At 42.8% G+C, this 56,224-nt stretch overlaps 1 protein-coding gene across 1 annotated transcript; it reads right to left on the bottom strand.

Annotated features, from left to right (window-relative positions):
* Positions 1 to 3,149: 3,149 nt before the first annotated feature.
* Positions 3,150 to 48,952, bottom strand: WIF1 (WNT inhibitory factor 1). Its single transcript, XM_050912021.1, has 10 exons — positions 48,820 to 48,952; positions 48,542 to 48,681; positions 24,402 to 24,510; positions 18,350 to 18,490; positions 14,332 to 14,427; positions 12,576 to 12,671; positions 11,130 to 11,225; positions 6,966 to 7,061; positions 6,252 to 6,347; positions 3,150 to 3,982 (listed from the first exon to the last, which is right to left on the bottom strand). The coding sequence occupies exons 1-10, from the start codon at positions 48,950 to 48,952 to the stop codon at positions 3,861 to 3,863; spliced, it is 1,125 nt and encodes a 374-aa protein (XP_050767978.1). The 3' UTR covers positions 3,150 to 3,860.
* Positions 48,953 to 56,224: the final 7,272 nt, after the last annotated feature.

Below are 56,224 nucleotides of genomic sequence, written 5' to 3'. Positions count from 1 at the left end.
GCTGCAGTGTTTGAACTAATACCACTAGGTCTGGCCAAAGCTTTGAGCCTGGCTTTTGGAGTTTGAATCTGACAGGCAGCGAGTCATCTGGAACAGCTTTGTATTTTTTTCTTTATCATTTTTTTACTTCAATATTCCTTGAAATGCAGCTGAAGCTGGAAGAAGAACAACTGGACCATGCGTTCAAACCACATGAGGAGAGTGTACTGGGTCCCGGCAGCCAGCGCTGCCTCCCGGTCAGAGACACCCCGTGAGCGTCACCCGGTGTGCATGGGCACCTGGTGTGCATGGGCACCCAGTGTGCATGGCGGTGCCAGCCCCCTGCTACCCCAGCGGCACAGCCACACAGCTTGCTTTGCAGGTGGTAAGGAAGTTATGCTGCTAATTCATGCATAGCACAAACAAGAAAAGGCCCAAATTCTCTTCAGCTCCCAAAGAATCAAGTGAAGAGGCATTAAAAGTGATATATTTGAAATCAAGCGGCATAGCCGGAGTTAAGGGGATACTAACCTAAACTGTAAATTTCCCAAAAAACCCGTGTGCATCGGTTCGCTAGTGGCAGTGGTACAAAGAAGGCAGTTTGCCTTTAGGGTGTCTGTCTCTGCTTTCTTTCTGTGCCTTATGTATTTGTCCTTTGAACTGTTGTGCACACCTGGACATAGCAGGACGCCAATATTAGATATTCAAGTTACTGAGCACTACTAGAAGCCCTTTGTAAAGCTATAATTTTGTCAGTTGCTTAAATTGGGATTTCTGGGATAGAGCTATAGTGATTTAATATTTTATGTTCTTTTACCAGTTTTAATCATTTCATAGCTGCCACTCACAAGTGCAACGTTTGGCATCTTGCTCTGGCTAACTACAAACTTTACAAATGTTGTTGAAAAGGCAGTTTCTGCTGACCTATTGTAGTAGATGATTGGTATTTTGACTTTTCTTGTTATTTTTCTTTAACTGATTTTCATCTATGGCACATACATTTGTTTTTCCCACACATTTGTTTTTCCCTTTCCCTGTCCAGTGAGAGGGCATGATAAATTCTGTAGTTTATTTTCTAATCGCAAAATGGCTTCCAACTTTCTATCTGACTTTTTCTGAGGAATAAATGTCTTCTTTTAGCATTGTCAGATATCACGGACTTTGACTTAAGACTTCTCTGACATGGGGGCTGCCTCTACACAGGAAACTTTGTGCTCACACTGGCATTAAAGGCAAAGTGGTGGAAAATTTACGTGTAGAAAGTTGATGTTATTTAAGAAAAAGAGTTGTGTTACAGTGTGCGCTTTGAGGAATATTTTTTCCTTTCGTAACCTTTCCGACCATATTCTTCTCATGATTAATGATCTTTCAAAAAATCAGTGGTGAAACTCTGAAAACGAAGCAGCATTTAGTGTCTTTGGAACAAGTAGCAAAATAAATCACTCCATATAAAAGAATACACTTGCTATTTTTGAGGAAGCACTTTCTAAGAAATTGACAGGAGCAGAAAAAGTTCAGCCAAAATATCTGAGGAATTCTAAGTAAGAAGTTTCTGTGCTTTTTCCTGTAGCGTGTGACCAATCACTTAAGCCAATCTTTGCTACAGAAAGAGCAAAAAGCTAGCAAATGTGACATCCCTGTTTATAAACAGCTCCTGGGGCATCCCTGGAGATACAGAGCAGCTACGCATTTAACCTCAGCCTAATATTAATCTCCTTCTTTCATTGCTTTTAAGGAAAATCTCAAAAAATGTTTCCTTCCTCAACACCTCCCCTGGGTTTTCATCACCCAAGTGTCTTCTCCTGTGCTTCAGGGTCCCTGTTTTCCATCTTCTTTCAATTCGAAGAGGGTGCTTTTGGGAGAGCACAGACTGAGGGCAGAGGCTGAGCTCCTTTCCTGCCCCACAGCCCCCTTTGCTGGCCCCAGTGAGGGGAAAAGCCCAGCTCACACCAGTAGCTGGTATTTTGCCACCCGAGGCCCCCATGCCCCAGGCTCCTCCCAGTCCCCCAGCAGGTCAGAGAGGTGCCAGGGGTCCCACAGGAGACATGAGCCTGAGGGCTGGGGGACCACCACTTTGGAGCCCACCAGCCATAGCTGTTACACAGCCACGCTAAGAAAGCTCCTTCTTCAGCAAACCTGAGCTGTTTTACTGCCATCCCAGAGGAGGATAGCAGGCAAGCGGCCAAACCACCTTGTTCAGGCTGTTTCTCGTTATCGCTCCGGGTGTAACGGAGAGCTGGCCTGGCCCTGCCCCTGCTTCCCCAGCCACATTTCTCCCTGCACTGGATCCAGAGGGCTGCAGCCATGCATGGTGATGGGGGGTTGGTCTCCTGTCGGATCGGGCTTGCTGGGCAGCATCTACAGACCCACTGAAGGACAACGTAAAAATGGATCCTTAGAGAGCTGTCCTCCCTCTTTCTGGCCAAAGCAAGTCTTTTTACTTGGCCTATGGGTCCGTTGACTAAATAAGACCAGCACGGTCAGGTTAATAAACTAGACTTTTTCCTTTGTAACTCAAAACCTCTCACTCATTAAGATTAACTTTGTGCCCCAAATAATGTGTTATTTATTTATTTTTTTATTTATCTCCCAGATAATAAGGTTCCCAGAACTGCAGCATAGCAAGGGTCAGTAATCATTTGTTGAAGTGGATATTGTTCTTCAGCGCAGACAGAAACCGTTTTCATTGCTTCCTAGCCACAGCACATTACAAACTGCATGGCCCTTGACTGTCGCAAGAGGCTGCACCCAAACCTTCTACAGTCTGAACACAACATGACACGGGAGCATCACCCTTGAACGGGAAACGTCACCATGGCTGGACTATTACCTGCTTGGACAGAGGCTCTGAGAAGAATACCCCGGGTACCAGAGGCACCACGAACAGGGCACACCAGCTTGGCATGGCCGGCTGGCAGTGCAGGGGGGAAAAGGAGGATGTGGTGGAGGGCAAATACAGGGAGAGAAACACCTGGCCTTCGGTGCTATCCCCTCCTTTGCAAAGGCACAAGAAGAAGTTGCTCTTCTGAAATATTTTTAAGAGCTGTGGGGCTAAAAGCAGAGACAGGGAAACCAACCCCACTGTGCCACTGGTTTATGAGGGTGCTCTAGAAAAGCCATCGTCCCAGCCCAGCACTGATGAGACCGCAGCAGGCCACACAGAGCAGTACTCGAAAAACTAAAGCAGCATCTTTATTTTATACATAACCATCAGTATAAAAAGTTTATTACATAAGAGCTGTTTTGTTTACAATATATTATATTGCTTCAAGCCAATGCAGAAAGTTCATACATTATAGTTCTACTTTGTTTACAATATATTACGTTGGTTAAATGGCACCACTGCAGTGTATTTTTAATACACAGTACTTTGCAAAACTGTAAGGCCAAAAATAACACTGAGTTATTCAGTTTTTAAATTAGGCAACCTATTAATTTTATTTATTTTTCTTAGGGAAAAGTCTTAATACACAATAGCAAAATTGTAAAATGCACCTTTCTTTTGTCTTAGGCAAATTAAATCTGTAATCATTGAAATGATTCAGGTTAGCATCTACAAGGTTTTCTGCTTGAATATTGTTACTTAATTTTTGGAAAATATTTGCAGCTATATAATCAAAAAAGGAAGTTTAAACGTAACTGAAGTATAGTACAAAATGCCATCCAAAGCACTGAAAGAAGAAGCCTATATAATCATGCTATAGAAGTATTTATAAAACTTAAAAGGAATAGTAAATATCAGCTCAGTGGTTTATAATGAAGCTAATAAAATTCCAGCCAGTAATCTTAACTGTAATGAACAGCGTTTTAACATTCAATCCATGAGAGGTTAATGAAGGCTATGAACTTTGTGTAACACGAACCATTTCAGATGTTGGAGTTCACCAGATATAATTGGATTCGGGTGGAACATGCCTCTCCTCGGCCCTTTTCGGCAAAGGCGTGTGCTGCCTGTGCTTGCTGCCTGCTGGCCTCAGGGCGCTCAGACCGCTGGCTCCGTGCCCTGGAAAATTATCCAGTTCAAGAGAAAAGAAACCACAGAAGCAGGCTCGTGATCCACGGCTAATATTTCAAGTGGAAACAGTCTCCCCTGTTTGAACAAAGGATTTTGCTATGCCTTATGAAAGCTCTCGCCCCTCTCTGTGCCCCCCTGGGATGGACGAGGTGCTGCCAGACGGAAGGATGCTCTCGCCTCGCCAGGGAGCCCAGGGGACCATCAGCACGCCCAGGCTGTCACTCAGCCCCGGGTTCACGTGTGCACAGCCCACGCCAGGTGGGTGAGAGTCATGCTGATCTGCCGGTGATGGGCTCTAAAGAGGGGTGTAAGCATCCCCCGGGGAGAATCTGCGCCAGCTACCTGAGCTTGGCTTTGGTTTATGGCTGAATGCAAAGAGAAAGAACAGCAGCGACAATAAACACCTGGGGGGGAAAAAGCAGTCTGAAACAGGCTTAGCAGAGCTGCTTTGTTGTGGAAAATGAAAATGAACAATAAAAATGGAATTCAAAGTATTATGTTGTAATTTTTTATAGTTCCATTTACCCATCTCATTACTAAAAGCTCATGGAAATGACTTTGAAAAACTGAGTCCCCCATTCAATTTTTTTAATCCCTTCTTTTTAAGAAAACAGCTTTACCGAGGAGCCATTCATTTGATGGAGTATGAAGCAAGTCTTTCAAATAAACTATAAATCTCCTCTCAAGATCAGGAGATGTTTGGTTTTAGTTGAAAAGTGTGAACTGGAGTGCATGCACTTGTATGTGCAATTTAAGCCCTACATGGGCACTTAAAATGGGGGTGAATTGTACCCAAATGGCCTATTCTCAGTTTCTTTGCTGAATACAAAGAGATTTTTGCAGTGCTAAACACAGCAGGACTGTACCCAAACTCCAAGTAATGAAGGCTGGAAAACCTTGGAGCTGACAATAATGTGTGACTATTGACTCCTCATAATAAGGCAGTTGTTATGAGTTTTGGTTTTGTTGCACAGGTAATTACTTCTTTGGGGATGGTCACCCATAGTACATATTTTTTTTCACTTGCTGAGTTCTTTATAAGAAGAGTATGACAGGAAGTTCATATTGAACTTACGAATTGACGTTCATATTGGTTCATTTCCATGTACCTTTTTTCTAACCATAATTTATATTAATGGTATTTCTCCTTCAGAGAATGGCATGAATACTTAAACACAGGTCCACTAACTAACAGCAGAAAAGTGGACTCCCCAAACCTAATTTTCACAGCAAAATCCATTTCAGTTAGATAATACTCATTTTTTAATGAAACAACTATGTTTATTCTAGTACATTTTAATGTGATACAAATCACAGGCATCAACAGCATTTAATAAAAACGAACATTCAGTTGATGCTGCAATGTAAGGTTCACATTTCTTATGGCTAACTGGTGGGTTTTATAGCTGCAAAATTTTTCAACTTTTTTATTATTGACACTTAAAACACTAAATGTGAATTGTTAGCTAACAGTGATAAACATTAATACCTCATGGGAGGATGTACAGAATGTCTCTTGAAGATCTGCTGTTACAGCACTGTTGCACATGAAATATAAAATTAAAACTGAAGTTCTTACTGGATATATTCAATTGTATTTAAAATAACTTTATAGTGCTATTTTAAACCCGGTGAAATGACCAGTTGCTTCAATAGGTGTCAAATGGACCAATAAGCACAACAGAAATTCATTTTGAGGACTTTAACTTTGCTTTGGGACAATATATTTTGTAGTCTGTGGAGCATGGATGGGAAGAGGAGGAGAAAACTCTGAAGTCGGTAAGCACAGATCTTGCATAACTCTTCAAGTTTTCCCCAAAGTTTCTAAAGGACATTTCATTTTTTCTAAGTTTTAATCAGCTTTAAAACCTGACAGAGTTTTACTTCTAAAAATGCCTACCCAACATTTTAAAGCTAGCTGACATTACTGAGGAGTACTGAAGGACTTTAGATCCCTTCCATACTATGGGTGGAAGACATGCAAGGTCATCTAGAAATCTGGTTGATAGCAGATTCTGGAATTTCTAATACAAGGGTGATCTTGGTAAAACACTTTCAAACGATTCTGAGGTTTTTTTACATAGTTAAAATTATGGAGTACTGAAAATCCTTGTTTTATTGTTTGGATTAAAGGTTAGAAAAAATGGAGTGCGGTATCATTAATGATGCTGGAAAGGCTCTTGAAGCAGTCATTTCTGTATAGCATCGGATGTGTAAGACCCCCAATATGGACTCTTGGGGTTTGTTTCTCACTTACTTTTATTGCAGTGTCTCCCATGCCAGCCTTCTTTGCACTGGCACTTGTTGGGCTCAGCACAGGTGCCGTACAGGCCACAGCCAGGTTCGCAGACAGCTGTAAGAAAGCGAGCACATATGCCTGACCTCTTGACATTTCATCCAGAAACAGTTGCATATTTGCTTTCCCTGCTGTTCCTCACGATGGGTTGGTCCTGGCACGGGCTGGGGCTCTCACAGTAAATCTGTGCCTTTGCACTGACTGTGTGCAGAGCCCTGAAACAGTTCACTCCCCCCTTCACCTGCAACATCTGGCTCAGTCTCTGGCAGAAAGAAGCAGATCGAACAGCAGAGCTGAGCGTCCACCAGAAGCAGCGGGAGAAGGAGGGTAGCCCCCAGCATCCCTCTCACAAAGTGCTCCCGTTGAATTTTAACATTGCAATGTATTGACATTTTATTAAGCATTTCTCTATTACTAAACTGCTATTACTCAGCTGACACATTGCTGTTTTACAGAAACTCAGCGTACAGAAGACACCATGGGGAGGCTTTTGTAAAAAAAACATTTCTGGTTTCATAATTCCCTTAAGTCTGGTGTATGCTGTATGTCCAGAAAGTAAATTAACTTGAAATACTTTGACAACAAACAATTAGTGCTGACATTATGTAAAAAGAAACTGTACAGCTGGCTTGATGCTCCTACAACAAGGACCAATGGAGTGGCTTTGGTACTTACGCTTTGAACACAGGTCTCCCTGGTAGCCTTTGGAGCACTTGCATTTATTCTTACCAGTACATTTGCCTCCATTTCGACAGGGCTGATGGCATTTACCTAGAAATTGAAAACACAAAAACAATGGTCTTAATCCCCTGCATTTACTGGAGACAAGTGTCTGAGAAACCTGCCTTCTACCCGAAAAACTCATCGGATGCTGGTGTAAGAGTGTGCACTATGGATCCATCAGGAAGACTCTGTTGCAAGTCTGTGCTTCCAATTTATATGCGTTCTTCTGCTTTGAAAATATGACAATAATTTGGCATGGCCAAAGCCTGTGTGTCCATGCAGCTTTTGCCCGGATTTGTGCCACTCGGACTCTGCAGAGTCCCCCGTGCGACCGGTCAGTATTGCCTCCTGCTCTCCTCACCCTTCGTGTGGGAGGCAGCACTGTCCAGACTTCATATTTGCCAAGAGTGGGATCCATACCCAGGGGGCACAAGCAGAAGAAAATCTGGTGGCATCGGAGAGAGATTTTAAGCAATAGGATGCTCAGGAACTGACAGGTATGGCCGCTACTTGCAGACAATAAATAGATTGGCTGGGCCTGTCAGCTTGTAACAAGAGGCTGTGGAGCACTACGATGCTGTGGATGGTGCAACAAGGGCTGTTCCACACCACAGCTCAGAAACTAAAGGCGCATTAAAAAAGCATGCCCTTCTTTCCTGTTTGCAAAGAACAGAGCATCTTCGGTAACAGTAATTAGAACTGGCAGGCATTTTTCAAGGCTTTTGGTCTGGAAATTACTTTCCCTCACGTTCACATTTTGCCAAAGGAAGAGGCTGGGTCTGATGGCACTGTTGTAGGAAGGTTTGTTTGGCCCTGACTCACCTGAGATAGAGGAGGTCCACGTTGGTGGAGGAGATCCACACTCAAGTTCGTGCAGGGCCTGACTCACACCAAGGGCCTTCCTCAAACTTAACGTCAAGTCTCCTATCACCAGACTGTCAATCCCTTGTTAGAATTTGTCTGCGTTATTGAACTAATTAAATCTCCACTTGTCTCTAGGAAGGGCAAGCACAGCGCCCATGAGGTAGGTCACCCCCAGGCCGAGGGAGGCTCACTGCCACGTCCCTGGGCACTCTCGGCTCACCAGGAACTACACCCTCAGTCCCTTGCCTCCTTGGTGGCCATATGTACCAGTGCAGCTTTTCTCACTGTTGTCCAAAACCTTTTTTCATCTTTTCTAATCCCACAACATTTTCTAAATTCTTCAGAAAAGAGGAAAAAAAAGCCCTTCCTAGATTCAGCACTAATATTTACCTGAATCTGTGAGCAAACAAAAACTGGAACCTGAGGCAGCAAACTGCTTCCTTTCCTTTCCTTCTTTTTTTAAAAAGGATGTTAACTGAGACCTGCACATGATAATTTAAGCATTAACACTGGCTTGCTCTGCTGAAAACCTCAGCAAATGCACTCATCTCATGATCACAGACTGCCCCCTTGGGAGCTCAATACCCCAGGCAGTGCCTGCTCAGCTCTCAACCCCGGCAGACTTCTGTGATGCATGTGTGTATCATCAATATAAAAGAAACATTTGTTCCTAATGTGCATAATTATTTTAATAGCCCTGAAGCAAGCTTCATAACCAGATGACAGAACAATCTGTGCTAAGGAGAGTTTCTGCAAAAGCACAATTTCCCCACAGGAGCCTCTGGAGAGGAAACCTTTAGGTATTCTAAGTTGCAAACATTTGGATCCCAAGTAATTAATGACTGAAAGGAGCAATGCTAAGGAAATCCACGAATTTTCCTAGTTCTTGAAGTAACTCTGGAGAATACGGGTCAAGGGGTGTGATACTGACTTCCACAGAGTTGCATAAGGCAAGCATTTGGCTCAGCACAGCTCCATTAACTTTGGACTAAGGTATTTTCACAGAATGAAGGAAAGAGTGATAACTCTCCGTTACTGACTGAGAAATGGAAAAAAGCAACAAAACAGTTGGTGGCAAACGGGGGAGGAATCCAAAACAAAATAAAACTCTCTGGACTCAAACTGAAACACTAATTAGAGACAATGCATAACTATAGCTAGAAAAAATCTGGAACACTGTGAATGCTTGTTAGTATTGTAGACTGGGTCCAGTACATTTCCCAGGAGTCTTACAGAGTGATTCAACTATTAGACAAGCACTCAAAATCTTTAAACAATATTAAAAAAAAGAAAAATAACTTTGCGGTTTTCAGAAGATGGCTTTCTGCCTGTTGAAAGGTTTTCTGCCCTTGTTATTTCAAGACCCCCATGACTCAATGTAGCTGGCCCCGGATCTAAGAAAAGAGACTGAGTTGTGTTTCTCTTCTGGTGTTTCTAAGCCTTGTCTAGCATTTCTTGCAGTCTTCCACTGTTGTGCTGGCACTGGTGCAGTGCCCAGAGGTGGTAGCAGCCATCAATCACTGTCTAACAATTGCTGTCCCAGCTTTACAAAAGCCAAGGCAAGTGCATAGCTTTCCTTGCTCTCATCGACATGATCCCAGTTTAGCTCTTAGCATATTGTGATCCCGAAATTTTTTTTCTTTCTTTTATACAGGAACTAGTTTACTGCCTGTATTTTAATTAATTTAATTTGAGTTGCACAGGTAAGCCTTTGCAAGAAGCGAAAGTCAGTTGCACCTATCCCAAGCAGCAGTAGACAACAATGAGCTTGAGCCCCTCAGACAGATAAATTAAATGGATTACCCTTAATTATACATGCTGTAATATCAGTTCTAAGAATTCTCCTCAAAAAAACACCACTGACATAAAATACATGCTTCTCAAACTTTGAACCAAACCTTATTCATCATCTGAGAAGTATCAACAAAGTTGACTTCCTGGAGATTGAAGAAAAGAATGGGGTTCTGTCAGAGTGTCAAATTTGAACTTGTTGTAAGGAAAGGTAAATTCCATGGAAACCCACACTGTTGTTCTTGCTGACATCTGATCCGAATTTATATCAAAGGGCAATCTTTATTAATTTAATAAAAATAAAGCTTTGCTGCTTCTGTTTGGCTCAAGTTTTGATGAGGTAAAAAGCAGTTGCAAAATGCCTTGTAATGCATAGACATATGGCAAAACATTTACATACATCTACTGTTTATCTACACATAAATACTGAGTAAAATGTAGGTTTTACGGTATCTGTGGTCTTTCTTTGCACAGTAATTAATTTATTGTTCTGTATTGGCTGACTGCATGTTAGAGTTTATTTCCATGTGTTTCCAAAGTATTTGATGATACAAATCTAATGACTGTGAGAAGAGCCTGTCTCTACTGATGCATATTAAGAAATCAGCTCTTAAGTATCCCAGGCCAAATGCTGCTCTCCGTGCTCCTGTGAAGGTGCTGGGGAACATTGGTGAGATTATTTACAGCAGGGGAAGCTCCTCGCACAGTGTCCTGTTAGAAGCTTTAAGCCCAGAAAGAACGACCCAGGTGTACATTCTCAAAACCGAAATGCTCATACTCTATTCAAGTGTGGGGAACTATAGAATTAATCTAATTTAACAGAGCTGTGAGAAAACCCTTCTTTTAGTGAGTTCAAATACTTGAGAGCTGACCTCCCAGGTCTGTTCCAACCTAGCCATATCTCCACCCCGAGCTTTACACAGCACACTTAGATCAACCACGAGCTAAAATATTTTCAATTACTTTGATGCTAAACTTCTGAAAATAGCAAGTCTTTTGATGTTTGTGACACAGATTTTCAAGTTGCCATGTGAGTGCAACTTAGTATGTTACATGAAAGCTCTCAGCTCTTACGGTTCAGTCCTCCCTTTGCCCCAAACCCTTTCATTCCCAACTTACAGTAGCCCTTTCAGAGGTGCGGGCTCAAACCTAATCTGCTGTGCCCAAGTGCAAATTGCCGTAACATTTGAAAATAGCTGCTCCACGTGGGCTTGGCACAGCAGCACTTCTGTCTGCCACGGAGTATTGCTTGCATACTTACGGCTTGAAGGTTGTTACCAAGCCCAGTTACTAGTAAAAACAGAACAAGGTAGGGGATGAGGTGGTCTAGCAACGAGTCAAACTTATCAGGAAACTCATTTGGAGGCATCCCAGCAGAGGCAGGTTTCACATCATCATTCAGACACTGACACTAGAAGAAGTTGACGTACGTGAAAGCAAGCACACGGAGATGCTACTCACTAATTTCACATTGGTCTCCTTCATAGCCTGAAGGACAAATGCATTTTCCCAGATAGAAACACGTTCCTCCATTGAAACAGGTTGTCGTACAGTTTGCTGAAACAAATAAAACAGGAATGAACTAAGTCACTAATATGAACTCAGTCTGACTTGGCCTTAATGTTTTCTGCTGCTCATCATAAATAAACATTGAGTAAGTTTAAAAAAGTTGCATTAACATCTTTTCATCTGGTTTACAAAGGAAGACTGAAATCCAGTTTTTCCTACGTAATGCTTTACATGGGAACACACACAAGTCAATATAGAAAGACACAAGGGAACAATACAGCAATGAGATCCCTGAGGACAGGTTGTGTTACATCTTTATCAATCCTCACATGTAAAGCTTCTTGAAGGATCAAGTCACTATTGCTATTGAAACCGCCAGTGTCTGATAAAAGAAGCACAACCTAGGACTGGAAGTTTCTTCTACAAGAGGATACTTCACTACAGTTCTTAATTAATGCCTTCACTAGAAAGAAACCTTTATAAGTTTTTGCTGTGTGGTGACACAGAGGCAAATGCTGTGTCTCTCACCTGCCAAATTACTTACATAGTATTAGACGTGACTTTTCACCAAACAGCTGGGATTCACATTAATCCTTCAAGACATTGGGAGCATTTCATTACAGTGCACTTTCGAAACATTTCTTAAATGTGGTAAAAGTCTCATCAAGGACTAGATACAAGTCAGAAGGACATTGACAACAACAGTTTGTGCAAGCATACCTAAAGGCCTAGGAAGGTTCCCATTATTTTGCTGGAAAGTCAGCTAGGACCTTTTGCACTTAGTCTTTACTAAGTTATGTTCTGTTTTACGTGATGTTCTGTAATCTGCTCTGCCATGAGCAGGTCAGTTATATTTCTGCAGGAAACTACTTTTTTTTTTCTACGTGGTAGCCTGGACTGTTCCAAATTACTGTTCTGAACAACTGATTGTTCCTTTTTATCCTTCCTGAGTCACAAAGCAGCAACAAAAAATGAATAGCCTGCTTATTTTTTCATGTGTCCACATGCAGCAAATTAATGTACTAAATAATTACTAAAACTAATTTTACTCCAGGATACTAGAGTTCAAATAGAGATAATTTTTTTTCCTAGGCCAGAAAGTGAATTTTGTGGTAGGTCCCACAGATTTCAGTGAATCAACTAAAGCGATTATCTAAATTACCCTTCACACAGCTGGCGTATATGGATGCCTGCACATCCAGCTGCAAATCCCTACACTCTTCCAGCAGCTGCCAGGTTGTGCTAGAGCATCTATTCGAACAATCACAAAACTTTTAAAACTTACTTGCTTCATCACTTTCCTGACCTTCCAAAATCCACTCCTAGAGGGAAACTAACACAGGTGAATAAAGAGAGGCTGCTGCATATGGAGCCTGGGGGGTTTTAGCCGGCAGTTACCTTTGTCGCAGTTGATGCCGTAGAACCCGGGGGGACAGATGCAGAGGCCAGGTGTAATGCAGAGCCCACCGTTCATGCAGCGAGGAGCACACAGCGCTGAGGAGCAGGAAGAACAGAAAAAAACGTCGCTGGTGTGATAGCAACTGGCTATTTAAATACACAGCACACTGATTCCTTAAACTACTTTTCCTTCTGCTAAATGTAATGTCACCTTTGCAAAGCGTCTTTGTTAGTGGGTTAAATCAATTACATCTCTGGTTTGCATCTGGCAATTTTTATATACTGTTTCTAAAAAAGTGAAGATTAAATTAAGTTCAAATCTGGTTCCATATGTAAGCAGAAATTGCCTCTTGTACAGTTTAATTCCAAACAGGGGAGAGCAAAGTGCCCACCTACACCCTCTGAATATTTGAAGTCCCCCCAGACCAGTCCTCTCTATAACTGGACTCCGGTGCTGCAGCTGGTGCCTCAGCTCTGCAGACAGAACTGTCTCTTTTAGGGGCTGCGCTGAGAGGTGTCAGTAATTCAGTGGGGTTCTCAGGCAGGCTTTACAATGAACCCTCCCTTCTCCTTCTGCATACCTGAGCATAAGCACAGCTACCTAATTTAGGCTAGGGAAGCCTACCGCCTGGCCTGGTTTGGTGGCCAAACTGTCCTGCATGCTCCCCGTGAACCTTCTCCAGAGCCCCTGTGCTCTCCCAAGACTTCTCTGCAGTTGTGGCCACCCCACAAGGCTCTTCCAGGGAGGCATGTCAGGGGGCAATGCTTCATTTCGTGGTCGCCCACAATTAGTACATGCAGCGAGGTTGGGTCCATACTAGTGAGTTAAACAGCACCCAGGCACGGGGCCAAGTGGGGTCACAGGATCATCCATCTTTTGAAATTATTGGTGCCGTTCCTGGCACGGCTTTGTCCCCGGCTGATCGGCAAACCCTCCCAGGCACGGCCCTGGGGCGAGCAGTGGCCACGGGCTCCTTCTGGCAGGGAGTCTGGAGCAGGGTTTTTGGAGGGTAAGAGAGTTTATTAAACATACAAATGTAAGCTGCGCTGTGCCAGCTGGCCTCCAGGCCAGAGAACAGTCCCTGATCCCTTGTACTTAATACTTTGGATGTAGCCAGAGCGTCTGGGAGTGAAGGATGGCATTGGAATAGGTTGCCCATGGGGATGGTTTGCTCCATCTCAAGTCACCCCGGGGAGGGTCTGTCACTGGGGGAGGCGGAAGGAAGAGACAGGAAGAAGAGCTAGTTTCCTCGCCAAGTCACACCAATTTCCTGGTCCTTCACTGCTGGAAATGTCATTTGGGGCTATTAGTCACTAATGGAAGGGAAAAGGAGACTCTTTCCTTCATCTTCCCATCTTCGTTGTCAGCCTGCCTCCAAATTAGATCTTATCTCCAAATAAACAAATGCAGAATAACTAAAGTCCTGTGCTTTGTTTCCCAGCTAGTCCTCATTAGCAGAAGAATTTTATTTAATCTTTTTGCCAGATGGATTCCCTGTGATTAAGGATTACATAACTATTGTATCAGTTTGCGTTAAAAGCAATCTCTTAGAGAGAAAACATTTTTTTTGTAAGCAATTAATGTTTCCACTAGACCATGGATGATAATAGTAATTCGCTTACATGTGTGGACTCAAAATATATGAAATCTTCAGAATAGGCCATTCTTATTTTTAGGAGAGGCTACAGTGCAGTAGCTACAGCTTTGTTGAGATTAGAGTAAAGAAGACAGTTGAGAAGATTTTTTTAAAATTACCTTTCTCACAGTGAGGCCCGTAAAATCCATCTGGACATTCACAGACATGTCTTTTGTTGCAAAATCCTCCATTTCTGCATCCTCCTGGACACTCCGCTTCATAAAATATAACAACAATCTTAACTGAATATTACATGCTTCAGCTGTAAGCCAACTCTCGGTAGGATCAATATATTCCTTTGACATAACAGTAAAAATATTTGCTGACAGACAGGCAAATGCTGACAGAAATGGAAGTTCAGCTAAGATCTCCTCAAGAGAAATTAGTTTCTTTTTTGCTAGTCTACAAGTAGAGGTTTCATCACGTGTTCAAACGCACGATGTGCTTGTTGACAGACTGTGCATTTCCATTGCTCTGCTGTTCTGTAAGTGCACGAGCAATGTGGATGCTCTGCTCAATCCAGCACTTTCTCCTCTGCGCAGAAACAAGCAGGCAGCTCAGTGCAGGACTTGCATCGCTGGTTAAACCTGCCCTCAGTATGCATGACCGGTTTCAATTTCTAGAGCCTTAAGTAGACTGCGCTGCAACTTGCATTGCATTAATTACGACATCTGTTACTACTGAGGTAACAAAGTGATGAAATCTGTATTCAAATGAAAGAGTCAGCTTCAAGGCTAAATGAAAGAAGGCTAGAAAGGAAGATGAAAGCATTTCTGCACAATAGTCCTATATCATCATCCAACTCTTATTCATATCTCAACTATTGATCAAACACTGGTAAAAGCATTTGGCAACACTGGCTGGATTATACAAGGACAAGAAATACCTCTGGGTACCACCACCATCCTCAAAACACCAGAATCCCTTGAACAAGAGGCAAACTAAATCAAACCCTATGGAACCCCATGAAAACATGACTGCTGGGGAGAAAAACGATTACTCAAAAATACCTTCCCAGATCTTTCAAGAGAAGAAGGCAGGCAGGAGAGCCTGCCTACTCCCATTGGAAAAATTTAACATCACTAGTGATCGGTGGCACCAGGGCCACAGGGCAGCTTTAGCAGAGTAGGCATGACCTTCTCATCTTGATGGTACGCTGCGTGACACTCCGAGTGACGAGGTTCAAAAACTCTGAGGTAGACTGATAGGCCTCAACCCAAACTCGAAGGCCATCTATTAGACAGCAATTGGCTGTAATGTTGCCATCACATCTTTTTTTTTTTTTCCTTTAGTGTAACAGTGCTGTAAATATACGAGACTGACAACACCTGCCAACAGCATCCTTACTTCTTTTCCATTGCCTCATCAGGAAGTGCTGGCACCTACCCATCCTAGGCTGTAAAGATGTACCATTGATTCACGCTGATTCCCAACTGAATAATACCTGAGTTCAAACTGAAGCAGTTATAGCCTTTAAGGTGCACTTGTTTAAAGCGGCAAGGAACAGCAGGATGTCTATAAATTCAGGAGGGTCAGATTGCCTGAGAGATTTTTGCAGCCCACAGAGATTCTTTAAACTGTAACTCCTATTAATACAGAGGAAAACATAATCCTGGACATAAAAAATTTGAATGATTCTCCCTTCTTCTAATATTTGAGTCAGGTGACATACCTGTTAGTTAGACTCATACACAAATAAACTTCTGTTTTTGAAAATGCATCTAATAGCTGATTAGAGCCACAGGAAACGATGGCTGCTATAACTACGCGCAGTATTCTGCTGCACTCATGTAATAGCTCTCTATTCAGTGGGATGCGAAGGGTAACTCTGAGACTAAGCAACAGAAAAGAAAATCTGATGTACTGGCCAGGTGGCTGGATATTGTGTACAACTGCCAAACAAACAGGAAAGAGAGAGGAAGAAAGGTGTATTTTAAATGCTCATCTATCCAAGGCCACAGATGTATGAAGCAAAAAGTGTTGCTTTAAAAGTAAAGCTGTTTGCAGCAGTAGTAATAGTGGTAAAGGCTTTTTGGTCTTATTGTTTTCCAACACTGTACTCTAGGACTCCTTCTGGAAATGCTTCTCTCTTTGTACCCAAATGCAGAGCTGCTATTCATTACAGAAAATGCATGCTTAAATACATACCATTTCAAACAGAAAAATAGGAAAACATAATTTTTTGTGTGGCCACCTCTTAGCCAGAACAAATCCTCTCCTCTCCCACAAAATTGCTCCCTCGCTCCCCTCACTTCCTCTGGCAGGGGCCCTTCTGCATGGCCAAGAACGACTGGAAACAGTGACCAGGGCCCCGGCAGGAGGAATCGGAGCTCCTCGCCACGAACGATGTCTTTCAGAGGAAGGAAACTCATCCCTACTCTAACACCAACGGGTAAGGACATTCTCATCCTTCTCAGGATCTGTCCCAAAACACTGTGGTGTCCACCTTACCAGACAGAGGGCAGGAATGGGAGTTATCCCAGTACGTGCTGGAAGAGATGAGGTGAGAAAACTCCTCCTCTGCCAACCTCTAGCATTTGGAAAATCATCCTTGTGTCTCTCAGCTGGCTCCGGGAACAAAGGACTGGGACAATAATCACCCCCAGCCTTCCTGAGAGGCCATATGATGTAATACTGCTAAATTGTTAAATATTACATCTCATATCAAAATGGTAACAACAACAACAACAACAACTAATAGCACAGAAATGATAACTTGGATGAATGCTACTACTAAACTGAGTTTGGAGCCCTCTTTTTAAGCCACATTTTTCCACAACACAGACCTGTAACTCTGCTGTCCCTATTAGATTACCTCAACACTATTTCCAAAGTTTATTAAGTTCAGTATCTTTGAACTGAACTGAAAATAAAAAGATAGCAAACGTTTTGTGTTGTATTTACATCAGACACACAACTTCATACATGAGAACTGATTGATTTTGCTTCCATTAAGTCCCCATTTTCCTTCCTGTTTCTCTGCCCACTTCTTCTCCCCCTCCTCCACTTTCCCTGGGCTAATTGGCAGCAGCAAGGCTTCAAAGGAGACAAGCAGCTTTTCTATTTAGGTGTAGTGAGGTTTCAAAGAATAAACAGCTCCTGCTCCTGCTGCTCGCTCTTTGAAGCCACACTACAGCCAATTAGCTCAGAGAAAAGAGCACAGAGAAGAAAGTGTGGGACTGGGAACAAAGATTTAATAGGAGAAGAATAAAAATCTCACTCTTTGTACGTCAGCCCTGTCATGGGTTAATTTGATACAATTGCATATGACATGGCATAACTGCCTTATCTTACATACTGATTTTTCAATTTCCACAGCCTCAGTTTAAAGTGATAATTATAGTTGTTTGTTTAGTATCAAATTAATCCAGAAAGTCTTATTACATAGTGTTTATGGTTCATAGATTGGTTGATTAAACAGGTTCCCTCCTTTCCAAGTAAACACTGCAATAACTTCATGGCGCCCTTCTTCTACCAGCGCATCCTGTGTGTGTTTACTGCTTGATGACTGCAAGTATTGAGGACCAGCTTCCACCACCTTACCCGTATCCAAACCCAAGAGGTTGCCACCTGAGCTCCAGAGAAGGTAAAGCCAACTTCTGCAGAAATTTTCTGATTTAGGATTTTTGCATTCGGTTTGGATGTGCAAGTTGATATTTAAGGAACTGTTGAACTAAGGCACCAAACAGTATTAATTGAAGTCAGTGTCCCCACTACAGATCCCAGAAGTTCAGTTCTCCAAATTATGTGCCATTTCTGGAAATGTTAGCCTCAGCTTGTTTTCACAGGACTAGCTCTCCTCCAAGCACCTCAAATCATTTGCTAACAGGTGCTTCTCATATGATACATTTCTATCAATGATGTCCTTGATGTGATGAGCAGTGAACAGGAGGAGAAATGCCTCCAACCCAGTCTGCTAAGGGAGGCAGAGTTGACAGTAAGAAAAGGGTTAGTAAACACGTAGTAAATGAACAGCAAACCCATAGACAGAGCCACAACAGCCTGGCATTCACCACCATTGCTACACATTGTGTGACCACATTATTTCCATCTTCTCCAGTCCTTATGCTCAATGAAACATAAGAAAGTTAGGTGACCTGGTCTAACAGTATTCCGGCATGTTCTCTTTAGTGTTACCTTGCTGACAGGTTTTAAAGAAGATGGCGTTCTGAGGGGTCTGAAGAATAATATTGCCTTCTGAATTCATTATGATCACGTTCACTTCAAATGCAGCGACCCCATCTTGTTTTCCAAGGCAAGGAAATCCAACCTGAACGACTTGAAGGAGAATAATAACAATAATTTTTATATTTACATGCATATATATCTATATACATATAAAAGCATACATCAAAATACCAAAAAATATAGATAATGTTTATAATTAAGCTTCAGAGTAATGCCATTGATGAAAACCTGCAACACAGAGATACACAGATCACCTTATTCATAGGCGGCTCCAGGACTGGAAGTACAACAGCACAGGAGATGAGCCTGTGCTCATTTACTGACATAACCCCAACAGCCTACAGCACAGACAGTGATCTTAACACAAACATACTTTTGCTTGCAGACGACGCAATTACTCATGTGGAGGTATCTAAGGATACACCAAAACAAGCTGGAAGCCTACATTTAATTTTCTAAGCTGAGCTGATCACTTCTGAGTCTAAGTTCTGCAGGCTCTTGTACGACTTCTGCAAAAACATCTTACACATTTTGGAAAAAAAGTTATTTTAGATATGTTTTGCTGGTTGGGATATTGCGATTAATACTTAAATAAGATACTGATTTAATCAAAACTTACTTCATAAAGTGCTGGCAAGATGGTACACTTGATAAATAAGATCATGGGTGCAAATATTTAAAAAGAAGATATAGACACATCACTCCAACAGAACTTGTTAAGTGTAGCGATATTTGGAGATTGCCCTTCCAGGAAAAGTATTCAAACACTTTTGAACTATGAGGAGTTTAAGTAAATAATTAAGGCCAGTAAATCTGGAGTATTTTAATGAGGAAGCAAGCCCAATACCTCAGAGCTATGAAATGCTCCACTGTGATTGTCACAAGTGATCTTAAATAATCTTCAGATGAAACAATCTTATCTCTTCAAAATTGGTTCTTCTTAGCTGCTTTATAAGTTAGATCCAGCTAATAGAAATTGTTTATTCCTTTCTTCCGAAGCTGGCCTGAGATTTCAGAACCAAATATTGAGCTAACAGCCCTACATTTGGTTTGTTTTAAATTGCTTGTTATAAAAAATTTTGCAAGTCATAATTGGGCCATTTTTGTTATTTGTTGCCTTGGTATAATATAGAATAATTTATTGCTGAAACACATTCTGCTTCTGGTAAGTCCTACAGACTGAAAGGTCTGTTGCAGTTTTCATTATAAAGCAATTTAATTGTTGAAGCACTTTTTTACATCAATCTTTTAAAAGACAGTTACAAAAAGCATGTAACCATGTGGTAAGAAGGAAACTCCTATAGTGGATGAAATACAGTTTAAATGCAGTGAACTTCTTAAACTGTAGCAACCTTCTAACAGCGCAAGTGCAGGAAATCAGTGCTTGTACTGGGATATGTGTGACAGCTGAGCAAATTGCAATAGGGAGGAAGAAGATATGGCAGAAGTTTAATGATGGCACTGTAGTCATATCTAGACTTCATCGAATTGGTAGCAAACCCCTGAACTCCCCTGAGATTTGGCTGTGGGTTTAAATGCCTAGGGCAAAGACCAGGAATGCATCTCTTAGGGCCAAAGTCTGAGGGGACAGGTCAGAAACCCCTTATTCCAGCACTCCCCAACCTGGAAGCATCCGTGTTTTTGGACTTCTCATATGTCTGAACTCCTAGGCACACAGAAATGCAGTAAAGGACCCTCCTGTGAACAATGAGCACCTGGATCCTGGCTGAGCTCTGTGGTGGTTCAGAGCTGAAATAAAGTCCCTAAACTCTGCCTGAATCCCTGCCTTTTTATGCCTGTTTGAATAATGCTAAGCACGCACCAACAGTACTACAGTCAAAACAAAGCACAGAGCAAAAGTCCCTTGCATCCAGAACCATGGCTGTGAGCTCCCGTGGGCTACCGAAGTGCTGAGCAGGGCTGTGGCAGGGCAAACCTCAGGTCTGGTCCCTGCTTCCCAAATTCAGGATGCAATTTACATTTGCCCATCACTGGCTAAAAACAAGGAAAGGGAATCACAGCTCAGGACTTGTCTCTGCTAGCCATCATCCCACTACCAGGCCACAGAATTGCCTTTCCTGTACATTTATATTTCTGCCTCCTCTGGAGCGCTTGCACCCAGGGCTGCAGAGCAGACGGCTCTAGCAGGAGTGAGGAAAACTTAACTAATTTGAGAAGGAACCTAAGGAAACCTAGTGATTTATATCTAATTTAATTTTAGCTGATAATTAGAATGGTCTCCTGGGATATGGAGGATGCAAATTTAATCCCTTTTGTCTGGGAGCTCATGCCTTTTCCTTCTGCTCAGGAAACCAAGGTTCCCTAAATTTTCTCCAGTAGAGGCAGGTTGAGAGTAACTCCTGTGTGTCTGCACAGCTCTTCAAGATTGCAGGGAATTTACCCACTTAGCTAATATGCAAAAGCCACCTACAGTCTTAGGGGTGGGATTGCTTAAGGGACATCTCTGAATTACCAATCCCAGTAGAAGCAGGCATGCAGGGTCTGGAGAAGAGTGGGAGTCCATGCACAGCCCTGCAGCCCACTGTCCCTCTCTACCAGCATGGCAGAGTGAGCAGAGATGCTGCTGCACTCAGAGAAGGCACCAGTTTCTCCCACCAAGCCTGGACAGAGTTTCAGCGCCTTTGGTTGCTCAGCACCTATGTTTTAACATGTCAACACCAGCAGCAGGCAGGCAGAGGAGGTGTCCTCAGCCTGGCCAGTGGGCTGGAGGGGCTGCACGAAATGCATGAAGCAGCGCTGTGCCAGCAGCCCAGGCACGTCAGCTTGTACCAGTGGCACCGGCACGGCACTGCGCTGACTGGTGCAGACAGGGACAGGAGGAGCCGGCTCAGGTCGCTTAGGGGGCCAGCTCCTTCTCAGTCACAGGCCACTACATTTCTTCTGGGCACAGACCAATAGCTGGTTTTACTTTCCTCAGTGTGGTGTTCAAGACATTAATCACTGCCACTACCAACAACATGTGACTTCGTTTTGAACTTGCTGACCTCAGTTTGAGCCACCGGATCTTTGTAGGCTTTCCCCTGTGAAATGAGCAGCCAGCCTCTTCTCATTGGACAGGTACTCACACTCCTCTCAAACATCTTCTTTTGGACAAGCTGAATAGTCTTAGCTCTTTAAGCTCTCACTGAAAGGCATCTTCTCCAGCCTTCTTAACACCTTACCATGTGTCTAGGCGTAACAATACCCGGGTTGTGAGCACTGAATCAGGTAGCAATCCTGGGATTTGGGGATGGGATTTTCAAATGAGTCTAAGGAACCTAAGTGATTTAAATCTAATTTAAATTCGAGGAGAATTTGATACCTCATCTCATGAAGGATATACTGAATTAGAGAAAGCTGACAGAAGGACAACAAGGCTGCATCCAATGAGGAGCAATTGAGTAGGTTGCGACTCTTCAGCCTGGCAAAGAGAAAAATTAGGGGGGGCATAATAGACATTTACAAAATCATGACTGGCATGGATAGAACCAACAGTATGGATTGACTGTTGTCTCTAGCAGTACAAGGACTAGTGCCCATCAGATGAAGCTGTCACAGCCAGACTTGAAACAACAGGAGGGGGATCTTCATGCAATGGGAAGTAGTGAACTTCTTGCCAAAGCAACTGGAGATACCAGAAGATAATATGGACTCAAGGAGAGCCTGGACAAGTACTGGAAAGAGAGATCTGTAACCCATGTGGGGTTATAAAAAAGGCAAATCACTTAAGACTCAGGAAATCCTCCAAGCTGAAGCTAGTCAGAGCTGAGACGGTAAACAGAAGTATCACATATGCCTGCCCTCCTTTTGCTCTTCCACAGGTCTTCTTATGGCCACCATTGGCCATAAGACAAAATACAGGCTAGGCAGGTCCTAAAGCACTAAAGCCATCTTTATGCTTTATTGGTGGCAGGCAGATATCCTCAACGACGTTTTAAAAGTCCACTGATTTTGACAAGACCACTGGGTTCAGCTACCTCTGAGTAAGATATCTAATTGTTAATCCTCATTCTTGTTTCCCACTCTCATGTTTAATATTGCTGTCTTTCCTCTTTTATTCCTCCTTAATTGTCTTTAGTGTAATCTTTTGGGCTAAAATGCTTTTTCAAGAAATAACTTGCTACCGTTGATTTGTTACTAAATACAAGCTTGTGATTTAATTTCTTCTGACATGCAAATGTGTAGAAAAATGACTTGGTAATGCAATAGATCCAGGCAAACTAGATTAGATTTGTCAGAACTGTTTTGCGAACATAAAAATTATAGAAATAACTACAAAGTAGCAAACATTCACTACTTTTATAGCATGTATTTATTTAAGGCTACTTAGTTAATTTTGGCCAGATAGCAGGCAGTGTAAAAAAACCACCATCATACTAGTGGCTCACTGTTAAATAGTGTACATGCTTCAAATACTGTACGTGTACTGATTATCAATCGCTCACTATAATGCCAAACAGGACTTAAATACAGCTTATATATACCAAGCGCAGTGATGCACTGCACCTGATCCACATAAGGAAACACCATGGACATGCCCGTATTAGTCTTGGAACTAAGGCACCAGTGCTGCAAACAGGGTAAGTCCTTTTTGGCTTTAATCAGACCTCCCATCATGATGGTTAACAGACCTTCTGCTGGAACTGAGATCACATCTCTGGCCTCCCTGCACTTGTAGATTATGCTTTCCTAAACACAGTCAGAAGGGGGTCATTTTGGTCTAGCCTTTCTAGATAGTTAAAAATTAAAGAAGAAATTAACTTATATTAGAGGATGCTGAGTGCAGAGCTTCCCACGCATCTCACCTGCTTTATATGGAGGTGGAAATAATGCTTAACAAGAACTTTGCCTTTGTGACTTTTTAGTTACTTTTAAATGTCTTTGCTTGACAATTTATCAGGCTTGCAACCAATTAAATTGCAGCAATTATAGTACAAATATTATAGCACTCTTCACCCAAATCCATTTTCAATACCACTCATTCAATCCACACTGAATGGAGAGACCAGTCATTAATGTCAAATTCCAGGTGCCACAGCAAAAAGCTGTGCTGCAACATTACTTCAACGCCATTCCACTACAAGCCAAAAATGGAGGATATCAAACACAAATTTTCAGAATTTATACATTGAAAAAGAGAAGAGAAAGACTGGTCAAAGATGTAAACCTGTATATCAGTGCTCCACTTGCAGCCCCACCCTCCTGTTCCATTTCTCATTTCTTTCCCGTTTTATACCACGTGGTCTTAGGTTGGCTATGGCTGATCATGAAACCATGATCACTAAGACACTACTGTCACCCAGATGTACGCTTCTACCTTTCTGCCAGAGACTACCACATATTAGCCCCGAAACAGATCACGTAAACTGTTATTCATCCACTTCAGAGCAAAGTGGATTCGATAATCTCTCATGGAAAGCTTTTTTACTCCACCTGGCTCACTGTGCACTGTGGTGCTTCTGGAGCATTCACGTTGGCTTGGGCTCAGCCTCTGCTGTGGAGCTATAAGCTCCAGTGAAGGACTGAGAATGTACAACTAAGGGAAAAGTGGTAAATGATAATATCCTAAACTAGAACTTACGTCTTTAAGCTGAATGCCTGATGACAATAGCTGACCCCAACTGAAAGTAAGATGTCCACAAACTGCAACCTCTGAGAAACAGAATAATTTGATAACTATTCCTTATAGTGATCAAAGATTTTGTTTTCCAAAAGTTGCACAACTTAAGTAATAGTATTCATTCACATGAATTTTATGCAACAATTTTGCACAAGTTTCTGCTGATTTATCTACACATAAAAGCTTCGTGCAACTTGGCTCAGACAAAATATGCTGCTGTAGTCAGGCAAGGCACCCACAAACTGTTCAGTGTCAAGCACTGCGGCAAGCATTTCTTTAGCAATAAGCTTCAGAACTGCAATTCATAATAAAATATTTAGACTTTACTGGCTGTGGAATATTTTTTACAGGAACACAATTTATAATATCAACAGCACAAACCTGATGCTTTATGAGGAACTGTTCCAAGCAGAGGGATATTTATAGTTGGATCAGCCATTATGCCTTTATCCAAAGAGCGCAAAGACAGGAACTCGTAGAAGTACTCAGCCTATGACAAAATAAATGAAAAATCAATATGTATTTTAATTGCATTCAAAGAACCAAACTATTTAGCATATAAACTACAGCAGAAAAATACTATACTTTTCATTATGCCATTCACTGGATTTGTTTCTATTATTTCCCTGAGTGCTTCTTCACATAAGCATAATTTTCAGATAATTTCTTCTTATTTCAGAGATTGCAAGTGACCATACAGTAATCAGGACGCAGCATAACAGCGAGGGAAATGGCATGCATACATGTGAACAAATGTTATACAGAGAAGACATTTTTTACAACCCACACCTTTTATCTGGCAGACCACAAAAAAATGTATGAACAGTAAGCTAATTCTTAAAGCTGTTTTTTGGGCAGAATCCTCCTGGAACTGACTGGTGAGCCTGGATGACCTGCTTGTACCACGAGCGCAGCTTAAAGAACATGCTTACATGCATGATACCAACTGTGGCGTGAGAATATCCGAGCTTGCTCTTGGTTGATTTGCACAGCACGGCACATTGTCATGGGGAAACAGTACTGAGCAACGAATAGCCACATTACTGGAGTGCCATGCTAGGACACATATCTTGCTTACAGCTCTGACACTGCCTTGTTCAACCTCAGTTCATTAAATTGTTCCAAGGGTGGAGCTGAGAGCTTTCCTACAGTGTTGGCTTCATGTCAGTCATTATTAATCACAACGTAAATGATTTGTTGTGGCGATCCTCAAAAGGTGTTGGCATGATTTAAAAACTGCTTTCCGCTATCTTCATCCTGCTCCTGGTATGCACCTGCATTGTGGCACAGATTGTAGACTTTGGTACTTTCTTCCATGGGACCCTGGCCTCTCTGTTGAGCCATCTGTTCAATATTTCTTCATATTTGACGCAAAGTGACGTCATGTGTCTGCAGCATAGCTGTACGCACCATGTACACCTGAGATGTATGCATCTTAGCAAGTCACTGGAGACTTCCGCTCCTGTCAATGGCACAGCTGCAGGTGTGCAGAGCAAGTGGAAATGAACCTTTTCCCTAAAGTCTGGCTTCTCATTTACCCTGAAGCATATGAGGGATCACAGGTAATTGTACCTGTTGCTCTCAGAAAAGCACTTGAGACCTTAGCATGGGCACTGGCAAAAATGTGTCTTCATCCAGCAACTCATTGATAGTAGACAGTATTGTTATGTCTGCTTTTTAGCTAAAATAGTGAAACAAAGAGAGATTAAAGCCAAAATTTTATAAGAACTTTGGGCTGATAAATGGTAGTTAATTTATGTCTACAAGATGGCAGTCAATGTCCTTAGCCAGAATACTGTCCTTTTTCTCCTGTAATATCCTGGCTCCCTAGTACCAGGAAGATGTGAACTTACTGGAGTGAGACCAGTGAAGGGCCACAAAGATGATCAAGGAACTGGAGCGTCTGACATCCAAGGGGAGGCTGAGAGAGCTGGGACCATTCAGCCTGGAGAAGGCTGAAGGGCAATCTAATCAATGTGTATAAATAGTTGATGGGGTGTAAAGAAGGTGGAGCTAGGCTCTGCTCGGTGGTGCCCAGTGACAGGTCAGGAGGCAATGGGCACAATACTGAAAACTCCATCTGAACCTGAGAAAACACCTTTTTAGTGAGTGGGTGACTGAGCACTGGCACAGGTTGCCCAGACAGGTTGTGGAGCTTCCATCTGCGAAGGTATTTAAAACCCAACTCAACACAGTCCTGGGCAAGCAGCTCTAGGTGACTCTGCTTGTGCAGAGAGTTAGACTAGATCATCTTGAGATCAGACTGTCTGGTCTCAGATCAGCCTCAGCCCTTCTGTGATGTTCTGCTCTGCTAACTTGAGCAGAAGCCCCAGCAGCGTGTGAGAGACCATCTCCCTTTAGCTCCCGGTGACACCAGCAAAGCACTCATGAGCTGGGTAGAAAGGTCGTTACGAAATTCCTGATCAGCCCTGGCAGCACATCCACTCGCTCTGTGGGGACAGCAAGGGGACCCCAAACAGCATGCAGGGGCTACACCCCGTACGGACAGTCTTCAGAGGGTGTTGTGTAGGCGCAGAGACCTCAGAGGAGGACTCACAAAACAATAGGGAAGGAAGCAATGAAAGTTTTTAAGGGGGGGTTAAACACATGGAGTATATGTGGGAGGGAGAGGGGACATGGAGAGAAGCAGTAAAACAGGAGATGAAAATTGAAGTCTGGGGTAATGTTCAAAAGGCTGCTTTTAATTAAAGACATTTTTTTCCAATACAATATACCATGCCAAAATATGAAAACAAGCCATAAAGTCAGATTGTGAACATTTTTGTTTTCAAATAAGACTTTGGTTCAGAAAAATAATTATATGTCTCTACACATCTATAGAACAGTACAGTGAGTGAGTCAATGCTGTACTGTCTGTTTCTCATTGGTTAGCTTTGATGTTTGGTTATATCTAAACCAGGTCATAATGGGTTGGGATATTAAAACATTATGTTCTTACTATTCTAGTAAACAACAACTGGTAACTAGACCAAATAGCTCCACTCCCATATTTCCATTCCAGCTATCCTGTTGTAGCAGGTCAGCTTGTGAGCCAGAGCCCTGATTTGTAGGAAAGGAACTGGAATCCCATTTTCTAGAGTTGAAACGATGCCTAAGGACAAAGACAAAAAGAAAGTTCGCTGTGGGAAAGGGGACCGACTGCTGCATGAGCCACAATACTCACCGCCTTTCACGGAAGGAATTCCTCTAACCAGAGTAGAGGCGTAGCAGTGATTAGTGCCTGAGGCAGGAGTACGTTGTGCTCACAAGTTAAAAAGATGGGAAGAGACATTGCACAAGCAACAGGCTGCTCAGGAGGAAAGCCATGCATTGCACTGGGGGGGAGATACCTGCTCTCACCATTCCTGTACAAAGGTTTGTACATCAGCTGAGTTGACAGAAACTGAACTTCTTGAAATGATAGTATCTAAGAAGAGCTGAAACACCTTAGGTAGATCCAGCTAGCGTGACCTCAAAGTTATGAAGCCATGTGCTGCAGAGTATGTTTGCAAATCACACATGCTGGGCTGAGTTGCTTAAATTTTGATACAAAAATTATATACAAAAATCATAGTCTAGAGAGGCTGCACAGTGGAGCAGAGTAGTTTAACTCCTCAAATTTGTGAATCTGAAACAAGATTTGGCTGCCATAAATCCTATCTATTTGGAAAAAAATCTGTCTTGACACAATCTCTACATCAAGTCTCCAGTATTGTCCTGCTGTAATTTGAGTTGATCGCCAATTAACTTGCATTAATCATCATGACTGAAAAGCAAACAACGTGCTCTCAGCAAATATTTACCATGCTCCAGCCTAGCATGAAATTTAGTCATGATGGTTAATTGAAGAGATAGGTCTGTGCAATTAAAATATTGTCTAGTGACTACCATAATTTGTGCTGCAAGTGGCCATTGTGAGTGACCTGGTAGTGAGAACAAAATTTCTTTGGATATTGTTGAGAGATAAAGGGGAAAAACCCATAATCTGTAATCCCTTTTCCATTATAAAAACTTTCTCGTGACTTTTTTTTTTTTAAGCCATCCTATGAACTGTCTGGTATGTGAGGGGCAAAATTTGGATACTGAAGCTAAATCTTAGAGGAATGGTGTTGTCAGAGGTGATGGAGGAAACGGGGTTTGAGATAAATTGTTGATCTTTGACAATTGCACACTCTGCATGCACAGAAGACTTTTTGGTTTTGGCTTGACTTCAGGAAGCACCCAAGGAAGAATATGCTTTACTTTTGCATAAAGATTTTGTTTGAGACCCTCAGAAACTGAGGCAAGGGCCCCTGCAGACCTTGTGCGAACAGTCTGGGGACTCGGTGCCTTCAGGCAGCAGGTAGCCCGCACAGCTGCCCTTTAACAGTTCCCCATGTGGGCAAAGCCCTCAGCAAAGGGAGGAAATTTCGTTTTAGGCAAATAATTCCATGGTCAGGATTAACTTTTATGGACTTTAAATGGCTGTTTTCTATAAATCAGAGGAATTTAAAAGGTTATAAAAATAACCAAGCCCTCTAACAAGTATTGTAACAAACATCTGTCGGCAGTTTGGTTTTAAATGATATACACTTAAAATTCCTACAGAACTCCACTCCTCAGTACAAGATCTACGGCATTAAGAGTTTTCTTATCACTCAGATGCCATGTTGTGCCTACCTTGTTTTTGTTTCATATTTAATCAAAGCATTCACAGGAATGTGCTTTATGTTTTCTTCATTTTACGTGAAAGATGTAGGATTAGAAGTAATGGTAATACCTGAAGCAAAGCAGAGTAGCTTAAACTGTTGTATGTCACAGCTCAATAACCTAATGAAATCTGCAGCCTTTCTAACAAAGAGAATGTGTGTTAGCTTTGCAAGTAGATGTAAGAAATTAACTATATTTTCTTCTCATTATTTTAAAGAGATCAGTGCAGAATGTTCTATTCTGTTATAAATTAAATGACAAATATACCCTAACGCCAATTTTCTACATTTAAAGAAAGAAACTCAGCAAAAAAGTTCCTTCTTATCCCAGATCCATGGATATTTCTGGCTATGTACACACTAGAAGATTCTAGCATGCATTATCCATAGCAGATGCTCACAGCTGCATATGCCATAAATAAAATCACAAAGTGAGGCAATGTATGTGTTTGTTAGGTGTTTACAGCATGGACCATTGCTTCTCCAAGATATTAACTGCATTAGGTCAGAGAAGTTGGTCCGTCTATGTTCCAAGATGAAGCATGAAGCAAAATGAGACGAATTTCAACAGAGGGGAGGCCGTAGCTGTACTGCGAGTACCAGGCTATTCAAGGAGTCTGGCCAGGGTATGAGTATGTATATCAGCAGCACATTTTGTTACTGTGGTGCAGTCTAGACACCGCTGTAATGAACAACATAATGATGCCTCCTTAGACAAGCAGATGATAAAAAACTGCCTGCGTACAAGGTTTTATTTTTCTGCTAGGGAATGCAGCTTTGCTTTACCTGTTAATTGATCCTGTCACAGAGCAGGTAAACCATTCTTTGCACCTCAGTGTGACACTCAGAGAGACTTGCCATCAGCCTCAAAAAGTAGTCCCAAAGTGGGAGGCATGCTTAACAATATGAAGTGATACAGAAACACACTCTGAGAAAACCAGTTTACACAGAAGACAGGATAATCTGCCCATTTTCCAGTACCAGCTGCTAACGGTATGGGAATGAACCGAAGCAGCAGGATTAACAAAAGCAAAGATGCACACAAAAGGAAAAATAGAGATATTTTGGTATTTCTAAAAAAGAAGGATCCAAATTAGAATTCAGCAAAATGGGCAATCTCAAAGAAAAATACATTATGTGACAGTGTTAATTACACAATGCTGTGGTGAAATGCACACAACTCTGCGGAGCCTGTTTTATGCCTGCTTTCTTCATGTTAAGAAAACTGTGGCAGATTGAAGAAAATCCATGCACAAGGAGGAAGACTTTTTTAACAACAGAGTGAATCCCTGCATGCAACTTTCAACAATAACCACTCGTGGTTTTGATGGTTTTAGAAGAAGAATGGCACAAAACCTCTCTGATTTTGTCAATGGAAGATGACTAACTGGTGCTTAATGTCTCCTGTGGCATGTGAGTGTGGATGGCAGATCAGATCCTCCAACAGAATGATTCAGAAAGCTGGAAAAGAGAAATTTCTTGGTTGCTATCAAAAAGAGCCCCAGATTTTGAAAGGTGACACTGCAGCCTTCCAAGAATGCTTTGCACAGGAGAGATGGACAGAATACATTAGCCTTTCCTCCAAGTAATGAGAAAATAATTTCTGTAAAGATAAGTAATACGAAGAAATCACTGTGAAGAAGCTTGGTGAGGCCACAAAGTAATAGATTTGGATTATATTTAGCAATTGAGTTTCTGGGAGTTGTCTGCTCTTTGGGAGACATGGGAAACAGGGCGGCTACTTGGTAATTTTGAGCTTGTATTTTCTCTCACCAGACCTTGAGCTCTGGAAGTTCTCTAGCATTTGAAAAGGTCATTTGAAACCAAGCTGAGGCTGGAAGCTGAAGGGCTTGGCAGAAAGAGCGGGGTTCGAGAGGGACACCAGTGAAAAAGAAAAATCCAAGTACACCAGCAGAGTGTTAACTTTGAAACTCCTCCTCATGCACAGGAAAAGCAGGCTACCTGAAACAGAGGGCCAGATAAATGCCTATTGCACATTCCTGTCCATCATTAGCCTGCTAATGAAAATACGATTTTGGTCTAGATCAGAATCAATCCCCTGATGCAGTAGGTATCTGCAAAGGGGACGGTGGGGCCATTCCACAAGGCTAAAGCCTTGGAAAGCAGCATACGGGCAAACAGATCCACAGCAATTTCCAGGTAAGTACAAGTACACTGATACAAAGGCATGTGGCATGCAGGATTTCTTAAAAAAGAGTCACAACAAATTTACAGCTCCTCGTTGGGGAAAGTCTTGGAGTTTCTCACTCCTTCTCTACCTTGCTTTATTCGGAAACAAAAGAGAAAGCAAGAGAGCACAACTCTCCACATTTAGATGTTTTCTTGTTTAACAGATTTTCTGTAACGTATTTTATTACTGCTTCACTAGAGTTACTTTTGAGAAAATTAAGCTAAAAGGAGACAAAATGATTAGGGTTTTGACAAACATGCACAGTTAATTACATCTTGAAAATCTCTGGCAAGGAATTATATTTCTCAGCATGAATCAGGCTGGAATGTATACTTGGTGCACAAGTTTCCTTTAAATTGTTTTCTCCTATGTCTTACAGATGAAAATTAGATAACTCTGCTTTGGGGAAGGGGAGAGAAGCAAGCAATACACCAAGAAGAGAAAGAGCATTAAGAGTTCTGACTAAAAAAGGTAAAAGATACACAAGCCTTCATTATCTTCAAATATTTAATGAAACATATCGTTCTGGCATCTTAAGAATTGGTAAAAGCTGTTCTCCTGAAAAGTTATTTCTTGTTCCAGCACAGCAAAGGCTAATTCATTCTTTTGTCACTCAGCAAAATATCAGTGCTCTCTCCAGAGGAGATTTCATGATCAGGGATGTTCAAAATGCCAATTTCCTAAGGCTAATAAAAAAGGGGGAAATTATTACTGCTCCTTAGAGAAAAAAACTAAAATACCGTCTCATCAGGTTAGTTCCTAGCAAAACAATGCTGTACAGGTCTACTACTGGCACCTGCAACACACCTGTGTGGCTCTATCTACATTGAGAATAAACTGTGAGGTTATTTTCTTCCCCTCACAGCTTGAAAAATGAGTCAAAACCTTGGCTGGCTCGTCCTGGGAGTGCATCTTTACATAGATTACAGACTGTTTGCAGCTTCAGGCTCTGGATAGATTTATTTATAATTAATAAATTAGCCTGAAAATTCTTTTCAGAGAATGTCAAATAATTTCAATAAAAACTTTACAATTAGGAAAATGATTGCACTAACGAGCATTTAGCCTAGTTATGATGGAGATCTGAGCAGACACTACATTCAATTAAACAGAATACTTTTAAAAGCACAAATGTAAACCTTAGAGATGGTGGCTCATCTGACGTGACGAGAGAAAGTTCACAGCTGAAGAATAGGCTATTCCACTTCTTGCGTGGTGGTAAACATGGCTAACGCACACAGATTCATTTTGGCTGTGCTTCAAACTTCCAACCCTTTGTTCTTAAGCCTCACAGGACAGCTTTGAAGTTGAGGATAAAGCTCCTCTAGCACACCATTACCAAAGAACAACCTTCTGATTATGATCTCATGAAAGTGTAATCAATAACTTACACAAGTTAAAAGCGTGGCAAACAGCAAAGGTCACATAATTGGGCCTTTATTGAGTCCATGTGTTTCAATCTTGGCTTTAACTGGCACTTCTGTATAATAAATATCTCTCCCCAAAATGTAAGCAATGAACTTTCTCAAAAGTTATGAAATCTCACAGCAGCTTCTGTCAGACTGGAGTCCTTCTAGGGTCTCAAAGGGGGACGCTTCCACTTTTGTATACCCAAGTGACAGAAAGTTTGCAGCACCTCTGAGTGAGAGTTTCTTTATTTACTGCTCAGTAGATAACGGTCTTTAGCCTTGTATTCCAAGCAAACGAGTGTTTAAAAGTTATGGTGAAAAGGTTTTGAAAAAAATCCAACTCTTCCCTGACTGGTTGTTAGAAAGACTTCCTTAACACTGCTCTCTCTTAACATCTGCTGCATGGATTTTTCAAATTATTTTTTTTGTGAATATCCAGAGTAATTTTGTTCTTGTTTTACAGGCTGCCATTGACCAAAGCAAATTCTAGATACTGCCGTGAAAGAAGAACTAAATTCGTTATTTAAATAGAATGTTTGATCAATGTATCTGAAAAGGAACTTGTGCGTTTGCTGTTGTACCTGAAATCACAGCGATTTGTCTACTGAGACAAGACCCCGCCATGTGGACATATATTACTGTAATATTTCCACTTACCACACAGGCCTCCATATAGTTCTGTCCTCTGTAACTATACTCTGAATTTTTCACAGCAAGATGGAGTTATCTTCATAGTAAAGCAGGGAAGTATTCTAATCCCCAGTTTCTGATGAGAAACTGAACAGTTTCTACAAACCGCTTTTCTGTCTTCCAGCCTGTTTCCATAGGCAGGGTCTGCACAGCTTCATCCCTGGATTACAGTACCAGTCTCACAGGGTCCAGTCTTTTGAGTTAAGGTCCAGAACGGTCCAATGTATTCCCCAGCATTTAAATGCCAGCATTTAAATCCCAGCATTCTTTAAAGCCAGCTCATCCTCGATTTCCTGTACACTCAGAGGAGACAGACCAGCACTTGCAGAAGAAAATTCAGCCCAGCCAGAATCTGATTTACCTGCTGTCTTGAACTGCCTTTCTCTCTCTCCCTGGGTGCAAACGGAGTCTATTCACAGTGTAGGCATCTTCACGTGGCCTGGACTCTGCTGACTTTCTCCATGCTGTTTTGCTAGCAAAGTCACACCCCAGAGAGGCGGCGAGTCCTGAATTTCACTGCGGCACATGGGCTGCGCTGCTGAACACAGACAGTTCTCTGCACTTGGTATCATTTCACTCAGTTTTAGCAACAGTAATTTGGAGAAATCCTCTCATCAAAAATGTCTTCCTTGTGCCCGTAGCCACTGCTAGTGTGCCAATCCCTTCCTACTCTTCAAGGCCTGTCCTTTTTGCCTTCCCCTTCTTCTTGTCACAATCTTTCTTTAGAGGGGATTCAAATGATGAACATGGCAAAGAGCCATGCTGGTTTTCCTTTTTTCTCCTTCTGCTACAGTCCCTTTCTTCAATGGGATTAAGAAATGGTCCTGGCACTTCCGAGGTTAAAAGTTTTGTGCAGATGAACTTAGTGAAAGACAAAAGTAGTGTTCTGATATAGGCAGTGCTGGCATGAACAGGGCAATCCTCCATTCGAGGAAGATGAAAGCAATTAGGAAGAGTTATGCCAGTCAGGGTCAAGTTGAGCTTCCAGACGAACCCATTGCACACACTTGCAGGAATGAGTCCTACTCAGAAAGGTATGAAGTTTATTTTGGGAAAGCTACATCCTTCTGTTTTTTTTTTTTTACTCTGGATAATGTGATCTATCATCTGTCAGTATAAATCCTGACAGAGAGGGCCAGCAGCTCAAAGTTCCCCAGAAGAATGCTTTGCAGAGACCCTAACCTCATTTTCATTAGAGAAAATGCCAGTGGCACAGTTCAGCTTCAGACACAAATGTGTGGACCTCTCCAAGCCCAAATTCACCTCTGATGAAGAAACAGCAGGAGTCTGATGACAACAGAAGTCTATACTCTGCTTTGAGATAACTGCCCCATTTGGGATTAAAGAGCTTTGCTAAGATCGGAGATGTAATTTATTCCTTGACGCACAGCTACGGTAAATCTGGTCTGCTCTTGCAGACCGAGGCCAAATTGTCCTTTTTGTCACTCAACACAACCCAGATGTGCTGACAACCCCTAACTTCTGCTGGAGTCAACGGCTGCTGGAGGTTCTCCAGATCCTCCAAACCAGCCTTTTATTGACTAAATGAAGTGAGTAGCTCTGGGCTGAGTGTGGTCCACGGTACTTTCAGGAAGAAAGAAACACTGGAGCAGAATGACGTCCTGCACTGCAAACCTTGCTGAGCTGTCAGGTCTGCTCTCTGCATCACTACAGGGCACAGAAATGCAGTGCTCGGCACAGCAGCCTGTGGGTCAAACCCTCCCTGTCATCTGCAGTGGGACTCGCTGTGATACCAGCCAGCTGAGTCAATTTTGTTTGGTTCTGCTTGAATTTCTGCCGGTTAGAACACTCTTGGGATTTGGGAGTTGTTTCTCTGTTTTGATTTGATTTGCCACATTTTCTGTAGCTCGCAGTACGGGGACTGCACCAGGGCAGCTCAAGGCAGACCACTTCAGACGGGGCCATGTGATGAGCTAACCAAGACAGCAGATCAAGTTAAAAATCAGTCACTGCTTTCTGCAGGGCTAGTTTTCAGCCAGAGCAGCTCCCTGAGCAGCCACATCAGCACTGGCACAAAAAAGAGAATGGAAATGTGTGACCAGGGATGGGAAAGAAGATGGGACGGTGTCAGCGGCTAGCCTGGCTGAAGCTATTGTGGAATGGCACTGGAAGTGAGGTGAATTGTTCCCATGCCGCTGGCAGACATCAAATTTCATTATCCTGGTGTGGGGAAGCAGCTAAGCTGAGAATCATCAGTGAGAAAATGGTTCCTCCAACGCACTGCTGAAACCAACAGAGCCTGCACCCAGATAGGCCATGTGCATTTCTGATGGCCCTGCCAGAGCCGTCATGTGGACACAAGGCTTTTTATCTTTGAGAAAAACGAAAAATCCAAACACATGATCCCACCCTCAGAAATATCTTGCTATTGTTCACTAAGGTTATACACCCGGAATAATTCAAGTTGACTCAGGTTTGTCATGTTTTCAAGCTTGAGGCAGTTCGTGTTAACAGGTTTCTTTGGAGCAATACCGGATTACAAACACGTTTCTGAAACGTGACCAGGGAGCTGTACTCTTTAAATGGAATATGACACACCTCTCAGGAAAGTGAGACACATGCCAAGTGCCGCCTTTCCGACTGTGGCATGCCACTTAGGTGTGCTGGGCAGCTGAATTGAGGATAGGTTGCACATCTGTTTTCAAGTGGCTGTCTTGCCACATCTTAGGAAAACGTTGTACAGAGTCTTACAGAAGAGACTGGACAAGGACGCTGCACCAGGAGGCTTCTGTGGTCATACCAACCATACATACAGTTTGCCAGTGAGGAAATCCACTGGTCAGGGTATGAGCTGTCTCCGCTAAGGACGATGCTCTTCTGGTGCAAAGGTGAGGCCCATGCTCTGCTGCTTTTGCGCATGAGGTGCTCAGGCAAGCCAGACGGGAACACGGGCACTCCCGAATCGAGTGAGCCTGACGCTCCTCCAGCAGCCTTTGCCGCTGCAGCGGTGCACACAGCATATGGGCTCCCTCCTGCGGATCTCCTAAGATGTACCAGGGAAGGACCATGCAAGCACAGCTCGGGAGCGCTGCAGCTGAGGCAGACGCCCCACAAGCTGCTCCCTTCAGCTCTGCTCGGAAGAGGGACTCTCCCCCACCCTCCCCGGTGTGCGGGGAAGGAGATCCCGTCTCTGCTCCGCTCAGAGTGAAGAGACGCGCTGCTGTCTAGACAATGGGATTAAGTTTATGCAACATGCAAACTGTTTTCAAACTTTTAAATCTCTGAGGAACAAAAAGTGGGTTTTTTCCTAATCCTTTCTACCTTTCCATTTTTTTTTTTTTTTTAAGGAAACAGAGGAAATGCTGTACAAAAACCACTTGTGTTAATTAAAAAAAGTTTCAAGAAGTCTTACGGTATCCAGTTAAACAGTCAAAAATCAGGAAATACCAGTGAATAATGCTGTATGTACAGACTTAACTCTGTCTCTGTTTTTACAGGACATTAAAACCTCATTAAGTACATGAGCCCATACTAATCTATGAGACACAACATCATGCAGCTTCTTCTGTAACTTTGAATCTTACACAACCAAAGAACTGGTGCTGAAGTCCTGCAGGTTTCCTCAGAGTGAATGGCTGCTACAAACACTGAGTAGCCTTTGCAAATCTGGCCCATTAAGTCAACTGGACACATTAATATGCAGATACACAGTCAACCGCACAGTTGCAAGCTGTGCAGTACAAGACATGCAGGGGTCTAGGGAAAATATGCTTGCACGTGAAGGCCAACTACCTTAATGTAATAGTTTGTTGTTGTAACCCTTCAACTGTATTTAATATACTGAGATGCATATGAATTAGGGGTGGCAGAAATGGGAATGCCACAACTTGCTGACCACAAGATTCATTAGAAATGTTTTTTGGGGAAATGTGTATGGAAAAAACTCTCAAGCCCAAACCATGCTGCTCATATGCAAATATCCACATATGTTTTCAAATGCAGATTTTTAAAGCAGTAGAAATCTGTTTTCAGAAAAATTATGATTTATCTGTAGGCTATTAACATACTGCTGAAGGACAAAGGTGAACAACAGACCCCAGTTAGAAGGTCCATTTTCCGTGATATACTGAAAGGTACGTTTAGTTAATGGTTGAGTTTTCAACATGCAGGTTGTACAAATTTTAATTGAAGGCTTTTTGCTTTTTCAAAGAAATGTCTTCAAATATTTTCTATGCATTGAGAGTGGTCAGTAGCTCATCTTGTGCTTGCCAGAAATATAACTTAGACTTTATCACAGGAACTAATTTAAGTATACCATTACTAAATCTGGCTTATCTGGAAGTCTGTAATCAGAGATAAAAAGCAAGCTTCACCTAAACATCTCTGCTGCTTGATTATCGTCAGAGTAGATGCTTATGCATTTAAACTGTCCTGTGAATGTGGCTAGGGTAGCAAAACCAGATTTGTTGTCAAGGCATAATAATAATGTGTGAAACAGTGCTGCAAATTCTCATAATTGAATATCAGTTCAAGAAATTCTGCTCAGGTTATAAGAAAAGCTCCAGCTCTCCTTTCTATGTCTCACTACGCTTACGGAAGTCTCTGCAGACTGGCTGCTTCCTCCACCTTCCCCTCTCCTGGGTGGAATAACCAGACATAGCCCAAGCAGGAGACTGGCACAACTCCTCAGAGCAGAGAGGGTTAGTTTCGGGATCCTCTTCTGTTTTGATGTGGAGTGGTTATAAAGGAGAAGGAAGAATCTCACAATATCACTTTCACGGAAGGGCAATGGCCACCCCTTTCTTTCCATCTCTCACAAAACTGGCTTTCTGCTTCCCACTCTTCATGAGACCTCTGGCCTGGGGAAGGGAAGAAATCCTGAAGAACCTGGGTACGCTCCATCACCTGCTCTAAACCAAGAAGGGGGGAAAGACCTTACTGCAGTTACCTCAATCTTTGCAGAGAGGGACAAGAAACTTATATGAACATAGAGACAGAAGTTTCTGTTGGAGTTGTTGGGACTGGGAAGAGGTGGAGAAAGAGAGATTTCACAAGAACTTGCAGAGGCTGCGAGCTCTATACCTCCAGGTAACCATTCCTCCTGCCAGCAAACTTTCAGATTCCTCAACCTTTTAAATATTTCCCCATTAATTTAATTGAATGAACTTATACTGCTTGATTGTATTTACAGGATGAGAAAACCTTACTTTTGGATGAATAAAGGTCTTATATAAATAAGTTAAATACTTAAGAATGTTTTAAATCTCGTAATTCTACTGTTAGGTTTCAATTAATTGCTGTCTAAACAAATCATAGTAACAGTGGCATCATGGCACCAACTATATAAATTATGAAGTTTACTTGACTGCAAATGTTTGGCAGGACAATTAAAAAGAGTCCATTAACTACACAGGATATTCACACTGATACAATTCGAATGTGAACTCCATTAGTGGGCAGGATAAGGCGCAGACTTTGTCCCATGAAAGGAAACCTACTGTTATGTCAAGTAACAATGTGAAACCCAAGAGGTTCTTGATGTGATGAAGGCCTCTAATTTCTGTCTGTAAGGGACAGTATAAGCTTCTCCACCCTGTACCTAATGCCAACATGTCACAGCTCTGACTGGAGGGGAGCAGCATGTTGGGTCATAAGCTTTCAGCTACTCTCCTTTGCCAATACAGAAATCTGACCATGATACGCAATCTGAATAGTTGTTCCTGTGCAAAACTGGAATGAAGGAGATAAAAAAAAACCCAGCACAAACAAAAAAAATAAATCAGCTAAGGTAATGGTCAACATGCCCTGCTAGTAAGTTACTTCCCAACCTTAATATGGCTATGCATTTCATCTGTTGCTTGTCATTACAGACCTGGGTAACTGTATTTTGCCTCTCCTTCCTCTCTGGCAGATGCTGGTGTGCTCTGCTGTGCAACCTGCCTGTTCTCCCTGAAGGTCCCTGTGTGGAATACTGCAGGCACATGGCTGCTTGCAGCTATTTGATGTGTCTGTGGCTTCACAAGGGAAAAATAAATTTGCTTCAACCTGGTCACTCAAATGGACTCTGTTTCAACAGTTCAATTTATTTCCCAGAACCTCTGCAAGAAAGAGAACTGGCTAAGGCTCAGACTTGGAAAAATGAAAGCAGTGTTTACTGCAGTTTAAAAGGAACAGGCTGAAGTTGGTACTTGTACTCCTTACTGAAGGTGTTCAGTGGACTTGATTATTTGCCTATGTGGTTTTTAGTCTCAGATTCCCATTGACTATATCAATATTCACACATTTGCAAGTTGAGAGGAAGTAGAAAACATTGCAGGGAGAGCCTATCTTCTCCTGCTCATCAACAACTTGTGATCTCTCCACGTCTTCCTCATGTTCTCAGAAAAAATAGGTTCATAATTGCAGTACTGAAAGCTCTGAACTTGTTCTCTGATGGTCAGGATGGTCCAAGAGCCTGCCCTCTCCTCCCCTGGCCAGCCATCATTGCGAAGGCTCGCTCTGCTGCTCTTGCTACTCCTTTCTGTGCTTCAGTGCTCAGAGCTGGTGACAGGTCTTCTCATTAGTGGGCTGCTCTTTGGGGAGTTTGTTTTCCCTGGTGATGGGCCAAAACCTGAGGCTGGGAGATTGCCAGGTTTGATGTCAGGCATATTTATTTCCTTTAGGATTGGTTGGGTTTAGCTAGCTGGTTATCCAGGCTAAGGGGCAACTTCAGAGGATTTGTGGGACCAGCTCTGAAAGCAGTGTTTGGTCTCTAAGTTATTTATTGAAGTATTTGGCAGTGATGGCAGCAAGTGCTGAAGCAGCTGGAAGGTAATTGCCCACTTTTCCTTGTATAGCCAAACAAGCTGGATTCCACCAGTTGGTTGCAAAACAGAACTTTCATACTAGATGCAAAAAATCCAGGGGTTTTCTTGTTGTTTGGCTGAAAAAGATCCACCTCAAATCTTTGTATGCCTTTACTATGGCATTTCCATTCCACATGTGCCTCTTCTCCAAGTCAGACAGACTTGCCAGGTAACTCCTCCTCCGCATTTTTGTGCAGCTAAGTGGTCTTCTATGAATGGACTATGAATTCACATACTATGGTGGATTTCAGGTATCATAGCTGGCTAAAGTCTTCTCAGTCCCTCTGTACAACAGTATCACTGTCTTTGCTTTATTTATATTACTTTTTCTGAGGCAGATTTCTGTTTGCTGCTTCGCTGTGATTGTACAAGCCAGTCTCAGTTTTGTGTTCCTGCCTAGCCCATTTTGTGTTAGTGGCTGGCTTGGGGGATGAGAGGAGAGCACTGGATTTTGTTTACCTTGACTTTAGTAAGGCTTTCAGCCCTGTCTCCCACAACATCCCCACAGAAGAAGTGAGGAAGTGGAATTTACATAAGTGAGGTGGACTGCTGCACTGCCAGGCTCAGTGGGTTATCAGCAGCAGCACGAAGTCCAGCTGGAGGCCAGTCACTAGTGGTATACCTCAGGGGCTGATACTAGGTTTCATACCGTTTAACATCTTCATTAATGACCTGGACATTGTGACAGTGCACCCTCAGCAAGTTGGCAGATGATACAAGACTGGGAGGAGTGGCTGATAGACCAGAAGGTCGTGCTGCCATCCAGAGGGACCTCAACAGGCTGGAGGAACGGGCTGACAGGAGCCTCATGAAGTTCAACAAGGGGAAGTGCAAAGTCCTGCACCTGGGAAGGAGCAACCCCATGCATCAGTACATGCTGGGGGCCAAGCAGCTGCAAAACAGCTTGGCAGAAAAGTATCTGGGGGTCCTGGTGGACACCAAGTTGACCGTGAGCCAGGATTGTTCCCTTGTGGCAAAGACGACCAACAGCCTCCTGGGCTGCATCAGGCAGAGCGTTGCCAGCAGGTCGAGGGAGCTGATCTTCCCCTCTGCTCAGCACTGGTGAGACACACCTGGAGAGCTGGGCTCCCCAGTGCAAGAGAGACATGGACATACTGGAGTGAGTCCAGGGAAGGGGTATGAAGGGATGGGAACAGATGTCCTCACAGAAGTTTGAGGATATGTCTGTTTTTCCCTAGTTAGCTCTTTCTTCTATGAAGTAAGTGTAAGGAAAGATACGAATCTTCTGCAGGTTCTTCTACAGGCTGACAGGTCTCGTTAGAGATTGGGAGGACCAGTGACACAAGCAGAGGCCCTGTAGGACTGTCAGCTCACACACATCATCTGCCAGGGTGCCACCCAAGGGCAAACCACATCTGATCTCAATGCATGCGTACTCATTGAGCAGGACTTCTGTTACTTCATACAATTAGCTCAGCTCAAAGTGTCACAGATAGCCCAGGTGCTTTTTGTACACGGATCTCAACTTTATTTTGTATAAGAGCCAGTCTTTTATTACATTATTACATATGTTTTATTACAATCATAGTTTATTACAATTAAGATTTCAAAATGTCAGTCTCCACAAACCAAATAGAAGGGAAAAAATGCCAAGTTAACTGTGCATTCAACAACCTATCCAAAACGTGATTGATTTTGTGTTTCTTCCATTTACAATTTTCAAAAAAGCCATTTACGTAACAGAAAACACCAATAAAGCTATCTTCTACTTTTACTGAAACACACACATGCAGCAACAGACACCTGCTACATTTTATACATATAATTCACTGCAAAGAACACTGTGTTTTGTTATGGAAAGACTAAATATTGCAATGCAACTGTCCGTTCTTTGCTGTGCATTTTGGGTGATTGCACTTTCCACCATGTCTGGGCTACAGTCTGATGTAGTGAAGAGTTTGGCCACAAATAAACAGTTAAAAAGCAAACAAGCAAACAAAAAAACCCCAGCAAAACAAAAAGTCCAACATGGTTGAACAGCAGAATAAAAGAGACTAATAGAAGTAAAGTAGCATCTTTCACAAGGTGGAATTTGTACACAAAAAGGAAAATAAAAGAAGAACAAACCCTGGCAAGCCAAGTGTAAAGCCACAGGAAGGTAAAACAAAAAAGGTTTTGAGATGCATTTTCTTGAAAGCTTTAAAAATACTAATCAGGAACTCATTGTTCTGAGCTAAGGTATAAAATACTTAAAATTCTGTTCAACATGGTGCAAGTACCTACTACATATCACTGTTTTGAAAGCTCTGGGTCACACCATATTCCTTACATATGTGCGTGCCCTAGGAAGAGGGTGGTTTCTTACATTTGTTTTATATGTACTTAATTCACTTGGCTAGAAGCAAGTCATTCATACTTGTAGCTACCCAGAAAAACCTCTTTGGAAAGTGTGATACCAATAGAAGAAGTTAAATACATTAAAAACTCTTCCAGTTAGTTCTCATTCTGGTTAGTTCTTACTTTTTACTCCACGGCATTACTTGCAATGGCATTAACTTTAGACCACTAAGAACATACTTGGGAAACTGTCCGTAAAAAAGAGGTGAAGTTGACAGAAAACATTTTCACTTCCACAAAGAAGAGGAAAGCAACACAGCCTGGATTTTACATTTCAGAAAAACTGTTAGTAACATGGGGAGAGAAATCTGTACGTTTTCATAAAATATAGTCTTGAAGCTTGGGGTGTCCTGTTAGTTCCAGTGCTTTTCAACAGTTATGTTGTACAATGCAGCTACTACTGTAAAAGTAGTGAAAATATTTTATTACTTAAGCTTTTGTGTTAAAAATGTATTAGAATAGTTATAGAAAGGATAAACAATGAAAATCTTGAAGAACGGTTTATTTAACGCAGCTTTACACTGCTGTGTAAAAAGAGTAATTGTGTAGTTTACACATATACCATGTAAATTACTATGGAAACCAGATGTAGCTTACACTACAAGGTGCCTTGTAACTCATCTCTGCTGAGCAATAAATCGCCCCCTTTTCTTCTTGGCAAAACTTTGAGAAACTTTACTGCTGTTTTCTATCAGCAGATACAACAGATGGCTGGCACATGCCTGCTTTACTAAGAAAGTGGGATCTCTACAGCATTACTTTGATCCCTGCTGGCATGTCTACAACACTGAGACGCAAAATACCACAGCTGAGCAGAATCTAAATATTAAAGGTTTGGAGCTGTGCTCTTGATATGAGAACCCCCTGTCTAAAAATCATGCTCACAGTATGTAAACATCTTCACATTCCACATGGAAATTTCAGTACAGAGGTCAGAAAACAAAGTATTTCCTCTGTTTGGTGACATGAAACCGCAGTGAAGGTACTACTGTAAATCCCAAGAGTGTGAGTTTATGCGATTGCCTTGACCAAACTTCCAGAACAGCCATACTTTTGTTGGAAAAAAACCCTAAATTGTGCGTATGAGACATTTTTTAAGCTGAAAAGCATCACTGTAATCACTGGGTATGAATAAGATATTTACAAAAAGTTCAGCAGTTTCTTTGAAGAAAAGTTTCCTTTGAAGAGTTAAATGTTTTGAAATTCACTGGTTTTTGTTTTCTTTCAGTTTATCAGGGAAATAAATAGTGATGTTTGAATGGAGCACCCTATTGCATCAGTAATGCCTTAACATTGGTAGTCTGTTAGCTTTCCTCTGGGCAAGGAAACAAAACTTCTCCTGGCATAGCTGGATATTCCATTTTATCTTCACAGTCAGGCTACGTCTCAGCAATATAAAGTAATTCCAGAGAAATCAATTGAGCTATTTGGGGCTGATGGTCACATTGCTGAGATCAGAACTAGCCTCCAGGAGCTGTAATTATATACTGTTCCTAAGCTCCACTTTACAATATAGAAATGATGCTAGAAAATGCACTGATGACATACATCCCTCTTCTTAAGAGGTGGGCATCTTTTTGCTTTACTCAAGGTTATCAACAACACTTTGATCAGAAGTAACCCAGCCTTTTAGGGTTAGGGACAGGTCCAATCGCCTCTTTTAAAGGCCCCGAGGACTACATGCTGGGATGCCCCCTTATCTCCTGACACTTGTGCTCCTGTAACCAGAATCACTCCCAGACCAAAGACCTTTCCCCAGCACTTGATCCCCTTGTACACACATGCACATCTCCTGTCACAGCGCAGAACCACCACTGCCATATCACAGAATGGCATGCATCCAGCAGCACAAGGCTGGATATATCTTTAGCACGCAATATACGTGCGATATCCATGCACCATGAGATATACACATGCATCCTCCAGTCACATGGGCCGTATTCCATTCCTGCACCAGCACAGGACTGAGTATTCAGATGTCACGTCATGGGCACGCATTCAACCCTGCAACAGGAGAGGAGCCGTGGGGTACTCATGACAGCTGGGAGCAGGAAGCAAGCTGCTACAATAATTCATCTGACCCCAAACACTTCTGCCATACCTGAAAGGAAGAAAGCAGCCTGGGCAGGCTGTGGCCCAGACTGATTGTTTCTGTGGATCTGACCAGAGACTGCTACAGAACAAAACTTCCTTTTTGGTTTCTTTTTTCATCTCCCGTCTATGAAGGCTGCTGTTCTGTCACCGAGCACTTGCGTCTTGTGCACTGATCAACTTTTTTTTTTATACGGTTCTCTCCCACCAATACTCACTCACATATGAACTTAATTTTATTGCTGTCAGAATTCCCACTGAAATTTAAGCATATATATTGGTTTTTTTGTGGATTTGGAGCTTAGATACCTGTCGTAAGTTCCTAAACGCTGTAGAGATGATGTTAACACTGCAATCTTTGGTACCTTCCACCAGTGGACATACATAGTGAAACATGCTGCAGCATTAGTTAGCATAAGAGGGTCTATTCCTCTCTCATTGGGAAGTCTTTAAGCACAACCTTCCCCAGAGGACAAGACCTCCAAAAGTCATTATTCTTTCTTTCACAAAACCCATACAGAATAAGAGCAAGAAGCACACCAGTGAGCTCTAGTGGTTACACAGATGCCTACTGTATGTTATATATTACCACTGATTTTTGCTTTTTTAAACCTTTCAAATCAAGGAACAATCTTTGTCACTACCAATTTACCCAGATTACATTTTTTCTAAAGAGAACATGACATCTGTAGTCTTATGTTTAAATTCACAGGTAAAAGCATAAAGTGCATAAAAACATAACAATCCTGTTCCGCAGTACTCTAGCCTCCTCATAACCTCTGGCTCATCCTGACTTCACCAGAAAAAGTAGGTATTCAGCACCTTCAGACCCTTAAATTTTGGGTTTCTCCTAATATTTCCTAATAATTAATTAGAACTAATGGACTAAGGACTAAAAGCAACTAATGCTTTTCTTTGGTTAATGTTTTCTAGTGAAAATGGCTTTAATTGTTTATTTACCACACAAACTCTTTTCCACATAAAATGGACCCAGGGCACAAAGGCCACCGTATTAGAAACATAACATCTCAAGGTAGTGGGTTTTTACCACTTCAGTTTACACAGAATACAGGTATGATCTAGTCCTTAAAATGTTCCTTTCAACAGACATTTTTGAATTAGAATATGGTCATACGCAGCAGTGCAGGACTGAGAAGTATTGCCACTCCCCGGGCTGGATTATTTACTCAGCTATAACTTGGATCATTATTTATCCCAGGAGCAGGTAGATGGAATCTACCCACAGGATATTTATACCCACTTTCCACAGGTGTAAACAGGGATGCAAGGTGCATGTCAGGAGAGACTTAGCTCTACCCTGTTGGAGATCCTAGGTGTGGTGGGTTGACCTTGGCTGGCTGCCAAGCACCCACCCAGCCGCTCTCTCACTCCCCTGTCTCGTTGATATCAGGGCTAGGAACCATGTAAGGACATAGACAGGATTTCCTGTACCTACTCAGGAGAAGTCTGATATCCGTAGACCCAAAAAGGGTCTAGCTACTGCTAGAGGCTGTGGCATATACTACTGACAGCCCCCCAAACCTTGAAGCCCTAGAGAAACACCTTCAAATCTCAAATGGGATACAAGGTTAAGAGGTCTGTAAGGCTCAAGATACAAGATTCACAGAAGAAATTATTTCAGCTTTACCAAACAGGAGACAACTGTATGCTAGTTAACAGTTGTTTTACAGAAAGCAGTCCAGTACTTCAATATCTTGAATGCCTTTCTTCTTTCAAAGAGTACTAGTTTCCATTTCTTTTCCTTCTTCCTTTCTTGCCTCTCTTCTCCCCTTTCCTCTTCTCCTCCTTTCCTTTCCTTCCTCTCCTTCTCTTCTCTTCTCTCCTCTCCTCTCCTCCCCTCCCCTCCCTTCCCCTTCCCACTTCCTCTTCCCTGACTTAGGAAATTCCCAGAAAAAAGTATTCTGCCAGAATAAAGGTAGCAAGTATTTACTACTTTCCTGGACATGTCAATGGAAACTTCTAAGAACACGTATACTTAAAAACGAAACAGAACACTGAAAAAAACTGTTAAAATTTACTCATTTCTTCCCCCCATAAAATATTGGAAATTGTGGAGAAACTGTGTTCTTTTGCCACAAATAACTTTTATCCTACTTCTCTTTGCAACACTACTGTGGGCAATGATGTTGTTGCCCTATGGGCTACAGAAGAAATACTCATGTTTTTTCCTGCCCCTTCTCATCATGTAAAGGGCTGGGTGGCATACGGACAGTAAGTGCCCTGGTTTCCACAGAGGATGACAAGAACTGTAAGTAACAGGCAGCTGTACTCAAACATCTCTAAGGGATGCAAAACCCTTGTTTTGTTTGTGATACCAAAAAGTAGACATTTTCTCTAGGATTTTAAGTATGTTCATTTTTTCCCCAACTCCTAAAACACTAGGGGGTTGAAACTCCTTCCTTAGCTTAGGTGGCTGGTTGAAATCCTGCTCTTCATCTGCAGACCTGCATAAGTATCTAAATATCCACAGCTGTAAAACTGGCATGCCAATGTTTATATTGACTGTACACACAGATGAACTTGTAAGGAGTAGCTAGATGGGATTATAAAATCTCCACATGCAGAGTCTCTCAGTTTTAACACTTGTTTGACCCATAAATATCTGAAAGTTAACACACTGTTCTAGGAACAGAGTAGTGCAGTGATGTTACTTTAATCATTTAGGTATTTCACTTACTAATTATGTTTTGTCTAACAGGAATTCAGCAATTCAGCAAAGAGGAGGAGGAATAATGGGTTAAACAGCTTTGCTGCTGCTGCTCAGAAGGGATTTCATCCTGCAAGTTGCATCAAGGGGAACATTTGTCTATGCTGTCTTTAAGCCTGTGACTCTTCCCACTGAAATCAGTGTTACAATCATCTTTTCCTCATGAGCTACCTGTAGGCAGCAAAGGAGGGACAGGAGAGCACGAGAAAGAAGGACAAGAGAAGGAGGACAGGGTTCAGTCTAACATCTCAATCCTCCTCTCCAAAAAGAGGTAGTTTTATCATGGACAGCAACCGAAGCTGGCAGAGAAATGGAGCAGGAAATATAGTCCCAAAACACACTAATTATTTCTAGGTATTTAAATGCCAACCCTTGGTGTACAAAGTTGTTTTCTCTGTAAAGCTGGACTGGAACGCCAAAGACCTTGAGCAAGTCACTTAGCCTTTGTGAGTAAGTTTTGTCTCTCCACATTCTCCTCCCTCTCTAAAAGAGCAGGTGAAGCATTTCCTAAACTCAAAGGCTTTGTGAGGATAGGAAAAAATTACAAGGGCCTCAGACAACACCTCAAAGCCAAACAAGTCCTGTAGTTAGAAAGAATATTTTAAAACAACGAAAACCACAACCAAATTTGTGAAGCTGCAATTAGCTGAATTATACAACCAATTTTCACTGAATATTTGAAGGTAAGTATTGTTTCATCTTTACCAAGCTCTTTATTGTATAAAGTCAATGTTCAGCATTGTAAAAATGAATTAATTTTATCCATAATTTTTATGTTACAATGATTTTTTTTTCTGTATCCATGATAACGTATGCTGTGTTTCAGCTTTATGCAAATTTAACATATGTTGTCAGTGTGTCAAATCATGCATATGTTTCTTCAGGAAAATATGTCACGCATTCTTATCTTTTCAACAAAAGAATCCAAACGGATTCAATACACTGCAGATTTACGTGGTTTTGCAATTAAACTTGGTAAAATTAAGTCTGCGGAAGAGAATTACTATTTACCAGAGCTACAAATTAAGCGTGCAGATGTAGTAAATAGAGCTCAATGAATAACCTGTAGTATATGTCCATAAGCTAAAGAAAGTTGACAGAAAATTGCATCCACATAACTTCTGTCAGGTGAAACTTTATTAAAAGTCAAGGCAACCGGTGTCTTCCTCGTGAGCTCCGGCTGTCTGCTCCCGCCTCACCGGCCTGCCGGGTTCTCCAGTGCCCGAGACACCCGGCTCTCCCACGCACTTTACAACCCCACCTTCAAACGCGCCTTCCCAGCGATCCGGCCGCGTTTCTCGCTGCTCCCCGAGCCCTCCTCACCGCCCTTTGCCTCCCGCCTTCCCAGCCGCCCGAGCCCGCCCGCGCCCCGGCACCCCGCGGGACGCGGGGGTTTGAGGCGCTGCCCACGCGGGTCCGGCGAGGGGCACGACGGCAGGCGACCCACACCCGGGGCCGCCCTGGCACGCCTCGGCGAGGGTTTCCTCAACTATTCCACAGCCGAGCCACCTGCCCGGGTTTAAAGAGCCGCCCCCGCCCCGGCCCCGTCTCTGCACCTACCCGTCCCGTTGCCTGCCAGGTGAAGTTCATGGCGTGGATACCGACGGGGATGGCGGGCATCCTCTGCTGGGCTTTCCTGAAGTCGTGGGTGAACGGGGCCATCTTCCCCTCGGACACGATCAGAATATCCTCCTCGAAGCCTGCGAAAGGCAAAGGGCCGCGATGGGCGGCAAGCTCCGCCGAGCCCCGCCGGGCCGGGTTCCGCTCCGCGCAGGGCTCCCGCCCGCCGCTCGGCCACCCCCGCCGCGGCAGCCGGCCGGGGGAGCGGCCCCGCTTACCGATGAGGACCCGCGCTTGCTGGGCGTCGATCCACATGTAGAGCGTGTCGGGCTGCCGCGGCGCGGCCCGCAGGCTGCAGAGGCTGAGGGCGCCGCAGAGCAGCGCGGCGCACAGCCGCCCCGCCGGGGCCATGCTCCGCGCACCGCCCGCCCGGGGCTCGCCGGCTGCCGCTGCCGCTCCGGCCGCCGCGCCTGCCCTCTGCCGCTGCGCGCCCACAGGCGCGGGGCGGCCCCGGCGGCGGCGGCGGCGGGAGGGGGGCGCGGGGCGGGGCGGGCACGGGGAGGGCGGCGGGCGCCGTCGCACGGCTTCCTGCGGGCAGCGAGGGGCTTGGTGCTTGCCAGCTCCTCCGGGCGCGCTCCTTCCCCCGCTGCGGAGGGCGGCTACCCGACGGTGCAACGCGTGGCGACGGTGTAGCTAGGCAGTCAGCCCTCCGCTCCCCCCGGGCTTCAGGTGGCCGCCCGCTCCCGCACAGGCACAGACGAGTGCCGGGACAACGGTGCGTGAGCCGCACCTCCTCCGTCACGGGAGACGTGCCACAGGGTGGCCGTGCCCGCCACATGCTGCGCACGAGGTGCCGCGTGTCCCGCCCCTCTGCCGGTGTTCACCCCGCAGGGGCACCGTCGGCACCCCGGCAATCACGAGGGCACCGCCGCAGTCAGAAAAGCATCACCAAAGAGACTCGCGTCCCCATGAAGGAGCTGCGTTCGTATGCAGCGGTCACCGGGCACACGTGGTGTTTGCGTTAGGGGTTGGGGAAGCGTCGCCGAAGTGGCACGTGGGTGCAGTTGGGTAGAGGCTCCCAGTGGGACCCAGCGAAGCTGGGCAAGGCACCCACCCGCCCTGGCAGGTCAGGCCGCAGAGCGAGCCGTCAGCCGGAGGGTGCAGCGGGCACAGCTCTTCCCGGCCCTAGGGAACTGCGCAGTGGGTGCGACTGTGTGCTCAAGAGAGAAAAAGGCTCTCGCCTTGCGTTTGTCCAAAGGTCTCAAGAACAGTGGAGACTCTGAAAAACACTGAAATGTTGCCGTTTACACGGAAACTGGAACGGGCTTGATGGAGAAACTTAGTAAAGCTGAAAGAATTTTCTATTCAAAAAGTTATTTAAACAGAGTCATGCCTTTTAAAGGAATAAAAAATACTGTTTCTAAATTTTCTGGATTCTTTCATAACAAAAAAAGCAAACCTTTTTTTAAAAGCTAAAACTAACCAGGATAGATAAAGTTTCACTAAAACCCGTAAGTTTCTATCTGTAATGTTCTGGAAGGAGCTGGAGGGTATTTTCTGCCTGTGCATGCTGCCTTGGATGCTGTTCTGCTCCATCCCATCCTGTTAGTGTGACTGCAAAAGTTACCTCTGGATTAACTGCCTGAAACAGAATTCTTTGGGTCATGGGAAACAACATGAAATGGTCTTGCTTTTCCAGATAGATCTATTCGAGTGGAGTTTGCCAGTTTACACACGGGGAAAAGGTACTGAGCTGTGTCATTATTTTTCTTTTTCACGTCCGAAAAGCATAGCCAAACTGGTAATGGTGATTTTCTTCAGCAAAAAGTTCATGGTTCAACACATGAAATAACCTCGCTCTCCCACTGACATGCTCTGCTGTGAGTTTTCCTGCATCTCCTTCTGAGGAATCTTCTGCCGCCATCGATGGACCCCTTCACTAATTCGCTGTCCCTGTCCTGGAGTAGGTACCTCTCCCTCATTTCTGTCGTTCTGTCTGCTCAAGATTTTATTGTCAGGTTTCCCAGAACAGCACACGTGCGTACCAGAGAGAAACACACACACTTACGTATTGTGTGTATGTGTATATATACGCATACGTTCATAAATAACCTGTAATTATGAAGTAGAACATTAAAACGACATCTCTAAATTTTCTGTATACAAGTACATGTAAGGCACCTGTGCACCTCCCAACACTTCCAAATACCTTTGCTCCCAGCCACACTGCATTTTACGGGTGGGGAGCTGGGACACGGGGAGGGAGTGACTTGCACAAGTTTACCCGAGAAACACATTTGCGGGCAAACGTAGGCTGGAATACCGTTCTCCTAAATCCTCAGGTGGCTCCCTGGTAACTTGCCCAGCCGGAAAAGCTTAGGCTCCAAAAGCCGGAGTCAGGGTACGTACTCTAACAGAAATGCCCCACCTCTAGACGCTTATTAGATAACGGCGATTATTTCTTATTTTTACTATTAATTATTATTTATTTTGTGTAGAATGTTGTTTATCATACACACTCGCCTGTGCTTACCCCAACTGACTAGCTACACGGTTAGAAGGGTGACTGCGGGTGAGGCTGCTCTCGAATTGACGCTTCCCGCCTGCTGAAAGCACTGAGCCGGTCCGTTCCCCTTGCCCCCGCCCACTCCGGGAAAGCGGCTCCCCCGCGGGGGGGCGGGCGGACCCGGGGGACCCCGGGAGACTGCCGGTGCGAGGGCGCCCTCTGCCGGCCGCAGCCGGCCCCTGCAAGCCCCGGGGCGGTGGCGGCGGGGGGGGGGCTGCTCACTGCGGCGGGCGCTGCAACAGCTCCCCCTTTGCTTTCCCCGTGCCGGGAGCGGCTTTTCCGCTGTTCCCGCCGCCCCCCCACCGCTCCCCCCCCGCTCCGGCAGCGTGATGGGGGTCTTATCCCGCAGGCTGGGTCGTCAGGGTCCTTCTTGAATAATCTGATAAGCGGGTAGAGAGATTAGCTTTCAACAGGTGTTCCAAAAAAAACCCGTGCCAAATAAAGCTGTATCATGTGGAGGTTTGAGATACGTGGAAGAGAACAGCTATTAATCATTTTGGAAATTTACTGCTAATGGATTTGATTTTAGACAGCAGAAAAATATTTTGATTTCAAGAATTAAAGATGATTAATTTTTCTTAGCTTCAAAATATACAAGCAATTTTAAGTTTGTGACTAAAGAGAAGTGTAGTGGGGAAAACCAATATCTGAACTATAAAGCTTTTAGAAAGAGGTTAAAATGGGACCTTAATATAGGTAAGAATTTTGTATATTCTAATACAATGCTTTACATTGTTATTTATCACTTAAAGGGGCTTTCTTAAGATCTAGCAAAGGAAGAGAATTTAATTGCCAAGTAATAACCCTGGAACATCATTTCTGAAACTGTGATGGTGCAATGTAAACACTCCTGAGTAAAAAATGCAGTAGCAATCAGCTTACTTTCTGCACAAATAAGTAGTAAGTAGTGACTGAAATACTGTTCAGTGGGTATGTATTTGTAGCTACAGACGATCCTAGCCCATGTACACCTCTCTTTGTGTTTGCACACCGTGTGTCTCTTCTCCAACATCTACCAAGGCTTAGGTGAGCCCTGGTTAGTGCTGAGACTGGCCTGTTGTGCTGCAGTGTCTGTTCTCCCAAGTTTCTCTCTGTTGTAGGATTGTACCACGATGAGATTCATTGAGGATATGGTTTGCAAAGCTTGTGTTCATACTGCCTGCTTGCATTCAACGTGAAGATCTGGGTAAAAGCTTGTTATGTTTCTTCTCGATCCCTTATTTAAATGTCTCTTTCTCCTAACTTACTTGACATATTTCAGGGAATAATAGTCACTTTTTAAGTGAGTTGAGAGCACTATGGAGAGTGTGGATTGGAATATACTTGGAAAAGAGAACACTTTGCGGTTCTTTGTTTAATGAAATGGAAAACATACATGAAAACAGAAATACATTGTGAATGTGGCTTCAAGATCCACTAACTTCCATAGGAATGCATATATAGTGTATTTGTGGCCTGCTCTGACATTCATTGCAACTGACAGCATCCCCCTGATGACAGCCTTGGAATGAATTAATGAATGGATGGTTTGAATGATGATATATCTAGGGAGGGATATGGAAGTCAGTGCCTGATGCCCTTTGATCATCAGTTACGAGTAATATAAAAAGAGGAGAAAAACGCATAAATAATAACAGTAATCGGCATAAATATGGCCTGAGGCGATAATTTTCATTCCAAAGGTTACACATGCTGCTCCACCTCAGGTGTACAGAAATAGTAAATATATATTTTATTTATTTGTTTCTTTGTGGTGAACATTTGTAGATAATAACTAACACCTGCACAACTTAAATAAGGAAGAAGATGCCAAATTGCAGCAGGATTTTCAGAAGTGCTCAGCCTTCACTGGGTTTATTCACTGAATCACAAAATTCCTGCCAGTTTCAGCAGAAACAAAGTTTATTCATTGGGAATTAGATCTCCTTAAATTCTTGCTGGTTAGGCCAAAACAACTGGCATTAAGAGCTGGCAAGGAAAAAGAAAAATCATGGAACTATTTTTATTAGAAAAATCAGTTTTGCTGGAATTGGAATACGTTGAAGTTTCTGAAATTTCAAATGGGAAATCAAAGACTCCACCTTCAGTTACTCTCAATATAACATTCCCATTATTTATTTTCGAACATACTCTATATTGTAGCATCAAAAACTATGTTACAGCAACACTCTGAAGGTTGTAACATCACACACTCTAGAGGCAGGAGAGGTCTCCTACTTTATATCGCTTGTGATAGAGTTCATTATCTGCTCTGTTTCTTTTCCTACAATGTTGGAGAGCACGGAATTAGTCTGGCTTTGAACCAGGCTGGGTACCAAAGAAGCTAATTATTTTTCGAGCCGTTGCCTCGTTTGTTTCTGAAGTTGAAAAGTATAGCAAATGAGACAGGAGTTTGCAGAAGTAAAAATGATCACATCGCTGAAGAAGTTAGAGAGAGATGTCCTTGTTTCTGTCACATTCCTATGTGGCAATAGGCAAGTTACTTCATTCTTTCCCCCAGGTGATCACCAACTTTTGTTCGTCATTTCAGAGTGCCTGACATCAGATCCTCAGTCTTGTCTGCAGAATCCCAGAATCCAGGTAGGTTATCCCAGAGGTGGTGCAAAAATTTATAGTTCTGTCTTTAAAAAAGATAGTATAGCAGAGAAGATCAAGGCCAGATGATGAAGAGTTTGGAGAAAATGAAGTATCAAGTAGGCATTATTTGTTTTCTGCAACTGTATTATTAGCTACCACCTTATGATGCATGAACATGTGTCACATGCACACTCTTCATTCTGGGAGTTTTAAAAGTTTTTGAATCATTGAATTTGCAATGTTTTAAATGCTGGGGATTTTTTATAACTTGTGTGCCATTTCTCAGCTTTTAAAAAAGCAGATCTAACCTTCTTTTAAACTGCAGTAGCAAATCACACTGCTTTAATTTAATTAATTTTTATTGTAATTTTCATTATTTTAGTAGGTTAAATTTAGACTTTAATGATTTCATCTTTAAAAGGAACAGGGCACACTAACTATTTTATCAATCTCAAAATTGATCATTGCTATTAACCTGAAGGCATCAGTTCCCACCTCTTTCTCCTGGTGACATGACTTCTAACTTTGCTTCAAGTTGCACATTCCATTTCTGAAACTGATTTTGTGTTTGACTGTGAGATGTGAATACTTGTTTCAAAACTATCAGACCAAAGTAATTTTAAACAAAGTAGACCTTTTTTTTTGGTTTATTGCATATTTAGAAATTATTCCCATGCAAGTATGTTTTTAGTTGTTTCAGTTTTCTCAAATCTTGATTATCGAATTTTTCATTGAAAAATATATATGTCATGAAAATTATATGTCCTTAAAACAACTGAAAAACATACTAAATAGTTACATTAGTTTAGTATTAACATAATTCATTGTACCTTTCCTATTTACAAGATTAGCAATTAGACTTAAAAATTACATGAATTTATCCAAGTTGCATTGCAGCATTTAGTTGTGAAACATTCTCAGAAATAATTAAAACTTTATCTTGAAATACATATATATAAAACTATTTATACGAGTTTCCTTCTATTGCTTGCATTTATGAAACTTCTGTAGTACTTTTTAGCGAATGAGGAGAACATTACCGCCTCACCAAGGTATTCTGTCCTGCGCCGTTTGAGAGAGGATGGAACATTGCCTAGTAATGGCAGCCTTAGCTTAGGCGGGTGGTCCAGGGTCTGGTGGCCCATGCTGCTTCTTCAGCAGAAGAAGCAAAAATCCTGTTTAATAGTGTCATTCTGTTTACTAGGATGGATTTCTGGAGCGAGACAAAGGGCAGCTGTTCGCCTTGCTTTCATGGGAACAAAGATCGCCCAGGGGATGCTCCGGCTCAGGGCTTGAGCTCAGCACTTCTCGCAGCCACGGCGGCATTAAGTGGAGCACCAGGACGCCGGCCCGCAGCGCCGGCCAGGGCCACCGCAGGGTCTCACCTTCCAGCAGCGCTGGAGGCTGCCAGGAGACTGCCAGGCTGTTTCGGGCACTGGTTTTAGCTCTTCTCAGGCACAATGAATTCCAGAGTCTAACTGGCCATTCTGGGGGCGAAGGGGAAATCTCCTCCCGGTTTTGAATTGCCTTGTTTTATTTTCCATGAGCATTCCCTTGGTTTGCAGACTAAGGAAACCCTTACCCTTCTGCTTTCCACTACTTAGTGCTCTAAATATTATAATGACTCGAGCTGCTTGTCCCTTCCCTACAGTGCACGTCCTTGCTTTCTCTTTATATCAGTTCTCTTCCATGCTCCTGGTCGTTCTTCTTCTCTTTCTCTGGCTACTCGTTACCTTTGCAATACTCTTTTCAGCAATATGTTGGCAAGTGCCATTCACAAGGCCACGCCATTGTTTTTTCTTGAGAACATTGTTTTATTTCTACCAATTTTGACAGGTAAGTATGGGTCTCAAAGTGTATTTAATATCTTATTGCAAGTAGTTAGTAGTAGAGCAGGAAAAAAGAGACATCCTCTAAATGTCTCTCTCTGACAGAAGTGCAGTCTGTCCTCACACATTATTACATATAATAGAATTACTTTTCCCTAGATGTCCCCAAATGCAGGGGGAACTTGAGTTGAAGATTACACCTTCTCAGACAGAAAATCAATCAGTCATGAGATGCAAACTGTAGTAATCCAGTCTGTGTTACATTCAGTACCCTCTGAGATTGCTAGTACTGTTCATTATCCCATTTCTGCAAAAACTAACTCTCTTTTAGCTCTTTTTCGGCAGTCTCAGTTACTTATGTCCGTTTGGGACAAATCTTCTTGGATCTTATGAAGAGGTACTGGGATTTATTTTTTCCACTCTAGTGGACACTGTTGTACGCTAAGCAACCCTGAATTTAGTGGGGTTTTAGAGAGAAAGCTAGAAGATCTTAGCAAAGTAAAAAATAAAAGGGAAGAAGGAGAAAAGAGTGGATGCCATTAAGTTTCTACCTTAGAAATGACAGAGAACATGAATAACAGCTGACAGAAATTCATCCTTTACAAAATTATTCTTGTATTGTACCAAAGGAAGCAATCTCTTTTATGAAAGTTACTTACCTGCAACATCAGCTTCAGAAGGTTTAACATCTACATCTATTGGAGGAGATAA

The sequence above is a fragment of the Gymnogyps californianus genome, chromosome 1 (genome assembly GCF_018139145.2).
Source record: "Gymnogyps californianus isolate 813 chromosome 1, ASM1813914v2, whole genome shotgun sequence".
NCBI lineage: Eukaryota > Metazoa > Chordata > Aves > Accipitriformes > Cathartidae > Gymnogyps > Gymnogyps californianus.
This window is presented reverse-complemented; position numbering and strand designations above follow the sequence as displayed.

Coding starts and splice junctions, on each gene's coding strand:
- WIF1 (XM_050912021.1), bottom strand. CDS start 48,952: ATGGCCCCGGCGGGGCGGCTGTGCGCCGCGCTGCTCTGCGGCGCCCTC. Junction 11,226..12,575: donor CGGCATCAACTGCGACAAAG/GTAACTGCCGGC, acceptor TATTTGTTTCAG/CAAACTGTACGACAACCTGT. Junction 7,062..11,129: donor AGGAGACCAATGTGAAATTA/GTGAGTAGCATC, acceptor TTCAATTTCTAG/GTAAATGCCATCAGCCCTGT.